At 32.6% G+C, this 60,416-nt stretch overlaps 2 protein-coding genes and 1 pseudogene across 5 annotated transcripts; all 3 read right to left on the reverse strand.

Moving 5' to 3' along the window:
* Positions 1–271: 271 nt before the first annotated feature.
* On the reverse strand, positions 272–3,278 carry LOC133693293 (transcription initiation factor IIA subunit 2). Its single transcript, XM_062114479.1, has 4 exons — positions 3,117–3,278; positions 2,903–3,041; positions 2,761–2,811; positions 272–702 (listed from the first exon to the last, which is right to left on the reverse strand). The coding sequence occupies exons 2-4, from the start codon at positions 3,029–3,031 to the stop codon at positions 562–564; spliced, it is 321 nt and encodes a 106-aa protein (XP_061970463.1). The 5' UTR covers positions 3,032–3,041; positions 3,117–3,278; the 3' UTR covers positions 272–561.
* Positions 3,279–12,040: 8,762 nt separating this feature from the next.
* Positions 12,041–16,036, reverse strand: LOC133694398 (uncharacterized; annotated as a pseudogene).
* An 11,799-nt stretch (positions 16,037–27,835) lies between these two features.
* Positions 27,836–34,631, reverse strand: LOC133695033 (rhamnogalacturonate lyase B-like). Of its 4 annotated transcripts, none has more exons than XM_062116778.1 (16): positions 34,272–34,629; positions 33,983–34,080; positions 33,701–33,822; positions 33,221–33,271; positions 32,608–32,696; positions 32,316–32,435; positions 31,787–31,950; positions 31,549–31,719; positions 31,256–31,411; positions 31,068–31,174; positions 30,593–30,683; positions 29,531–29,672; positions 29,287–29,443; positions 28,971–29,087; positions 28,406–28,532; positions 27,836–28,250 (listed from the first exon to the last, which is right to left on the reverse strand). In XM_062116778.1, the coding sequence occupies exons 1-16, from the start codon at positions 34,369–34,371 to the stop codon at positions 27,978–27,980; spliced, it is 2,085 nt and encodes a 694-aa protein (XP_061972762.1). In that variant the 5' UTR covers positions 34,372–34,629; the 3' UTR covers positions 27,836–27,977. The 4 variants fall into 4 exon arrangements, 3 of the variants coding, with proteins under 3 accessions (XP_061972762.1, XP_061972761.1, XP_061972760.1); XM_062116777.1 differs by having other exon boundaries at positions 31,787–31,928; positions 32,577–32,696; positions 34,272–34,627; XR_009842353.1 differs by having other exon boundaries at positions 28,111–28,250; positions 28,971–29,077; positions 31,787–31,928; positions 32,577–32,696; positions 34,272–34,631.
* Positions 34,632–60,416: the final 25,785 nt, after the last annotated feature.

Below are 60,416 nucleotides of genomic sequence, written 5' to 3' on the forward strand. Positions count from 1 at the left end.
TTTCTTGGTAAATCATTTTACCGTCGGTAGGTGAAGATTGTAGAGCCACTGTTTGGAATAACAAAAAATAAAATGTTAGAATGCTCGATTCATTTAAACGTGCTGAACAACTACAGAAGAAAGGAAATTCTCACATGTTAGGATGGCATGTAACATGAATGACCCTTCACCTAATCATCCACTAGCATTATTTTGTCTTTTAAAATTAAATATATTTTTAACCCTTTTAAAATAAAATAAAAAAAATAAAAGGTTGCCTTCATGCAAGCACTTGCATCCGAGCACGAGAAACGATTAATAATACGTAAACAAATACAGCCACCAACGAAATTGTAGAGTTTCATGATGCTACCCTATTCCATGAGTATACCATCTTCTTAGCAGATTAAATAAAACGAACAATCACCGTCGTCAAAATAATACATCATCAAATAACAGAAGTTGCAACTTGGAAAAGGTTGTTGATGGGTTACACATGCTGTGTCCAGTCTTCCACAGTAAACAACCCTCGCATCCCATCTTGCTGCCATCCCACCTTTACAAATAACCACCTCTACAGCCTCATTGCGTAAGCAGCTTTGAGTCGCATGCCACTATTTTAACCCGCCCAACATTCTCCTGCGTGTCCTCATTCTTAAACATAGCATCCTGTAAAATGAAGGTCCAAACATTGTCGCAGAATCTGTAGGTATGCAGATGTCCCTGTAGCACCCAAAACCAGAAAAATAATATGAGTCTTTTCAGTTGCTACCCTAACACATAAATTACAATCTTGATCCAGGAATATTACGACAGGAGTTCCCTGGTTAAAGAGCCCAAGTTCCACAGATTATAAATATGGACTCCTCCATTAAACCTAAAGTGGAAAGGAAGAATACGACAATAAAGTCCAAAGTCAACAACCAAAATGGTACTGAATTCGTTTTTTCTTTTTTCCCCACGCAAATCCATAAAAAGGAACCTCGCCGAAATTTCACCAGAGAGGGAATATAAGAAGTTCCGGAAAAAGGTGAAGGCAAAAAACTTCAAATAGACATGACATTCAATTCCCAGCCACCTGCCTAACTTGTGAAAATCTCCAAAACTAATTCGGAAATGCAATTAGCAACAATCACCAAGATATCCCTCCCTCCCAAAAATGAAGTATCATGATCAGAGCAGCATAAAGCAAGTCATTCTTTAAATTGTCTTCTCACTGCACAACCTCACCCATCATTCTATTGCCTCACTCTACCACCAAGTCACTGTTAAAGTTGCCACATGCGATACTCAAACATTCAACCATGATGCTCCTTTTGCTATGCAGATTCAATTTGCTCTGAAGGCTATGCAACAACCACTGCTGACCACAAAAGATTGATTAAAAAATGCACCATCTTACGGTAATCACTAGGACTTCAGTTCTTTTTTTCTCCCAAAGGCCCAATCAAATCCAAAACAGAATCATAAATTCATCAGTGCAACTATAGTGCTCTGTAAATGCAAAAATCTGCAAAACCTACCACATATTGCTGGCTGCTTGGAAAGCTTCCAGCATAATATGGCAGTTAATACAGAAAAGTGCATCAACAACAGATGTACATGGAAGCACCAGAGGCACCATTAGGTCACTACGCCACAAGTATTTGGGGGAGGGGGTGAAATAGGAAGAAAATAACAAGGTTGAGAATTACAAATGCCAGTCCAGACCTAAGCTATACAAAAAGTTCCAACATTAATCATCTCCAAAATTTCCTTGTAAGACTGTAGGAATTCATACCTGCCCCAAAACTAACATAGAAGACAGTTTCTGTACAAGTATGCTAATGAAGCATTCAAAGCACCAATTTTCAATTGCCTAAGAAGCTGATCGAGAAATAATGACTGACCAATGATGCAGTGCTCATGGCTGGCTAAATTTATCCGATATGTTTATTTGCATCAGTTGACATTGAAAATTCAAACATCCAAAAGTGCCTTGAGCACGTGACATTTCCCAGCAAGAATACACTTAAGTTGTCCTTAAACCAATTACTCCACTCCACATGTGCGGAACAATAGAATGGTTCTATATCAGCAACAATTTGATTCCATAAACCTTCTGCTTCATTGATAAGAAGGCAGGTTTGTCATCAAAATTTGACAGACAAAAGACTCTTAATGTTGATATTTTCTTTTAAGTAGACTCCAATCTTATCATTCATCAATCAAGGTGATTCAAAACTTCTTTATAATTGTGGTTAAAATCGATATTTACAAATCTAAATTGTAGAAACGATAATTAATAATCCAGAGATGTTGCTGTTTGGTTGTATAACAGAACGTGCCCTATTTATATTACATAGATTCCTCATCTTCACACGACCCAATTATGGAATAAAGAGCTGATGAAAATGATTTCACATCTTCAGAAAATGAATCAAGCGAAACGCACACATGCATGCAGGAACGCATGACACAACACTTTCAGAAACTGTTTTGACTTTCGAGTCATTACATATTTTTTGGCAAAATCAACGGGGATAATCAACGACACACATACACACACATGGAAGACGTTGACTTGGAATCACAATCAATAAGAGGCCAGATCAGCAGAGTCAAAATTTAGTAACATTTTTAATTGTTGACTAAACTAGTTATAACATAGCACAAAAGAATTAGTTCAGATCCAATTGACAACCATAAAACTCGTTATCCCAATTCGCTTTAAACGATGATCAATTGACAAAAGATGGCAATCGTAATAGCTAAATAAAACATAAAATTGAAAGAACTTACCTTAATTGAGACTTTGCTCTTCACTTTTGTTTCCAAAGCTTCAGTCATGGACTAAAATTGAAAAGAAAAAACAAAAAAAATTAAAAAGAGAGAACCCAAAGTGGTTAGTTATCAAATTGGATTAGGTGTGATTTACATGTACCTTATCAAACTGAACAAGAACCTGGAAGGCTAGCTCAGGACTGAGAGTACCGTTTTGAACCATATCATCAAGAGTCTCCGTCAAGCACATCCCGATCGTCGATCTTCTATACAGCTCAAACGTCGCCATTCCCAGAGATCTGTAAATCAAACACAAAGAAGCTACTGTAGATTTGTGCAGAAGAGCGTGAATCTATGGAAGAGATTGAAATTACCGATTGAAGGAGTTGATGCTTTGTTGTGGGTTTAATTTAACGTTTATTCGAGGGAAGAGCTTTTTGGGCGGAGAGGATTTGAACCCTTTTATACCCTAGTTTTTGAGGATGGGAGATTTTATACTCGCCGATTGATTTGGAAGGTACGAATTGCCTGTTTTGACCTGTGTTTAGCTTCTCATTCCTAAGCCCACTTTATTACTATTTTTTGTTTTGGGCCAACCGCTAGAAACGTAAACTTGGGCTACGGAACTCAAGAGATTATATTAAATGTGTTTTTGGTACAGTGATTGCCAATGGCAAGTTGCTTACAAGCTTGTATGGAGAAGTATTTTCCACGGGAAGTGGATTTCTAAAAATTAATTTATTTTTTTATATTTAGTAGTATTATAAGAAAAAAGTTGGAAAATACTTTTTAATATTTTTTTTGTCAAGAAAAATTAATTGGAAAAAAATTATTACTTTTCAAGTTTATCAAAATAATAAGAATTAAATCTAACATATGAAAAAGTTAAAGGAGGATGAAATTAAAAAAACAATTAATTTCCTAAATTATTTCAAATAAAACAAATCATAAAGAAAGAATGGAGACCAAATATAACAGATAAAATAGTTAAAAGATAATAAAATCAAATCAAATAAATTATTTCAAATAAAATAAATAGCAATTACAAGAATGTAATCAAATCTAACAGATAAAAAAGTTAAAAGATGATAAAATTTTAAAAAATAAATTTCATAAATTATATTAAATAAATTAAATATTAATTAGAATAATAAGGATCAAATTTAATAGATAAAAAAATTCAATTAAAGAAAAACAAATAAGAATTAAAAGTGATATAAGAATCAAATTATATCAAATTCTAACATATGATATTGAAAAATAAATAAATAAAAAGATTCAAAATAAAATATATATCAATCAAAAGATTGATGACCAAACCTGATATAATCAACAAGTAAAAAAATATTTTTGAATTTTTTGCAACTTCTAGAAAATGTATTCCGTATAAAATAAAAAAAATGTTTTTCTAAAAACCAAACCAAAATTTTTTTTGCTGGAAAGTGTTTTCTTTTAACTAATTTTTATAATTTTAAACAAACATTAAAAAAATTAGAACAAACAAGCAAGGTCTAATAAATAGACTTACCAACAGTATTATTTTTCTAATATCGATTAGGCCTAATTTAATTTATAGTTATTTCAGTAGAATCACATGTTTTAAGTGATTAATTACCTAAATTTTTTTTTTTTATCTTCACTCTTAAACTCCAAAGGATACTAGTAATATAACAAAATAAAGATAATTTTCTAGTTATAGATGACACAATGAGATGCTCATCTATTACAAATATAATATGATTACAAATGTCAAACTATTATCCCTCCTTTTCTTTTACTCTATAATCTTTTTTACATTGATCTCATTCCTTTTGGACTACTCTTTTTAGATACCATTTGCACCGTATTTCAAGAAATTTTAAATTTTGTTTTTTGACTTAAATTTAATTTTTTAATATTTTCAGATTGTTTTGATATGTTGATGTTAAAAAAAAAATTAAAATAAAAAAATATTATTTTGTTGCATTTCTACCACACTTTCAACACACCCTCTAAATGAATGAAAAGTGAAATGACCCCAAATTTTACATCTTTTTTTTTCACGATACATTGGTAATTTGCAGTGCAAATTTTTTTAATAAGAATTTGGCAAAGTTTCCCCTGGATTCAAACATGCCTAGTTATCGACACTTTTATTTCCATTCACTATATCAATTATCAAGTCTCAATTCTAATTCAATCATCCTAAATTATATCCTATTCCAGCTCGTACATATTTCTTTGTGTCTCAACAATTTTAATCATATGTTTAAACATCTATATGAACATTGAAAAGAAGTTTAAAATATACCTAAACCAATTTAAGAATATTAAAATCTATCCTACACAATATTTTATTAATTCTATTAAGTACATTATTAATTCACAAATAATTAACTTATCAAATTATTTACAATCCCTAAAATGATAGTAATTAAATTACATGTAAAGTCATACATTTCCATAAAATTTAAACAATACATTAATTTACAATAACAACTATGATATTACTCCTATTCCTGTTGAGAATATAAATGACATGTAAGAACGTAATTAATACATAAGATTAACTTTCAAATTTCAACTATAAGATTTAGTAATTTTAATTATATTATTCCTTCTTAATATCTTTTCAGTATTAACACCAATAATTAAATCTTTACTTTACCAATTAAACTCATAATGACCAACCCTCATGTTTACCAAATCCCTAACAATTCATTGTTAATGATAATTTTTCAGCTATTCCTTCATGGATGCAATGATTTGGTGATTCTTCTCGGTTACTAATAAATCTGACAATCTATCTAATTGTCCATAATCTAGTAACCCTTCATAATTACAAATAAATTTGGCAATCCATCTAATACCCATAATCCGGTAACCCCTCACAATTACCAATAAATCTGGCAATCTATTTGATTGCCAATAATCCGATAATCCCTCATGATTACCAATAAATCTGACAATCCATCTAATTGCCAATAATTTGATAACCTCTCTTAAGTATCAACAAATCTAGTACTATTTCTCCTCTTGATTTTTTTTTCTTTTCCAACCATTAATGCGCATTCAATAAACAAAATATTTGCAATAAGACAAGATAATAAGATTTCAAAAACTCAAGTGAGGTGAAGTACACCTACCTGTTCCTTTGACTATGTGGTTTCCTTCAGTTGTAGACGATTCTAATCCAGTCATCTCTATTGTTTTGAATTTACAAGACATCATTAGTATCATTTCATAACTTCACCATAATGTGATTTCTTAAATCATTACAATTCCATTCATATATGTCCACTGTCATAAATTACTTTAGGTTTTCGATTAGTTTCTTTAATTAACTTCTCCATTACAATTTCTAAACCAGTTATCACTTAAGAACATTGTTTAGTATTTCACTTATAACTAACGTTATAGACTTTGGTTTTAAGTATGTCTTGTCTCTTCTGAAAGCTTAGATATGAACTCTACTAAAGGGTAAAAAATTCAATTATGCTATTAACACACCTAAAATTACTTGTTATCGCGCTCCATACAATATGTACAGTATGATTAATTTCGACCATTCTTCAATTTTTAAGTTATATTTAGAGTTTTATAATTCCAAATTCAGCAAGGTTGGGGCCAACCTCGTTTGAAAACTAATATTCCTTGATACAATTTTCATGCAAAAACTTATTTTCAAATTTTATCATTTTCAAATCCTAATCACCTTGTGAAGTTAGGTAACAAAATTATCCAGACTCTCAATCTATAGATTTGCCAAACAACCAAGTATTTTTATTTCATATAACCTATAGCATTTTTTTTATGTACAATCCTCCTATTAACCAAATATGTCCAACCCTCATCATTAAGTATTTTCCCTTAATTGTTTTTTCATATTTAATATAACTTCTTCTAGTTTATCCATTTCTCATTATAACTTAACCTATTTTTACAAATTACCTTACTTAGTTCATCATCACTTGTTTATATCTTTCCTTTCCTTTTAAAAATTTATGCTTGGAATATAATAACCTTTTGACTAATGAGTAAAAATAACTATTGTTCTTACATCATTATCATTTCATTTCAAAAAAGTTTTCATCAATCCAATAATTTCCTTTGAACTATTTTCATGGCCAAAACCACCATGCTCATTTGCCCTAATTTATTTCATTCCAAATACTTTTTTTTTCTTTCTTAATTCATAAAGTATAATCTATTAACTATGTTTCAAGTTTTAAATATGTGTTATAACAAGAACTTACTCTATAATCATCCTTCCCACCTTAACCAAGGAAAGATAATTCTTCAATTGAACTAAAACCTAATTTTTCATCATAACTAATCATTTAACCAACTTGTTAAACACTTATATTATAATTTTTAAACTAATTACCATTTCCTTTTTGTTTCTGAATCTAGTCGACCTCTAGGGGTAGAAATTGTCTTCTTCCATTATTCCTTTGGTTCTAGCTTTTTTATTGTTATATTCATATATTTACCATATGTTCCTTCCTAACATTTAACCATAAACACCTTTCCATGTATAAAAGAACACACATTTCTTCCACTTATCCAAACTTTCATTTTTTTAATGACAACTTACACTTATTAAACATTTAACATTACCCCTTTTAAACCATACCTCTTATTTCCTTCTTTGTTTAAGGCTAGCCGATTCTAAGGTTAGGGATTTCAACTTTTTTTCTTTTAATTTTCTTCCTTATTTCACTTAGTTTTGTGTCTTTTCCTTGTTCACTTAACATGTTTGTTCCATGACACCTTTATTTTCAACATGCATACAAACCTTAAGGTTACAACATTTAGGGGTTTTTCATCATCTCCATCAAATGTTACCAAGAGCACAATTTAAACAATGTAAATCATCTTACCAAACAAATTTGAGCTTAAGTTATGGCTTTCTAGACAATTTCTTCTCCTCCTCCTCCTTTTCTGACCGTCTCTCTTTTTATCTCTCAAGGTCTTTTTAGTGTAGTTTCCTTCTTTCCAAACTCATATTCTCACTTAACATTGTTTTGGCAAGGACATGCAAAAGGATTTGATAAAGAAGAACAAGAAAGGGGATTGTTTTAGGGCTATTCTGGTCGGCCCTAGTAGAGAAGAAATGAGCTGATTTTGTCTCATTGTGTTTATATCCCTCTCCTTTAATGACCCTAGGCCTTGTTTAGGTGCACCAAGATTTATTTCTAGTGTTTTCTTATACTAATTTATGACCAAACTTTTAACATCCTCAAGTTAATTTTTGAAATAATTTTTTTTATCACCCATAATTATTCCTTCAATGTACCTTAATATTTTATTCAATTTTTTCTTATTAAATCTTTTCTATCAAATTTTTACCATGTTTCTCAATCATCTTATTTATGATTTATCAAGACTTTACAACAAGATTCTTCATGATTCTTTACTTCTACCAATCATCTTTTTATAACCCATAGAGAGTAAGTTTCTCTCCCTCATTGTTAATTCAAAATCAGGTTTCACCATTTTCTTCATCACATCCACTATTTCACCATATAAATTAGTTTTCTCGACTAGTTTGGCAAATGTAAATGAAGTTCTCATGATTTTTTGATGAATCCATGTCTATTACTTATCTCTTTCTAATTTGGAATGCCTAAATCAAACATATAACAATCAAAATAAATATTTTTCTTTTTTTATGTGAATCCTAAAATCACAGTTAATGTTCATGGCTAAAAACACAAGTTAGGTTGCTCCAAATCCAATCTTCACAATTAAGATTATAGAACCTCATGGCCTATACATGCTTAAAAATTTCAGCTCAATCAGACCTTGAACAACTTGGATTGAAGCATTTGATCAAAAGTGAAAGGATCTCCAAATTATTATTATGGAAAGTTCAAATATTTTTTTTTATCTTTCTATTATTTTCTAAAATATCATACACAAAACACAATATATTTCTCTTAATATATTAAAGAGAGAATGATTTGATGTTTTTTTTCTTAAAGGATTTAAAGACTTCAAAAAAAGGAAAAAATGACTATAGTAAAGGAAAAATTAGAGGTTTAAGGATTTCAAAAAACTAGTTTTGATACCATATTTTTAACACACAATCACACAATACTATTCAAGCTAACTCAAAAAACTAATTATATAAGAAAATTAATGACCTAATAATCAAGAAAGCAAATCTAAATCTATATAAGGAAATCAAGAAATCTCAACTCAAAATAAATACAGCATACTTGTTGATGAATTTTCAGGAAAAAATAAAAAAAAATAAATGTTGTTATTAAGGATTCAACTATTTGTCCATCACTTGGTACAAATGGTTCTACTACAAGCAGCTTCTCAATATTACAACAACATTACCTTGACAGATTACACAACCAATAAGGCCTATAAAGTTTTTTAAAATCAATTTCAAAGTCTCTCTAGTACAACAAACCTAAAGATTTAGAAGGAAAGAGATAAAGCAATACACAATAGGTAGTGGAGATGTTTCATATTGTTTTTCATTCCTCAAATTGACGTCTCTTTCCTCTTATTTATAGAAGATCTTAGTAAAATGTTTTTGCAGAATTAAATAGGATGGGTTAAATGCAAAACTAAACATGATGGTTTTAATATAGAATTAAAAAGTGACATTTTAAATATTTTGTTCTAATATAACCAATTATTTTGTTTTATATATAAAAAGCTAAAAATTATTTTACAATTAACTCAAATCTAAGCTTGAGTTGAGCATGTATTTGACTTAAACTAAAACTTATTTAGACTAGAATCTCTTATTCGTAAACATTTTAGTACCTTACAAACCTCACTTTAACTTTTTAAGTCCACTCTAAATTAGCCATAAGAAAATCATGAGATAATTCAAAGTTAATTTTTGTCAATTAAGAGTCTTTTTATATTAATTTTTAATTTATTTATAATTGATTTTCGACATGTTAATGTTCCATAATAAACTGTTTATGTTAGAGAACAATTTTGAACAAAAACTTAACCCAAAATATGAAAGGATACTACATTAATCATGTTATTAAACCAATATTATAAAATGATTTGGTTCTCGTAAACCAAATGTTTTCATGATTTAGATTTATTATCAATTGTCTAGTTGGTGTCTCATAAACACAAAATCGTTAAATCTCAAGAAAAAAAAAATATGAATTTAGTATCACACACTACTAGAATACACTAATATATTTTTTTTTATCTACACTACGTTTTAGGTCAGATCAATTTTTTTTTCAACTTTAAAAACCATGTAAAGATGTTAGGAAGTAAAAAATCTAATGCATATCAGCTGAAACACTTTTTAAATACTTAAATGGTGACATATTGGACGACATATTTTTTTTTTGTAAAAAAAATATTGAAATGGTGGCACATTGGATTGACCTAAGCTAATCATGGTTAACCTGCGAAACCTATAATTTGGGGTATTAGATCATGACAAATCCATGGAATCCATATCAAAACAAATTAGAAATCCCAATTATAATAAACCAAATATTGAAAGTTAAAATCGGTAAAAAATAAATAAATTAAAAAAAGAAAAAAAACTACTCGAGTAAACCTATATATATTGGTAGCTGGTGCAACGCCTCGGGTTGTGTAGATAAGAAGAAACAACTTTAGGTGACACTAGGATTTCTAAATAAGTAAAACAATTCGAGACTCTAGTCATTTAGTTGATTGTGTTTAATATTTTTTTTTAAAAAAGGCAACCCTAATTTAATAATATAAAAAATGCTTAATCTTTTAAATTCGTAACCCGTGAAATCATATAATCGAGTTCAATTAAAAAACTCAACTCTCAACCAATTTAAAATTTGTAAAGAGTTTCGAATCTTATTCAAAGAATCAATAACTATAATGTTGAGAACATACATGATTTGACATAGTAGACACATTCCATGCTTTAATGTCTAAATCAAAACATTAATTGTTGATGATGAAATAATGATTACACTAATAAACTGATTACTAAAAGGTCAGGTTAAGTCACTTATAACTTTTCTAATATTTAAAGAATCATGATAGGTTGCTAGATATTGTATTTAATCTTAAAATATAAATCAATTAATTGTTGAATTGATAATAAATTAATTTTTAAAATTTTTTTAGTCCTATTTTATTTAAGATTGTGGTTTATATTTAGGTTAATTTATTAGGGAATCTAATAGGTCACACTCTTAAGAACCATTGATCATAAATCAAAATGAGATGATTAATCAAATGTGACTTGATTATAAATAAGTTTTAGAAATTAAAGACTAGAGTGTAATTTATACAGGGAATTATAATTCTAGACCTAGAAAAATCAAGTGAGAACTTGATTGAATAAATTTCTAAAATTAACCTAAAATAATATATATGATATTATTTAAGGGGTAAATTGATATTTTTTTCATTTATAGAGTTTTTAGGTTTTCTATAAATAAAAAGTTATACCTTTTATTTCATGTGGATGGTGAAAAAAGTGAGTACAATAGTATAATATTAAAATACCTAAAACATAAAAGAAAAGAGATAGTACTCTAAGATATAATAATTCCTCTCTCCTAAAAGAGTTTAGAAGTTTCTCACTAGTGGTTTGTGTGGACTATTGTTAGAGACAAGATAATTTAATAGTTTGTGATTTGCAATAACTCAGTTTTTGAAGCAAATATTCAAAGTCGAAATTAACATTCAGGTAATTTCTGCCATGAGTATATATTTTAGGAAACCATTAAGTGTTGCGATCTCGTACAAATTAAGTGTTTGCACAAAGAAGATGGAAGAACGTTATTGCAAAAATAAGCCTCGTGAGGAGAGATTTCCTTTTGCGCAAGCTAGCATGACTAAACTTTCAGGATGATTAAAATAGAGTTTATTGATGTACTTGGGATTAGAACAAGGAGCACAAAACTGTTTTGCCGAACGATCAGGGATGCCTCTTTCCCACAATGTTGGCCCATCTCTCGGAGGTTCATACACGAGATCACCCATCTCAATGTCACAACCTGTGTTCCAGGATTTGAAGTTATGGTTTATAGTGGTAGAGGTGCTTCCAAAGAAATTTTAATACAGCCAAATCTAGGGAGTCATGCCTGAGGTAATAGTAATGGAAAAGTAGCCGTCTTCATCTGCTATAGATCAGAATTGGAAATCCTGATAGCAAATAACAGGAAACATTGTTATCTTCAAGGGTCTGCTAGACAAAAACTTCCCCTAAAATGGCTTCAACACAGCATCGAGTCTCTTTTATCCATCCTTTTGGTGTATTTTCTTAGCGCTTCTTTGTTATGTTGCGGAAATGGTTAAGAATAGACAAGATAAACAAAATTCAAAGCTACACCTTGCGTTCTCTCTGCCACGATCCGACATCTCCTGGCAAGGCTACTCCAGCATAAGCTCCATTTGCTGGTATACAATCATTGCTAACAAGCCTAGACATTGAACAAGACAACCATTAATATAAAGTAAATCAGATTGATCATCTCTGCTTCCCTACCTGTCTCGCACTAACAATCCGTCGTTGATCCGGTTTTTGGTAATCCTCCGAAGCTGGAAAATTATAAGGCCAGCTTTGGACTTCAATCATCATCTAATTATCACACTTATAAACCTTTATTAGCTGTAGCTTACTAAAAATGAATTTCCTTGAACTATTGGTATAGTTGAGGAGTTAATCTCGTTTTAGACATAATGAAAATAACCTGCAATTTAGAGTCCTCCCAAATTGAAAGAGGGTCATCTCCATCCATCACAGAGTTAAAATACATAAACACGGGTTCAGATACTTTCTTCCGTGCCTCACCAGCTCCAATATTTGGCACCAAACCATCTCCCGAGTAATGAGCACTGAGAAACATCTGATTATAACATTTTGATCCCATAATAAAATGCAGTTAGAAATGAAGAGCCTAATTATCATAATGAAGCTGCATTGCTTACTGCAAGAGTGGTTGGGTCAAGTTCTGTTTAACAGGTCCGCCGGTTCGAAACTCATCTCTCGGTGTAATTTGCCGAAACCCTACTAGCGGGTCCATGCATATCCACCCATGTACCTTGTTGTCTTTAATTTCATTTTATAATGGAAAAATTCAAAATCTTATAAGAATTAAAACGAGAGAGAAAGAAGCATGTATATACCTCTCCTTTGAAGTCTGGCTCGACAGGATTGGCAAGCTGAACGGCCTCGGGATAGGCCAAGGGTTGGCCTCTTGGCGGCAATCGGTCATCAGGCAATGGCATGTATCTGTCTGTTGTCCGCTACGGCCATGTAGTGAAACCTATCCATTCAAGTCAGCCACGTTGAAAAAAGGTCATTGCTCTGTATTTTTAAAGAATTCCATTTCTTAATATTCTCTCTAAGTTTCCGTGTGAAAATAGATCCCATAAGAAGGAAAGAAAAAACAGTGATTAAGTTTGTTTACTTGTCCTTCCTGAGCTTGAATGCAATCCTAGTAGAATCCTGAGGAACCACGAAGCATTACATACAAACCTATAATAGAATTGTGTCAGCTTAGTCATTACCTTTTGTCTATGTTCAGGGGAACGAGCTTGCCCTCCAGTGAATGAGACTTCCACTTGTTCTTCCGTTTCTACTATAACCTTAGGACTTGTTCCCTTAATCCTGTAGTAATTAGACCCTCACTGAGCTCCAGCTTAAGAAAGAAATGAACAATCTCCCTCCATTGACCAGATTTTAGTTTTGAAGGACCCGCTAACTGTTATAATTTTAGTTATGGATCATTTCAGGTGTTCATATAAAACTGCACAGAATGTGCTGATCATATATAACAAGAAAGTGTTGAATCCATTTTTGGTTAGCCTAAGTCTGAGTTTAATGGCATGGTTTCTTAAGCTGTCATAGCATTTTAGAGATAAGAGGGCCAAAAAAGAGAGTATACACAGAAAATGTAAAGTACCCTCTAGTAGATTCAATATCGTTTAGAACTTCAAGTAAATTGTCGATGCCACTATATCTTTATACTACTGACAATTCCATCTGGATTTCATTAAGTGACTTGCAGAATTCCATCATCCACACCACTTATGTACATGCAACGTGAAAGCTGAACTTAAACAAGGGGCAGAAAAACTTGAAAGTCTCTTGCGTGGCATTCGAGAGAAAATAAAGAATGTAACAAGAAAACACAGTGGGGAAATTAAATTTAACCTAGTTGACGATCTTGAACAAGGAGTTGGCACCCCTAAACGTGGCATGCTAAAGCCCTTGAGCCCTGATAGACGGACCCTGGAAACAATTTAAGTTTAGATGTCTCTATTTAGGCTGCAAGAGTACTCTGCAAGTGATGCTTACTAAGAAGTAATAATGGAGGAAGTCAACACACACACACACACACACGAGGGAGGGGTATTATTATAAGAATCTATTGTTTGGTGCATTAGCAGATAGAAAGGCGTGCAAGAATCGGTATACGTGGATCAGAGCTGCAAAGCACACATCACTGAACCATGACAACTGTGTGAGATAGAGAATTAAAACTTCCAACCCCTCAGAATTCTGTTAAAACTTTGTTGGCGGCAAGGCATGCAGCTAAATCTCCTTCGACTAGGCTTAGCTTTATTCCCTAGGATTGCACTTGGTGAACAGATTTTTATTGGTCAAGCGAAATTGGAGGGGCTAAGACTGTCATATATAAAAGGAGATGGGATTAATTAACTTTTATATTTATATAAATTAATTCTGAGTCCCTCTTCGGATCAAAACACAACGACTGCATTAAGAAAAATATGAGAGCTGTTTTTTTTATGCAATTAAATACTTGAAATGAGGATCAAAAACTTGTCCAATATGTCAATCATCATACATGTTAATAAATAAATAAAAGTTGATGGGGGCTTCTTCAACCTAATGAGCCAAGTGTGAATCGGTTGCAATATTCAAATAGTGATATGGTTAAAAAAAAATTTAACACCATTATTGTTTTAACCCCTGCCAACCCTAACTCAAATGTAGTACATCAAATTATCAAAAGATTAAGTGGCAAAAAAAATCTATGGAGCAAAATGAAAAAATAACGATACACCATATTAACTCATGCTAACTCGCAAAATCAATGACCTAGGCGATCGACATGACCCAATGAGTTAACTCGGTTGGATAATTTGCCTCTTTTTTTTTCTTCCCTTATTCTTCTCCTTATTAATCCTTGGCCACGTCTCAATTAACCTCGGGTTTTATTAAATAATGGAGACGCAATTTAAGAAATAAATAAATATTGAAAGATTAAACTTGACTTCTGAAGGATGAAACTAAAAAACAATTAGCTTAAAAAAAGCAAGGAAACATGGGTAAGTCTCCTATATTAGGGTTAATCATCCAAACTCACAACTTGTGAAATCCTAGATTTGGGTTCAATAAAGAATCTCAATTACCAACCAATTTAATATTGGAAGATGAAATCGTAAAAAAAAATCTAAATTTTAAAACTTGCCAAAGGAAAAAGAATTGCAACAAAAAGAATGAGGACCAAAGCACATAGAAATTTTTTTTTGAATGATGACAATATAAAAAACTTTCAATTCTAAAAATCAAATAAAACAAAACTAATAGAAATTAAAAGAATGAGGACAAAATATGATTGATAAAAAATTGAAGGAGGTTGAAATTTAAAAATAAATAAATGTTAAAGGATGAAATTGAAAAAAAACATTAGCTTAAAATAAGGAAACAAAACGAAGTAAACCCACATGAATCTCCTAAACCTGGGTTTGTCCCCCAAACTTGTAACCTACAAAGTTCTAGATCTTAATTCAATCAAAAAACTCAATTTCCAACCAATTTAATATTGAAAGATAAAATCATCAAAAAATTAAATTAAAAAAATCTATCAAAGCAAAAGTGCAAAAAACAGAATGAGGATTACATCACATAGGAAAAAAAATTAAAGGTGGATGAAATTGTAAAGAAAAACTTCAATTCAAAAAATTATCTAAAACAAATAAACAATAAAAAAAACAAAGACCAAACTTTATAGATAAAAATTTAAAGGAGGATGAAATTGATAAAAAAAAAATTTCCAACTCTATATACCATTACAAATTAAAAAAAAATAGTAATTAAAAGAACACTAATCAAATATGAAGGAAAAACAAATCGAAAGGTTGGTTTGAAATTTTGAAGTGTCACAAGCAAAAATCGAGGTGGAGAGAAAAACAAAGAGAGCAAAAAAAGCTCACCAGCACCAAACCGGAACCAGATTGCCACACGCATTGCCGTGGAAGGGAGAAGTTGTTGAGATGAACCTAACCATACCAAGAGAGCTCACCGTTGATCGTCGAATGCGCCATTTGAAGGCGACAAAGTCAATGACATTTTGACGGGTGCTATCCACACTCCAACATATTTTCTTTTCTTTTTTAATATATTTGTCATAACTGATTTCTGGGTTATTCCCTAAATTCAACTTTTCTCTTCCAAAAATCAAAAAAATATATTCAGGCTAAAAACAAAAAAATCCAAAAAATAATAATAGTGAGAAGAGAATATCGGAGCGCTTAGAAAATGGCTAGAAATTGGTTGAGGAGGCTCAAAAATTCAAAGATTAAAATTTGACAGTATATTTTTTACAGATGAAGAGCCCTGTTGACAAAGAAAATTCAATTTAGAGAAGAAAAGTCAAAAAAAAATATTTGTAGACTCAATTAAATTTTATTAGAGGTTTAATTGAATTTATGAAGGGTTTGATTGCAAGAAAAAATTGATTTTTAAGTCAATTTGGGGTTTAATTGGAAGAAATTAAAGTTCTGGGTTAAATTAGAATTTTTTAGAGTTGATTTGGTCAAATCAGGGGCTTAATTGCATAAATATTAAAGTTTTATGACCAGTTAGGAACTTGATTGAAGAAATCCAAAACTAAGGACCAAAAGGGAAATAGGTGCTGAAATCTGGGGCTTGAATTAAAGTTATTCAGAGGTGAAATTGAATAGAATTGAAAGTTTGAAGTCAATCAGGGGTGTAATTAGAGATAAGTCATAAATAGAAGGACTAAAACGTAAGTGGCAGAAAAGTTACTATTCATCTTCTTCTCCAACGAGGCTGCCCGAGGGGCCTCCTTCCCAAGGCATTTGACGCCTCGTTTCCTCCCCAAATTAGATGAAACCTGCACGAAAACGATCCTGTGATACCTGACTACACGCTAGTATAAACCGTCCGGGCTTATCAAGGCTGTAGAGGCGGCGACACCGCCCCAAAGTAGCCAACCCTACCAACCATTTTCTTACACAAAACTGACAGTTCATTATTGCTTTTTTGAAGCAATGGTTGGAGTGCTTTCGGGTCTAACCAAGGGCAGACATTTGACACTAGAAGAGACAAAGTGTCCCTCTTTCACCACCTATAAATAGATGTGATTTTCATGCGCCATAGGTGGGGAGATCTGGGTCCAAAGACTGCAAAAAAAACCAGCCTCCTTAACGGTTTGCCATCTTCACTCTCCTTCTCTCTCTCTCTACCATTGGCCACCACCACAGCACCACCAGTGAAGCCAGCGTCCTCAGCCAGACCAGCAAGGGCACCTCCTCCTCCACGCTAAGTAACTTTTCTTTCCCCTCCAACATCTCCTTCTTCTTCATCTCCTCCTGCATGCAAAACAATATATCATTCTACATGCAGAAGGATGGGAGGGGGGAAATAATTCCCCCTCTTTTCCTTTTCTGGGTTGGGCCGGTTCTGGACCAACCCTGATGTCTGGGCCGGGTCCGACCCAAACCAAAGAAGTAGAGAGTATTGTTGGGCCGAGATCGGCACAACCCTTTTGGGCTGAGTCCGGCCCAGCCTATATATTTTATAATATTATCATCAATTGACCTGTATGAAATGCTACCTAAATGAAAAAAAGAAAAAAAAAAGACTGCATTATCATCAATTGGAGGAGCTTTATTTATTTATTTATTTTATGAAAAAAATTATTATTTAGATGGAATAGTCATATATTAGATTATTGACCTGTATTATGTTGGGGGTCAAATTAAAAATATTTTAATAAAAAAATAGATATTGCTAATGTGTTTTCTAGTAGAAAAAAATTTTAAATCGTGTGGGGATTGATCAAATATGATCTGATGGACTTTGAAAATAAAAAAAATAATCTGGACAACCGATAAAAATATAATTTGACTAAAAAAACTTAAGATGATAGTTTTTGTTAAATATTGAAATGACAACATATTAGATTGATTTGATAACTTGAGTTAACTTGTCAAATATGTGACGTGGGTCATGAGACCATGATAGCTATATAGAAAGTAAACCGAACCAAAATATGAACCCAAATCCCTAATCAACACAACATTGAATGATGAAATTAAAAAAAATCGATTAATAAATAAAACAATACGACCTTAGTCATCTTAAGTTAACAGACCAAACCTGTAACTCAAGTAAATAAAGCACAATAACCTCAAAAAAAATAAATCAAATTAAATTATAAATACTAATTCTCAATCAACCAAACATTAAAGAATGAAACAGGATAAAAATTCTAAAAAAGATAAAAAAAAAAAAACTCGAGTTAATCGGGTCAACCCACTAAATTCATGACCCAGATCATGATACTAGAATAACCTAATAGAAAGCAAATCAAAATAAATTATATATCCCAATCTCAATGTTAAAATATATAATTAAAATTAAAAAAAAACCTAGTATGTGATATATGAGGAGGGAATTGTGAATTCCCTTCTTATTTAGCTTTTGTTAATTAATGTTTGCTGGCTTTTTTCTTTGATGATTTAAAATTATCGTAACTTAGATTAACTTTTAACTTATTTTATATAATTGAATTACATAAACGAAAACATTTTACTTGAAGGAATCATTGTAGCAATCACACCAAGTAATTTCTCATGTTTGCAGATCTAAAAGGCAGCGCATGATTCTTGAACCCATTTGAGTTAATCATAACCAGGCCCTTAATAGTTTAACAAAACTGTTTAATTAATTCTTCTTTTTTCAAAAACTATATTTTTAAGCTTTATTTTTACGCCAATTTTATGTCCCTTCTCTGAGGAAAAGGCAAAGTTGATAAAAATAGAAAAAATAGACGAGGAAAGAAGGCTTTTTTTAAAAAAAAAAAACTATTAAATTGATTATGTCCAAAGAACCATTTAATTATTTTTTATACTACATGTACCAATTAATTAGTTTCAATCAACTCCATGAATTAAGTTTGAATTTACTCTCCATCGTTTCAGTTTCCGCCTCTAAAGGGAAAACAATTCGCGAGTCCCCCAGCTCTGACTTTCGCCACATCTGTCCCCACGAATCAATTTTAGTCCTTACCTGGGAATGGAAACAGGAGGAATGGGCACACGATCATTGATTCATGGATCTCGCATAGAATTTCTTTCTGCAATAGTGTTTACGAATTGATATTGGAATATACATCTAATCCGATGACAAATGTAACAACCCTGATTTTCTTTTTCTTTTTTTGTGATACATTAAAAATTTTAAGGTAGTTTTTTTTTTTTTTTTGATATACAAGTTTTACCAAAATTTCTACCAAAAATTCGGCAGAGTCTCCCTTATACTGAGAGGTCCTAAGTTATCGACATATACCTGTTTACACTTCTAATATCTCACATCTCATAACTCAATCACGACCCAATCGTCTTGGGTCTCAATCCCACAAACAACATCCTTATCACAACCATAATATTTATAACATACATTGAACAATAAATATCATTATAGAATAATAAATGAGATAAACACGCATACATGAAACATGATTATATGAATTTCAGAATTAAGTTTATCTATTCAAGTTTAAACATCAAATATATAAATTAAGTTCTATAAATGTTTTAATATTTCAAAATACAAGGATAGAACTACATAACCAAAAGTGAACAAAAGCTAGAATCTACTTCTGTAGTACACGCGATGGTCCTGAAACAAAATACATATTATTGAAACATGAATATCACAATAAGTATAGTAACACAAATATCCAACAATTTAAAAAGACAAACATGTATTCATATTCTATTCACTTCTCCATTTTTGTTTCCATTGGAACTCTTCTTCATTCAACTATTAAAACCGTTTCATCTTCCATTTTTAACTTCCATTCAAGATTCCATAAAATCAACTACAACTATTTCTGCCTAATTCATTTTCAATACTAATTCCACTGGTATCATCATCACCTCGTAGGCGTCGATGTTTAGCAATCCCCTTACCCGGGACCCTAACATATACTAAATGTATGTTAGTTCATGCCCCATAGGCAGGAGTGTTCAAAAAAACCGAAAAACCGATTAAACCGAGAAAACTGGAAAAAAAATAACCGATAAAACTGAACTGTGAAAAAAAACCGATTAAACCGATTAAAATTTTGAAAAAATCGACCGGTTCAGTTCTTTTTAAGCCTGGAACCGAAAAAACTGAACCGAACTCGAACCGAAAAAAACTGGATAAAAAACCAAACCGGAAAAAATCGAGCCAAACCGAGCCAAAACCAAGCTAAACTGAAAAATCGAGCCAAACCAGTTTGAACCGGTTTTTGCTCTAAAAAACGAATCGAACCGAAACCGGTCGGTTTGAACCGGTTTCGGTTTGGTTTTGGTTTTTTTAAAAAAAATTGGTTTGATTACTTTTTTTTTGATAAAAACCGAACCAAACCGAAAATGAACACTCCTATCCATAGGTGTCAATGCATGATGATCCCCTTACCCAGGACCCTAACATACACTAAATGTATGTTAGTCCATGCCCCATAGCTGTCAATGCATGATGATCACCTGTAACATCCCCCATTTCTGGGATAAAACCACAATCTCATGTCAATAGAAAAACAAAGTAGTTAAATTTTATATATATATATATACATATTCACGGTCTTCGTGTTAACATCTACCGGAAATTTTGACGGAGTCCCCCCTATACCAGAAGGTTCCAAATTACTGACATGTAACCTGTTTACACTTCTAACAGTTCACATCTCATAACTTAATTCCCGACCCAATCAACTTGGGTTTCAATTCCACAATTATACTCACACCTATCAACCATAATATTTATCATATGCATGATATAACAAAAATATCATTATGGATGAATAATTTAAATAAATATAAATTCATAGACATGAAATATGGTTATATAAACGACAACGTTAAATTCATCCAATCAAGTTTAAACATTTATTATACAAATTAAGTTATACAACCATTTTCATGTTTACAAAATACAAGGGTATACTCCCTAGAACCTAGACTTCAAAAAGGAAACATAAGCTAGGATCTACTCCTGTCATGCATGCGATGATCCTGAAACAAAATACATATTATTGCAAGGTGAATATTTCCATAAATATAACAATATGAATATCTAATAATTTCAACAGGGTAACATGCATTCATATTTCATTTACTTCTCCCTTCTAGTTTTTATTTATTTAAAATCTCTTCCTTATTCAAACTATTAATAACCATTCCCTCTGCCACTATCAACCTTCATTCCAGACCTTATAAGATCAACGTGATTACTTTTGCTTATCACATTACCGATACCAATTTCACTGGTATCGTCATTACTACCCCATAGAAGTCGATATAAGGCGATCCCTTTACCCGGAATCCTAACATACATTAAATGTATGCTGGTCATTCCATGGTGATCCCCTTACCTAGGATCCTAACATACACTGAATGTATGTTAGCCAATACATGGAGATCTCCTTACCCGGGATCCTAACATGCACTAAATGTATGTTGGCCATTCTATGGTGATCCCTTTACCCGGGTTCTAACATACACTGAATGTATGTTAGCCAATACGTGGAGATCCCCTTACCCGGGATCCTAACATACACTAAATGTATGTTAGTCCATTCGTGATGATCCCCTTACCCAGGATCCTAACATACACTAAATGTATAATAGCCAATACAGGGTGATCCCCTTACCCGGGATCCTAACATACACTTAATGTATGCTAGACAATACATGGTGATCCCCATACCCGGGATCCTAACATACACTCAATGTATGCTAGTTTATGCCTCAAATCACACTTCTCATATTTTCCTTTTTCAGTGATAATTTCATCACTTGGCAATTCACATAACAACTTTTCACCTTGAATACACATACATTTAATAATTCACATTTCACACCACAATATATTAAATCATGGAATTTAACTAGGAAGCATAGGTGTGAATCACCTACCTGCAATAGAAGCTATACTCGTGCTCCCCTGCTGTTGCTGTTGCACCACGTCTGTGGTCCCTCCTGCAAATCACAGGTTTATCTCATAAATTTTCCTCACTCAAGGATATGTTTTATAATAACCATATCAACAACCAATAAGTCTTTCTTTCAGTCATTTCTTAGTACTTTATGTTTTTCTCTTTTCACTCATTATTACTGTCGTTTTTTGTCCAATCCTAGTTATCATTCCTTTCTTTATATTTGGACTTTCACTGTCCAACTGTTACTGCCTCGTTTTTGAACTGTTACTGTCTGACCTCTCCTCAGATTTTTAACTATATCTGGAGTTATAGAACTCCGATTCAAGCGAAATTTATGGCATTGGAAAGGAAAGACATGAGGCTACAAGTTCTATGTTTTGAGAAGAACCCAGTTCTGCCTCTAAGGTAGTCAAAATCACTTATTAACAAACGCTTGGACTGTTACTGTCCATTTTTGAATTGTTACTGTCTGACCTCTCCTCAGATTTTTAACCATATCTGGAGTTATAGAACTCCGATTCAAGCGCAATTTGTGGCGTTGTAAAGGTAAGACATGAGGCTAAAAGTTTTAGGAAGAACCCAGTTCTGCCTCTAAGGTAATCAAAATCACTCATTAACAAACGCTTGGACTGTTACTATCCAACTGTTACTGTCCATTTTTGAACTGTTACTGTCTGACCTCTCCTCATATTTTTAACTATATCTGGAGTTATAGAACTCCGATTCAAACGAAATTTATGGCGTTGGAAAGGTAAGACATGAGGGTACAAGTTCTATGTTTTAGGAAGAACCCAGTTCTGCCTCTAAGGTAGTCAAAATCGCTCATTAACAAACACTTGGACTGTTACTGTCCAACCGTTACTGTCCATTTTTGAACTGTTACTGTCTGATCTCTCCTCAGATTTTTAACTACATCTGGAGTTATAGAACTCCGATTTAAATGAAATTTATGGCGTTGGAAAGGTAAGACATGAGGCTACAAGTTCTATGTTTTGGGAAGAACCCAGGTCTGCCTCTAAGGTAGTCAAACTCGCTCATTAACAAATGTTTGGACTGTTACTGTCCAACTGTTACTGTCTATTTTTGAACTGTTACTGTCTGACCTCTCCTCAGATTTTTAACTATATCTAGAGTTATAGAACTCCAATTCAAACACAATTTATGGCGTTGGAAAGGTAAGACATGAGGCTACATGTTCTATGTTTGGGAAGAACCCAGTTCTGCCTCTAAGGTAGTCAAAATCACTTATTAACAAACGCTTGGACTGTTACTGTCCAACTGTTACTGTCCATTTTTGAACTGTTACTGTCTGACCTCTCCTCAGATTTTTAACCATATCTGGAGTTACAGAACTCCGATTCAAGCAAAATTTATGGCATTGGAAAGGTAAGACATGAGGCTACAAGTTCTATGTTTTGGGAAGAACCCAGTTCCACCTCTAAGGTAGTCAAAATTACTCATTACTAAATACTTGGACTGTTACTGTCCAACCGTTACTGTCCATTTTTGAACTGTTACTGTCTGACCTCTCCTCAGATTTTTAACAATATCTGGAATTATAAAACTTCGATTCAAGCGAAATTTATGGCTTTGGAAAGGTAAGACATGAGGCTACAAGTTTTATGTTTTGGGAAGAATATAGTTATACCTCTAAGGTAGTCAAAATCACTCATTAACAAACGCTTGGACTGTTACTATCCAACTGTTACTGTCCATTTTTGAACTGTTACTGTCTGACCTCTCCTCATATTTTTAACTATATCTGGAGTTATAAAACTCCGATTCAAGTGAAATTTATGGCGTTGGAAAGGTAAGACATGAGGCTACAAGTTCTATGTTTTGGGAAGAACCCAGTTCTTCCTCTAAGGTAGTCAAAATCACTCATTAATGTACATCCAACACTACAATTTCTATGAAGGAACTTGATCCTAATTCCTTCATTCTCCTACCCAAAATCTCTTTGAAGGTCAAGAGACGAAACTGTCCAGATTCATCAACCTTTCCATTTACACACAACACATAAAGTTCTTTACTTTAACAACTCTTACTTTTTCCTCAATTCAAGTCTAAGAACTCAATATATAAATTAACATCCAGGCATCAATTCATAATCGACTTGAAATGACTCATAAGACCAGGTTTAGAATATCTTACCTGATGCGAATCAAGGCTTCGAACCCTCCTTTTCTTTCTAATGACAGCCGACCCTCCCCTTTTCTCTTCTTGTTCAATTTTTCTTGTTAATCCCTTTCCCACCAGGGTTTATTTTACTTATAACCCTCAATCTGGGATGGGTTTTTTTTTGAAATTTTGGTGTTTCTCTCTTGATTTGTAAAAATAGATATAAAAACTCCCTCTTTTCTTTCCTTACGTAGCTGCAGATCTGTTTTGGTGAGAATATGAGTATTTATGCTCTATAATCATTCTTATTTGCATTTAGGCTCTATTTTCTTCAAGTGTATTCGTTCTTGCCCCCACTTCTTTTTATTTTAGTTTATTTTCTTTAATTTAATCCAGCTTTGTTTTTTTTTTTTTTGGGATTTACATCACCTTACCCGGGATCCTAACATATACTAAATGTATGCTAGTCTATGCCAATTTCATCCATTAATATTGTCATTCTATGTCCGGCCATAGTTATCATTACAAATTTTCATTTCGAACATGACTTGTTTCTTTTTGAAGCTACGATGTAACATCACATGTTTCCTGAAAGGAAAGGACCCAAATTTTCACCCTTTGATGCGTCTAAATAGTCATTTTAGCGATTTTTTGAATTGGCCAGCAGACGTCGTATTCCGATCTCTCCTCAGATTTTTTACTATATCTAGAGTTCTAGGACTCCATTTCAAGCAAGTTTGGTCTCATTGGAAAGTTAAGACACGGGGCTACAAGTCCCATTAAGGGAGGAGAAACCAGTTCAGCCCTCAAGACACTCAAAATTATTCGTCAACAAATTAGACCTACTGCCCTATAGGGTCTGTCATGAACCAGTCTCAATTGGTGACCCATAACTAGAGTTCTATAGCTCTAAATTGAGTAAGGTCAGTTTTCTTAGTTAGTCAACATTCAAATCTATAATTATTATGAAGGAACCTGATCCTAATTCCCTCATCCTCCTACTCGAATTCTCTTCACAAGTTAGGAGATGAATCTATCCAGATTCATCAACCTTTCCATTTACACACAACATCCACAACTCAACATTTTCTCTTTATCTCAACCCCTAGCCATATCATATGTTGTTTAAGAGTGTCAACAATATCTTTTTAAGAGTCAATTTATCCTAACTAATTGATATATACCATTGTGCGCAAGGTACTCTTATTCGTTCCAGTAATATCACAACAAGTTTGATACATATCAATGTACGTAAGACACTCGTATCCATTTCAATTATGTCATAACTAGTTGATACACATCCATGTATGTAAGGTACTTATATTCATTCAAATATTTATCGAAGCAATAAAACAATAAATTATGAAATCAATGAGTTTACAGAAATTGAAAAGACAAGGTGTGATGCACATACCTAGAGTATGTGCATGTGTTTCCACTCCATGCAATTGTCCAGTCCTTGCGGCTTTCTCTGTACCACCAGAGATTCAGTCTTTATCAACAATACAACCAACATCATAACTTTCTTTAATTTTCATTCAACTAGTATTCTCAAACTAATCACATGGAATTTCTTTAGGATCTCATACTTTTTCCCATTTTTATGTTTATATTCATTCTTATAATTTTGTTATCAAAACCATCACTCAACAACAATTCCAAGCAAAGATTGAAAATCATCTAATTCTGATCAATTTAGCTTAACCAACCCAAAACATTATCTAGCGTTTTAATCATAACTAAAGCTGTAAAACTTTGTTTTGGGCGTGATTTAACTCCATCAAAAGCTAAAACATAGAAATACAACTTTTATGAAAAAGCCAACTCCAAATTATTTTGTTTCAAGGTTCAAAATCAACAATCACAATAACCCCTCATTTATATGTAAAATTTTTGAACAACGAGGATTTTCATCCCTTGAAAATCCATTTCAACTTTCAATTTATTTTCATGCAAAAACAACATCATCCAAGGTCATTTGGCATCATTAAATCACAAATTCAAACCAATTTTAAAGAAAAAGATTCAAACAATTTCTCTACCTCTACAATTTTGCAAGATTAGACCAAAATAAGGAAACCCATTCCTTTTAGCATCTCTCCTATTATTATTATTATTATTATTATTAATACAACAAAATGATGAACCATTCATTTTCTTTCACTTTCTCCTCGTGCGATTAAATATATGCGACAAACCTTAACAATTAATATTTTTAGATCATTATCACAACAACAATTTCACCCAATTAGTCGGAATCCATGACAATCTTCATTAACTAATACTTATGGCTAGCTTTAAATATGTTTTATTTTTTTGAATTTCTTTCATTTCAATTTCTTCATGGTTCCACCCCATTTATAACCACACAACCAACAAGTTAGCTTTTTATTCAATCAACATGTTCATATAGCAATGTTCCTTACTATTCTTACACAATAATCATTCTTCCCCTCATATAAAGAATACACAATTAATCTATAATAATACTAATAACAAGAACATATTTTACCATTACATCTTCCATAAAACCTACACCCACACAATTCTAATTTAATCCAAACTTGTATTTAATCAAGCTTACTACATTTTGCCAAAACTAGCAATAGATTCAAAAGGAAATAAGTCCTCAACCTCTGATTATTGTGTTAAACCCAACGGTCAGACTATATATCATAGAGTTGTACATAATATATCTCTAAATCATAATGATCCAACGGTTAGATCTCCTTGGATCTGAATAAAACCAAGCTTACCTGAAAAATGGACGAGCTACTGTTTAACATGCACGAAACCTTGCCAGAGAATGAGTTTTCGATCGCCACCGTCCAGAATGAATGAAACATCTAGGCGCACCACATATCCAAGAATGGGCATGATCCAACGGTGGAAGAGAAAGAATCGGTCGGCGACCAAACTGCCCTGCAGGTGTATTTCCTTTTTGTTTTCCAGGAAATCTCCAATGATGATTTCTATCAAACGGATTGTGTTCCTTCCAATCCCTCCAGTCAGTTCGTAGAGGAGTGTGATAAGAACAACATATCCAAAACGCAGCGTGATCCAACGATGGATTCCATAGATATGAACACCGGATCATTATTGGTTTTTCTCCAAAATCTACGGTTCTCTCTCCATCCGATTTTCTCTTTTTTTTTTTTTTTTAACTAGTGGCCTCATTGCAGTTTTATAGGCACTATTTTCTATAATTATAATTTTGTTCCTTATTCATGTCTTTATGTATTTTATTTTATTTTTCATGTAAACTATCTGGTTTATTTCTATTTAAATCGCTAGTCTTTACCAAACTTCTATTGGGATGAGATATTTAACCAAGGTAGAAAAACATATTAATAGACTTCATGAAAAATTTCATCCCGATCCGACGATTGGATTGAGAGCTCTGCTTCCTAATATAAAATTGATCAACTTTTTCATCAACAATCCAAATTTTCTTTTTCAATCTTTACATAAAATCATATCGATTTTCCTTCTAAATCTTTAAGGTCATTTTATTATTTTTAAATATATGTTCATTTTAGAATTTTCACCTTTATTTATTTATCAGGCTTATTATCGTTTCTAAATAACATCACTGATTTTTAATCAAAACTTACACCTTCAATCCTACCCTTTTTATTGCACTATCCTTTATTATAATGTATCTCTATTACCTCCCTTATTTCTTATAAACATTTTGTTATTTTTTACTTATTATTTTATTCATCAAAACACGTTACGAGTTTCTGTCTTAATAAATTCTAAACCAAAATTTATTTTATAGAGGTCATCCCTTCTATTTTATATCATTATTTATCTATTATTTCTGATCTTGGTTTCATCACTCATTGAAATCATACCACTTTCAATCTTACACTTACATGAGAATTTACACATCTGCATATTCAGGGTTTCTCCCTAACTGGATAGGATATTTTACTTAAATGAACTGGAAGCTTCATTACTGGATCCAGAAAGCGGAGGACCTTCTAGACGTATGTAGTCATACATGAGACCCTGGAAAGGGCTGGTGCATCTTGGCTGCGTCAAGAAGATGGTATTCTCTCCTTCGACTAGCCGAGCTCCTGGAATATTCACATTATACAGCCGGTAGAGCCCATGAATCCCATGTCTGGCAATTGCGTTGTCCCTCCCTATCAATCCGCTTGTAAATAGTGGACGTTGTGCTTTTGCATCATTAACACGAACCTTCGAAAAAGATACCACCAAAAAATATAAAAAAAAGATTTTAGCATTGAAAATTTCAAGCAAAAATGGATGTGGTCGTACTGGGCCTTTCATTCTCTCAATCCTCCATGTGCACCGTGCAGCAAGTGAATATTCAGTATGGGAAGGGACATTACCTGCAATTCTGCTAGGGTTGCAGATGCAATTGCCACTCTCAGTTTGTAGCTACTGTTCCGATCCACTTTGTCAAGTTTGAACTTGATTTGCCATGTAGTTCCTACTTGTGTATCATCGTCTTTTCTCCTGCAGCTCAGAGAAGCTTGAAGATGAGACATAATTGTCATGATAATTAATCTATTGACTAGCAAACACATCAGCTCTGAGTAAGAATACGAAAAAGCTAGGATTATAACTACCCATGTTTTTAATGCTAGTCAAGATTCATAGTCTATACTATATTCTATATATTTCTGGTATGGAAGCATTATAACATAACCAAGGTGTTGGAGATAAGATCGAACCTGAATAGTTGCCTGTATTTTACCATTAGTGCATTGCTGATAGATTACCAGTCTAAATCAATTGGTCTTTTAGCATATTAATCCCGAAAGAATACATATCAGCTACTTGGTAAAGTACGATGTTTTAATGGATGGTGCTATCTAAGTAATAAATCTCAACTACCATTACAAAGTGGCTGACACTCAGAGTCAAGCAAATCCCAAGATAAAAGAACCGCACCTGACAACCTGAGCAAAGAACCAGTCTTTTCTGTAGTCACTGAGACCGACTGTGTAAACCAAATCTGTATCAGGGTACAGATCTGCATATCTGCCCCACAAACCATACTGCCGAAATCTTCCAGTATAGGGGTAATGTTAGATTCATTAAACAGGAAAATATATCAACATTCAAATCTAAATTAACAATGGATCCCAAAATACTTCAAACACCCACCAGAAAATAAGCTCCGTATGGAGGATCATCTTTTACAAGTATTACCGCGTCTATGATACCTTCTTAGATTTTTTATATAGGAAATCCAAGGAGAGCTAACCTGTCAGGATGATTGGCATATAGATTATTCATAAACTTTGGATCAGGACCTGGAATATAGAACTCAGCAGCGGAACGGTCAGGGATGCCTATTTCCCACAGTGTGGGCCCATCTCTTGGAGGCTCGTACACAAGATCACCCATGTCCATATCACAACCTACGTTGCATGATATTTGAACTCTGTAACATCTATCATTGAAAAAACAGTACTCAAAAGAGATCAATAGAGTTTGAGGAAGAAAACCAGAAATTATGTTCACGATAGCATCCCATCTGTAATCTCCAAGAAATCCAGGGACCCATGCATAAAGATTGTAGTCCCCGGTGCGTATGTTTTTAATAGAGAAATAGCCATTCTCATCTGCTCTGGTCCAGAATTGGTAGTCCTAACAATAAGTAACAAGGAAGGTTATGATGAGTTCAGCAGTGTTTAGCTGTGACCCCTGACCTAATATGAAGTAAAAAGACAAGATTGTGATAAGTTCACGTTATTTAGATCTGACCCCAAAACTTGATAAGAGGTAACAGGCAAGATTATGACAGGTCAAAAGCAGCATTTAGATGCAACCCAAAAAATAACTTCTCTACACAGACAAGATCAATTTATCTTTTGAAATGTTCTAGGAGCTTGTAACACCATGAATTATCTCTCCCAAGGATTTCCTTAGCACCCCCACAAAAGCTGCTATTACAAGCATTTTCAAAGAATATGCATTTATCTAACTATATAACATAAGCAAGAAAAAAGTATGGAGGTCTACCATTCTAATGCTGTTCTCTGAGTAAACTCATTTTTTGCATGTATAAGACTAGTATTCACAATTGACACGCATCCTCTATTGATGTACTGCAGTTGGCCCTATGAGAAAAGGCAGCTAAAGAAAAGGAAACTTTGCGCCACCAATTTGCCTTTTTGTATTTGGAATGATACTAAACTGCAAAGCCCACCACATTTAATTGTATCTATGCATGCTAAATATGATTGGGCTTATTAATTTTAATTTCAACCAGGATCCAAAATAAAGCACCAAAATGACATGACTGTTGCAATCATTTTAGAATAGCAAGGAAAATCTACAAGTTTATGTACAATGAAGTAAAAATTCCCATTATTGAGTTCTGTATCGCTAGCAAATTCCCCCTTAAGTAATAGCTAAAAGACCACAAAACTAATTCTCAAAGAAAATGGTTAAACCATTGTAGCTAAGTGACCTTGGATAATTAAAAAGCATAACAGGATATTCTATTTTTAGGAAGATAAAGAATTAAATAGTCTTGCATAGAACATAGAAAATACTTAAATCACCTTGCATTCTGTTTGCCATGATCCAACATCTCCTGGTGGGGCCAACCCCACATAAGCACCACTTGCTAGTATATAGTCATCACTTATATTCCTATGCAACATAATAACAAAAAATTTAATCCCATTCATCTACCCAGCAAATCAAACAACAGAAGACAAAGAAGAATAATTTTTGTTTTAAATTTTTTTGGAAGTTTGTTTGCATTGAATAATAAGTCCATGATTCACTGGTCTCATTTGACTAAAATAAAAGTAAAATCAATCATGTAAATCACTGGTGACTTCCTAATATCAAACCAGATCCATCTCACCAGGGTACTCTTTAAGAAAGTAATAATAGAAATAACATGAAGATAAATATGGATGCTAAATCCTTGTCTTGCACACATGAATGTACTTAGGCTACAATCATTTCTGCTTTTTATTAATTTCTTATTTACAAGATGGACTATTATTTTCCTACTTGTATGGCTACCTGTCTTTGACTAGTAGTCGTCCACAAACATTCCCTCGTTCTTCTGACTTTTGGAAATCCTCAGAAGCAGGGAAGCTGTATGGCCAGCTTTGGACTTCAGCCATCATCTGTATATAAACTTAGCTCAATGTCTGTACAACTGTCCAATCAATTTACAGGAACATGAACTTGTGGGTTTGTGTTAAAACCTGCATTTTAGCATCTTCCCACAGAAAGAGAGGGTCCTCTCCATTTGATGCAGAATTAAGATAGATAAAAACAGGGCCAAAAACTTTCTTCCATGGTTCACCAGGGCTTATACTCAGTACCAGATCTTTTCCCGCATAATGTGAACTATGAAACATCTAATTATGTCATTTGAGTTAAAAGTTAATGGAGTTGAACATACAACCAATAATAGCAATAATGACACAGACATGCCTGCATCCATCAACATGTCGAAACATTTCTACAAAACCATAGTCTAAGATCAATCACTTACAGCAAGAGTGGTGGGGCCAACATGAGAAGTGAGATTCTGTTTCAGGGGCCCAGCAGTTCGGAATTCATCACTTGGTGTGATTTGCCAGAACCCCACTGGAGGCTTGAAGCATATCCACCCATGGACTTGATTATCTTTGTTTTCACATGAATATTGGTACTTGTCATCCACCTAAAATCAAGACCAACTCAGAGCCCAATAACAACAACAACAACAAGTTACTTATACGTTAAAGCACCTCTCCTGCGAGCTCTGGCAGTTTGGGATTAACGAGAATGACAGCTTCTGGATAAGCCAGGGCTTGACATCTTCCTGGCAAGCGGTCATCTGGTAAGGGCATCAATCTTTGCCTGTTATCAGCTATAGCCATGTACTGAAACCTATCATCCACTCCAAAAGAACCTAATGGTGACTTCTTTGCATGATCAATGAAGACAATTTTAAACACTCTTTTATTGATTATATGAGGGATGATGTCTTCTTCTTCTTTATTTTTTTCATGACACTAGTGAAATTTAAATTAGAACCTACAAAGTCCTAAACTTAGCAAACAGATAATATAAATATCATTGGTGATACTAGATAATATATATTCACATTCACAAAACAATAAGTAGAAATATCTTTGTAACTGATCATTTAACTATATGTACCAAACCAGAGGAACTTCAAGTTTTTGTCAACATGTACTGAATTATTCACACCACAACCAGAAACAAATCTCAGGCAATCTATTAGGAAATTGACAAAGATGCTAAGATATGTACTTGTCTTTCCGGAGTTTAAAAGTAACCCTTGTTTCGCCAATATCAAAACCAGGCCATTCCTGCAAGTGCTCGTAAATGGCATATGAGTAGAAGCCTGACGAACCACGTAGCAATATAAACCTAGAGGAGAATTAAAATACTTTTCGTTATTTTTATGAATATATATATATATATATATATATATATATATATATATATCTTATTCCAATGGCATTTATACAATTATATATGCATTCATACATATAAAAATTGAACAGGGACCTTTTATCTATATTCAAGGGAATGTATTTGCCTTCAAGTGAGGAATCCCACATTCTTGTAAATGAGAGCTCAACCTGCTCATCATTTTCCACTACGACCCTAAAACTTGTTCCACTAATCCTGCATAGCAACCAGTTCATTCGCACAAGCATATGAATTAGAACCAGCATTATTTTTTTGCTATAAAAGTGAAGAAGTCCACAAATAAAATTTAGCACGGGCATAATAGTGCGTTTTGAGAATAATGAAGAAGCAAGAAAAAGAGGTTAACCACAAAACTCTGTATCTTTTTAATAATTCAAAAGCTTACAGAAACATCGTGTGCATGTCTGCATATATATATATATATATAGAGAGAGAGAGAGAGAGATGTATGAATAAATTTTTTAAAGCAATCGCATATATATATTCATTCCAAGACATGTCAGCATAGCTTCACCATGCTCACTATTTAAATTTTAAAAAAAAATGCAACCTTTTAAGTATTTTAAAAAAAAATGCAACCTTTTAAGTAATGACTGTTCTCTGACAATCAGGTTACATTGTACAATAAAGAAAAACTCCAGTTTCAATTTTGGCTTCGTAACCAAACAAAGACTTTATTGGTTGAAAAAAATGTAAGGAAAAAGAAAAAAGGGGCATACACATCAAATATTCCGTTGCCTCCAGGTGGATTCCAGTGAAGATCCCAGTACCTGCAATTACAAATAAAAACAAGTTAGTTCCTAGTCACAAGTGACAGGAATCTTTCATCAATATCAGCATGAATCAGTTTCAAAAGAAAAGGAATCTATGAATGGCTAAAAATCATTTTCACCTGTGAATCTGCATTGTTTAATTCACTATCCTAAAATCAAACAGTGATGCTATGGTTGCAAATATATGAGTCCCTGACTCAATTACTAATTAGCCACTGCTGTTTATGTCCACATAAACAGAATCATTTGGAAGATGGCCATACCACAAGCTACATGTGGCCTGCCCGTTAGACTAGAAAAACTTTTCAGAAAATAAGGTAAGGGTGTTTGAGCTATATTTCTATTCGGTATACAAAGAAATATGTGTTAAGACAGTAAAAAGAAAAGAATACTATGTACATAAACAGCAGCTGTAACACCATTTACCCTCTATTTGTTTCACGATTGAGAACTTCAAGCAAATTGTCGATGCCATCATATCGTATCCCGGTGACAATTCCAGCTGGTTTCGATAAGGTAACTTGTACTATGCCATTATCCATCACCACCTGAAGAAAGCATGCATCTATCTAATCAAATACAAGATACATAAAACAACCTAAAACTAATAACACTTGAGCTTAAATCTCAACTCACGAATAATAAAACCTCTAAACTATCCACCACATTAAATAAATAAAAAATTAAACAAAACCATTGCATAATTACATGGTGATCTTGAATATACAATCGCACTGCCTGAAATGGCATGGTGGGACCACCCTTGTTAACTCTTGAAGCTCTTTGACCACGATCCAAATCTCCACCTGAGTTCCATATTTATTTACATGGATAAATAGCATGGATTAATCAACCTAATCACTCCATTCCAGTGTGGTTGACTGGATAGTTGATTTCTTAGAAATCAAAATCAAGTTTTCATTTTATTTCTTTAATCAAAATCAAGCATCGAATTAAGAAGATAATTTTAATAAAAAAAAAAATTTGTAAGAGTTACCTCCAGGATTTTGACAAGAGGAGGAAGCGCCGTTGTTGTGACGCGTGCATCCACCAAAGTCACGGAGAGAGCCAGCAAAACTGTGCAATCTTTTCCACATTTAGGCACACAAAAGGCAAGTCAACGATCGGCGGTGGTGAATTTGGTGGTAATAATTAATGGATGGCGGCAGCGGCAGCGGCAGCGGCAGCGGCAGCGGTGGAATGTTAAAGGAGGAATTGGAATGTTGTTCCATGATCTAATATCAAAAGTACCCTTTCCCCAGTTAACCGTAACTGATTGGTGATGATTTGGCAAGTGTCGCTTCGCTAGCCTATGCAATGGCAATGGCAAGGGTAGTGGGAAGAGAAAAAGGGATTATTTGGCACGTGTCTACTCCACTCTCTTTTTATTTTATACTTATTTGTGTACCCAAAAGAAATTATTTCTCATAAAATTTCAAGATTTCATAAACAATATTGACTGCCAATTTTAGTAAATTCAGGAGAACCATATCCATAAAAGGTAATGTGGGAATTGGTTGAGAAAAGGAGGATACGAATGCTCACCATACCCTCTCATTCTAATTTTTATATTTTCATACATGCCGTCTCAGATCATGTTAGCCGTAATAAATCCACCATGCTTTATACATATATCAAAAGCATTTGTGTGCAACTCACGATGTGATGGATATCTTCAATGAGAAGATTAACTCGCAATATAATAGTATTTTCATTCAAAATTTGCCAGCTAGAGGTATAATATATCTACAGTAGCACCTAGCATGATAGTGCATCTAGACTTGATGATCATGTGGTCAAACAACCCCTAATAAAATAGATAATATTTCAAAAAGTTGAAAATCAGGTTAAATATAACCTTGATCCAAAAGTAACTCTTTACCTAGAAACTAAAGGTATTTGAAAAACACTTGGACTCATAGATAACCTTGTATCAAAAAAAACCCTAAGCATGTGAATGATGCCACAAAGTCAATTAACCATCGATAAGTTAGTGTACGATCTTTCTACCTGCAAAGAAATGTTGTTTTGCCACAAATAAACAAAAGAAAAATTCACATTTATTCTCTAATTTGTTGTTGAAATTGCAGCTAAAAAATATATAATATAGTCTCCTTTAATCAACCCTAATAGATCGTTTCTGAGATGCAAGCTAATGAATCTAAACCAGTAATCAACTAACATAAGTCTAATAATTAAATAAACTCCTAAACAATGTCTAATGAGCTATAACAAATTCAAATTAAAAATAATTATTTAAAATTAAATAAATATATAAAATAGAAAAATTAAAACAAAGTCTTCATGTTAAAATTCCTCCTTGTAGTCTGAATTTTTAATTTTCACACATTTTTGTAGATTTTTAGTCCTGCCTTTAAACACGTTGTTCTCTTTCATCTTGATAAATTAGTGATCCTACCATGAATGATTGGAAAGCTTGAGATGTCTAGTCTCTAGCCCAAATTAACTCGTAGAGAAATTCCACCTGTATCTCTAGATATGTCCCAAACCGTACACAAAGGTATAGTCTAGCGGATTTAACAAGATTTGTCTAGTAACTTTGACCCTCTGAAATAATATGTTTCCAAACCCTATTTGACCTTCAAATTTACCAAAATATAGTTTCATGTTTATAGTATCTCCCTGAAAAATTTCAGCTCGTTCCAATATACAGTTTGAGAGATATGTTTAATCTCGCAAAACCGCTCAGCAGATATTTTAAAGCCAAATTCGGACTTGACTTAGTTTGTATCAAGACTCATGATTATATTTTTCTCATTTTCTTATATACCTATTATAAATATGATGAAGTTATGTTCAATTCCCACAAACCTCCTAAAATTAAAAGAAAAGCAGGTATATTAGATTATGCTAAAACATGCAGCAAAAACCAATGATGAAATTTCTAAAAAATTGTATGTCCCTACCTGATGCACAACTAGATCACTTGTTGGCAATGGAAACTCAAACAACTCACAAGTGATAATTTTTTAGGGGTAATCTTACTTTTATAGACAACTAGAATTTCACTTTTCATTGACTCACTACATAATGAACATGCTTCCTGCTTAATAAAAATAGGTCAATAATATAGAAAGCATCAATAAATATATTAAGGTTCACATGAAACAAGCATAGACAAACAATCAATCCTCATAAAAAAAACAAACAACTAAAAGCTGTAAAATAGGGTATCTTAGTTTTCAGCACCCATAACTAATAATAGAAAATTTTCTACTGGGTATATAAGTAATATTTTGTTGTAAATTGAAGATTCTTGCACCTATTTAGCCATTTACATATCTAACATGGAGTTCTGATACAAACTTACGCAAACAAAAACATCATAGAAAAGATAACAAGAATAAGCAATACAAAATTCTACCAAACAGCGTCACACCACAAAACCTAATTAGAAATTTTAATATTGAATATTTCACCAAACAAATATTCTAATAAAAAATTTATATTAGAGCTCTTATAGGTTCCTTATATGCTAGTAAGAAATCCTAAATAAAACTAGAATAATAATAAAAGAGTTATAAACAAAATAGAAAAAAATCCTAAATTATCTAAAGAATATTGCAAATCGTGATCAATACTTTTTTAGCCTTATTTGAAGGCCTTCCTGAACTCAAATGGCTACAAACTTTTAGCTTTACAGAAAACAAGGCCTCTAGAATCTCCTAGTAAAATCTCAGCCAATCTAACAGTTAGAACAAACATTATGTACATTAATATAAGAATGCGTGTTAGGAAAAAAAAACCTCTTACATTAATCTCCCTAGATTGGAAAGAACTCATCCTCAATTTCTGGTCAGTACTTATGATGCTATTATTATTGACCATTAAAAGTGATATTAGTACCCTTACACTCTATTAACCTCTTTGTACTAGCACTCAGATAAAATGAGCTAAGAATCAATTCTCATCATACTCTCAATCTTTACATAATCATTACAAGTCATTAATGGCTTGTTCCACATATTAGTATTTCTCACATCATTCCGATTCTTCATTATTCTTCTTTTCTCCTCCTTTTTTTTCCCATAAACTATGATAAAAACAATATATTTTGCCTTTGCTCTTAATAATTACCTATCTTTTGGGCGCCAATACCATACACTTCCTTTAAATATTACATTGTCTGTCATACACTATATTTTAATCATATTGTCATGGTCTACCTAACTATAGATGGCACGTATCCTTAAATACCATATCATACCAAACACTATCAAAATATCTCATCCCTACAGAAAACAAAACAATACAGAATTCATCCATATAGAACCTAAGGTGTTTTTCTATCTTGAGCTGGAATTTCTTTACTGCCTCAACTAACATCACGATCTCATAACCGTCATTATCAATGATCAAATTACATATCTTATCCTTAATGGTAGAAGTTGAACAAAAAAGGCCAGTACATTGCCAATCTTCACTTGAATCACCTTTAGAAGCAAACAAGCTCTTCTAAATGGCTAAAGTAACATTGTTATCACTTTGCAAAACCTCCTCACGAGATCACTTATCTTTTCATTTCATTATTCTACCAATAAATTTTTACTTGGACAGTTATCTAATTTATAGCACTCAAAAATTCAATACCCCAACTCACCATATTTGAAACACCGAAATTTGAAACTAGATCCAGAACTCGAACACTAACTTATCGATGCAATATAAAACAAAGATAAAACTAGGGTTCTCATGCCCTATGGTTATTATAGACCAAATTATAGAGAAATCTAGAGAAAACTCTCTGATATTTTTATTAAATCTGAATAATAATCTTGATCTCCATAAAATAAACTAGACATCCCTATTTATATTAGTACTAAAATCCTTTATAGAAAATGATTCCTAATTAAAACTTACCTAATTAATAGAATCCATCTAGCATAAGATTCCTAAATATTAAAATATTGATTAAATTAAAAGTCTTAAACTAAGTAGGAAATAAATAATTAAAATATAAAATTAACTAGGAAAATATTTAAATAAAAAAACAATAACTTATGCCTCAATTTGGTCTCTAAACTCATGGGTTAATTATTCTATGTCGGTCTCCCCTATTTTAGAAAAACTTGTCCTTGAGTTAAGTTTAGTATCTAGAAAGTCCTCGTAAAGATCAACATCATTGAAAGTCTTTAATATGCCCATGCTATCTGGAAGATCAATAACATAAGCATTATCATTGGTATTCTTTAGCATCTTGTACGAACCATACTTTTTGATCTTTAGTTTATTATAGGTGCTTACTGGAAACCTCTCTTTGCGCAAGAAAACCATGACCATGTCTCTTTCTTAAAACAATTTAAATTGCACATGCTTGTTTGCTGCGTGATTGTTTTTTATAGCTGCTTCTTCTAGTTTCCTCCTTGCTTTTTGATGCACAACTTACACCTGTTCAACCAAATTCTCTGCTAACTTGCTAAACGTAACATCTTTAGGTAGTGAATGTAGATTGAGTACATTGTTCAAATGGTTGTTCAGTTTGATCTTTTCATCTCTTGCTTATACATTTGGATCTCTCTTCAACCTGTTTTTACCAACCAAGTCACCTTTTCTTTTATATTTTTTTTAAATTATAATTTTAAAGAATGTAAAATCAGGTTATGACAATCAGATCTCATTTCTACCTGAGCAATGGAAGTTTGTGATGGGGAGATTAGCATTCATACACCATTTAGCTAATGATTAACACTTGTCCTCACTTTTAGTTAAAGGAATAGAAGATTGGGTTATGTTATTTTATCTATCAACCTTGATTATGGGCTCGTTAATTTTACAATTTCCTAGTATGATTCAACCTTATTGGTTGTCTCATCTTTATTCACGTGGGGACATCCAATCAGAAGCTTAGCTCAAGAACATGCAATCCCAAATCCTAGGCAACGTACTTTGTGTTCAATTAGACAGCTCACCAATTAATAAGGCTCTACTAGCATGCATTAGATTCTTAATAATCATTAAAGTTTTGGTTGATAATAAAATAAGATAGAGAATCTAGTGTTACAAGTAGAGATCAAAGTCACGCATGAGTTTGGGTGGTGGTCTAAAGTTGTTTGCCATTGGACCAAAGGCATGCGAAGAGAACCCTCCTCGATTGGTTAATTGATTGTGTCACCTTCACGTGTGAGTGCCAATCGATCAAATATTGACAGCTGCTTGCTGGACTCTCATGTATTTGGAGGATTATAGCAAGCCAATACAAGATTTGCAGGTTTGACATCAACTTCATTCAATTGCTTATCATGACTCTTGAGAATTGTGTTCTATACAATTGAGCTTATCCTATCGCGATCAGTTCTTAGATAAAAATAAAATAAAAAAATAAAAATTAATCTAACAAAATGTTGTTGCGCTGCAAATCTAAACCATGAACATAAATTTTCTTCATTTGAAAATTTGCAAGGATGTTATGAACTTAGCAGTTTTTGGGAGAAAAACAATATGGCTAAAATTTACACTACGGAACTCGAGCAATAAGCACTAGTGATTTTTTGTTCTAAAAGATGAGAAATTTGGAAACCAATGACTTGAGTTATGCCCACGCTCTCGTAGAAATGAACTTTACGCACGCACGCACGCACGCAAAAATCAACTTTGAATGATGATAAAAGGTGTTTATCACCATTCTATCCCTTTAACATGTTTATTTGGCCTAAATTATTTCTAAAATATTAATTTTTAGAATCCTCTAATAACTTTTATGTTTTTTTACAGTGGATATTTGAACAACTATATTAGTTCCAACTAGTTTACAAGGTCGATTATCAAATTGAAAAAAAAAACTAAAAAAAACTTTCAAATCATAGAAAATTATTCAATATTATTATTAAACATGAACCAATGGATCAATCATGAAATCTTTTAACCTGATTTATTGCCCAGTCTAGGTCTAAAATTAAACCGTGTAGGAGTTGTTTTAGAGGATTCCATTTAGGTTTAACTAGAATCCGATGAGCACTTTGTTTAAGGTTAACCTCTTTTCTAAAACTTCAAATAATAGATAACTCAGGAACTATTTAGAAGATACTTTCCTTAACACAATAATAATGCAACAAATAATAGATATTAATGCCCAATAAGGAATGTGTATATGGCTAAATTAATTTTCAAGTAGAGAAGATAAGTAGACAGCTTAAAGGTGGGCCTTTAAGTTCCTGATATCTTGGATTACATAAAATGTATTCTTTTACTACAACTTCTATGTAAGCCAGTTACACCTGAATAAGTGGGCCACCATGGTTGTTTTCAAAAACTACATAAGGCAGTATGAAAAGGAGTTATCTATAGTAGTATTTAGGTACTGCTATCAATTGATAGGTTATGCTATTAGGGGAAATGTATCAGCCTAATTTCATACATTTTCCCTCTAAAACAAAAGTATTATATCTTGGATCTTTCATAGTAAAACTAGTTATACAAAGGAGTTGTATGAGAGTATGATGTATAGTAAAGTATAGAAGAACAATCCTCATAGCCTGGACTTAGAAGATCTAAGGGTGCCCTAGTATTTAAAGGACCACACAAGGTACATATAATCTAATATGGGCCTATTAAAGGCGAAACGGTTATTGTGTGATTAGTTATAATAATCGATATAAAAAAAAAAACATCAATCTTTTAGCAAATGGTCATTCACTAAAGAAGAGTCTGGTGGTAGGCTATGCTAATAAGGGATATCTTTAGTAATATTTAGTGGGGGGGACATCCTTACTAGATTTAAAAAAAGTCATCCTTAGTAGTATTTAGGTACTACTATCAACTAATAGGTTATGCTGGTAGTGAACATGGAATATCCTAATTCTATTCTTTTTCCCTCGAGAATAAAAGTTTTATGTCTTGGATATTTTATAGTAAAACTAGCCATTTGAAGGAGTTATGAGGGAGAATGGTGTATGGTAAAGCATAGAAAATAAATTCTTATGGTCTGGACTTAGGACATATAAAGGTGTCGTACTATTTAAAGGACCACACAAGGTCCATATAATCTGAATATAGGCTTATTATATGTAAAAAAGGTTATGTGCGATTAATTACAATAGTCCATATCCAAAAATAACATCAACCTCTTAACAAATATGCATTCACTAAAGGAGAGTTTGGAGAGTATGCCACTGGAAAATCTTACCTTATGTGTATGTTTGAACTTTTATAATTATTTCTCACTTGGTGTATCTTTTATTGGTATAGGTGGACTCAGGCCCAAGAAGTTATCTAGAAGAAGACTAAAAGTGATTTATAATTAATAGATTCTTCATTGTCTTAAAAAATCAAAATCATGGTCGATAAGAGAATTAGTGGGTTGTCTCAAAAGGGAAATAATAATAGAGAAGGTAGAGAAGAGCTCATATAAAGAGATGAAATTTAGAAAAATAACAACAAGGTCAACTTAAAAGTGAAAATACATATTTGAGCTTAAAGAGAGACCCCTTCACCGCTCTCAATCTTAGAAGAGGTGAGGGATGCAACTTCTCTTACTTCAATCATGCTAGCTAGTACTCTCTCAAAAGTAGGAGTGTTAATCACCTTTAGCCTATCTATACAAAGTAAAAGATAAAATATTTTCATGAAGAGCAATATATAGAGAAAAATTTATGAAGAAAATTTAATGGTGAGCATGCATGAAAAGAAGTGTTAATTCTATTATTTATAAAGATATTAAAATACAAGAGATGACTAATTTACTAATGATACATCCTTAGATGATCTAAATGTCATACATGTGGAAGACTATTCCTCTTAGTGTCTTGAAGATGGTGGGTATTGGCTTTGATCACCTTTATAACCATATATGGTCTATTCAATTTTAGGATTTGCTTACCTCTTTATTTTTAATTGTATGCTACCTTTGATTTTTTAATACCATATCCCTCATTCTAAATTGTTTATTTTTAACTTTTGTATTATGATAATGGGTTGTCTTACATTTGTATGTCTTGTTTCTCATATAAAATATTAGTCAAGATTCCTTTACAAGATCAAGATTAACTTTAAGCTCTTTCTAGTTTCTGTTAGGTGAGTTGTATGACAATTTATAATTAGAGCACCTAATTTCAACAGGGATCATGCCCTTAGTATCATAGGTGAGGAGAAATGATTTTTCTCTAGTGGAGGACTTATGGGTGGTTTTGTATGCCCATGGAATCTCATTAAAAAAAATACCAACACACTTTCCTTTTGCTTCTTGTATTTTCTTTTCTAACATGTTTAAAAGAATCATGCTTATAAATTTAGCATGCTATTTTTTTAAGGATGGAATACTAATGAGAACTTGTGGTTTATATATAGCCTCTAATAATGCTCTCTAACCTTCTTATTATCAAATTGGGTCTCATTATCTATTATCAAGACTTTGGATAACCTAAAATGATAAATAATATTCTTTTACATAAAAGAGATAACATTTCTTAGTAGTTATTTAAGTCAGAGTTCTTACCTCTACCTATTTTGTGAAGTAGTCTACTGTAACAAGCACAAATTATCTATTTTTTAGGCTTTGGGGAATGGGTCTAAGATATCTATTATCTATTAAAGTAAAGCCTATAATGATCTTTTTACAAATGATTCGTAAGGAAAAAAAAACATGCTTACTGCATTGTAGTGCATTATAGTTAATTGTGTTGTGTTGTACTTTGAAACAAAGAAATTAAACATGTTTGATAATAAATTGTGATCTCATGTTGTGAATAAATTTGTTGTTATGTTGTTTGAATTAAAATGAATATAAAAGGCATAAAACTAATATAAGCTTTTTAATAGCTAAACTAATTATTAAAAAATTAACATTACCATTTTGAAGTTGTAATATGATATTCATTTAATATAATTTTAATACACATTTGTTTCAATTTTAAAGTCTTTTAAAAATTATCTTTTAATATAGTTCATATTATAGTGTATGACAAGATTAAATGTGGAATCATGTATATCTTTACAATAAAAATTAAATGAAAGTTTCTTTAAATGAAAATTATACTCCCTCCATCCTAAGGAGATCGTGCTAATTTTTATTTTTGTTTGTCACAAAATAACTGTTTGTTCAAAATATTTAATTCATGAATTGTTTTGCAATACCTCTAATTAAACTCCATTGGTAAGGTACCTAATGTAAGATAAAAGATGAAAAATTATACTCTTTCATCCCCAAAAAATAATCTTGCTATCTTTTTTCTTTTGTCCCAAATGGTTGTTTGGTGAAAACACTTAAGTTATATTTTCTTACAATACCCCCAACTAAAACTCATTTGTCGATACTACAATTAAAAATAGATATTTTTCAAAAATATGAATAAAAAACTAATAATATGGTATAATGATTAATGACATTCTAAATATATATGAAAAGTCAAACATGAAAATCTCTTTGAGACAGATGAAGTAGTACTTATCATTACGGATATAAAGTTAAGAGCATAAGACTCTAATGCTCTGAATATTACAATAAATATCAAATTAAATATCCAATATCAAAGTCTTCTTTTGTCTTTTTCAAAAAATAAATAGTCTTTCAACTCAAAAAACATCTTCCCATTGCTTTTTTAGGTGAAACCTAATATACTACATAATTGAAAATGTCTTCCACTCTTTAAAGTTAAAAGACAGAAGTTGTTTACCAAACAATTATTTAAAAAATTTAATTACAGTAAAAGCAAAAAAAAGTTAATTAAGTTCATGACTTTCAAAGAAAAAAAATACACTAAGAGTATAACATTTTCTGTGGATGTAACTTATAGTGGCTTTAATCAAGATAAAGGAAAGAAAACTAAAAAGTTATTAGAGCATAGAAAGGCAAATGAAAGTTGGAACATACCCATGTTCTTCTATTTATTTTAATTAATGGACAAGGAAAATAATCAATATATCTTCCTCTTATTTGGTTACAAAGTCATTGTCTATTCCGTGAAGGAGATTGTAAAAAATTATATTAAAAAGAGCTATCTTATTTTAACTATGTAAAACATGTTTTTCATTCCTTATAGAAGAACTCTCAAGATTTTAACAATGCCCACTCACCTTTTTGTTATCAAATTGGATATTATTATCAAGAAATTAAATAACATAAAATAATAAATGGTATTCTTCCATATGAAAGAGATAAAAAAAAAATTTAGTGGTTATCTCAGCCAAAGTTATTACCTCTACCTATGTGGTGTAGTCTATTTAACAAGGATAAATTATCTTTTTCTTAAGGACTTGAGGAATGAACCTAAGATATCCATTCTTTATTAAAAAAAAAAAGGCTATATTGAGTTTATAATGATAATTTTTGCAAATGAATGGTAAGGAACTAGAACAAACCTTTAACATTTGGTTATTTTTTTACCAAATCTGTGAAATCTTAAAGAATAGTTGGCTAATAGCTCATTCATATGGTTTGGGAAGCTAGGACCCCCCCCCCCACACATATATGTTGTTATGGATCTCTCTTAGGATATGATTATTTTGTTTTTTTATTGGAGACGAGCACTTAAAGAATGGAGTTGTTATTGACCTTCTATATAACATCTCGTCCACTAAGAAGTACCTTGCTTCTTATCCTATTATAAAAATAGCCTCATTTTTATCTAGGAGCATATCCTCTATGAATAGGTATTGCCTAATTAGAGTTCTTTGATCTTTTTCATTCATGGATGTTTAAACGTTGTCCATAAATTTCCTTTATTGCTCAATATTTAACTTTTTAAACACCTCTAACCAATCATCAAAGAGGATTCCATAAGCTCAGAACTTGTTAATTTTAATACAATATTAGCCTTATCATTCTTTTATCAGGGTATCTTAGTAATGAAATCACTTTCCCTTCTTAAAGGTAAATTATATTAGCACATTCTGATAATACTTGACCATAAAAGAGTTCTTTGGTGTTAAATTGGCTTTCATATTAGCTAATAAACAACTATGAGTCATTGTACACTTAGAGTTAATAAGGAACCTTGATCAAATTAAGCCCCACTAGGAGGGCCTCGTACTTAGATGTATTGTTGGAAGAGAAGAACTCTAAATGAAGCTCGTACTCAAATATTTGCTAAAATTACAGCCTAGTCCTATAATCATAAACATTAGAGGACTTATCCATATACAACTTCCACATGGTCAAATATAGTATAGGGAAATACTTTGTCTTTACTGTGGAATTAACGACTCTATAGAGGAGTACTGTGTAATAAAATTAGCTAGCTTTTGGGCTTTTATTGCTAGCTTTTATCGATAATAGAGTCTAAACTCTTCCAATTTAGTGGTCTATTTAACTTGGTGCCTAAACATGTTTAGCTAATAAATAATTTGTCTAAGAGATTAATTAGTTAGAATAATAATTTGATGTGCTTGAAATGATCAAGCTTCCTTAATGTAATAGCCCTAAAATAGGTTATTTATATATCATAAAAAATCTTGTTGATCTAACACACAGACTTATTTACTCCATCTTTCTTTCAAACCAAAATAACACTCATAACCAAGTTAGCAACACCTAGGTAAATAAGAAGTTTTTCACCTGTCCTAGGTTATAACAAGACCTCTAAAGAAGATAAGTGAGCCTTGAGCTCTTAAAAGACTTATTGGAAATGTGGAGTCTTATTAAAATTAGAGATGTTCCTTACCATTTTAAAAAATGATGGGCATCGTTATCCTAAATAGAAGATGAATATATTAAGGTGACCACTCTGTTTATGAGCCTCTCTATATTTTTCATGTCCAAGATGGTTTAGCCTTATACGATTTAGGCTATATCCCTCTACTATTTATTAGAAAATCTCTAAGAACTTTCCTCTTTTATAGAGAAGACATACTTAATTGGATTTAGATTCATCTTATATTAGTAAAGAATTTGGAAAACCTCTTAGAGGCTCTAAGGTGTTGTTTAAAAGACATGTTCTTCATTACCATGTCATCCATATAGGCCTCCAAGTTATTACTTAACTGGTTCTTGAAGACCTAATTCATCATCATTCGGTAAATGTCCCTAACATATTTTAGTTAGAAGTGCACGACCCTATAACAAAAGGTTGCTCTATCTTTTATAAAAGATGTCTTCTTCTTATTATTGAGATGCCTAAATACTTATTGGTAGCACGATTTTGTATCTAGGGAGCTTAAGAATTCAAACCAAATCATGAAATTCATGAATCTATTTATCTTGGGTTGGGGAAAGTTGTCCTTAAGAAAAACTTTATTGAAGTTAGTAAAGTATATACACATCTATAATTTCCCATTAGCTTTTTTCACCATGACTATATTAGCGAGTCATTCTACGCACATCACTTTTTGAATGAAACTAACTTCAAAGAGTTTGTCCACTGCTTTATATATTTATATATATTATCCTTCATCTTTCTCCATCAATTTTTTTTTCTAGTAGATATGGGAAAAGATGGGTTTACATTCAACTTATGAATGGTTATGTTAGAGCTAATGTTAAGCATATTTGATGGCTTAAAAGTAAATTTATATTTTTAAATATTAAAAACCTCTAAATGGCCTTTTATTTCCTAAGATCCAAAATAACCTAATCTTGATGTTGATAATTACATCTTATTAATGTAGATTAACCTCTTTTAACTTTTCTATTGTTTCAGTTCGCATCTCTCTCTTTTTTTAAGACCCTTCCCAGTCTATTACAAAGGTTTTTTTGCCCTTGAGCTAAGTGTAGGCATGTCTTTCAAAGATCATTTGATTATGTTTCATTGTTTCCATAAATATTTTGATGAGAAATTTTATGGCTAAGTACCTTGTACTAATATTATGTTAATTTTATTGACAAGAGGTCTACTAATGATGATGTTGTATATCAAATCCATCATTATCACCATGAAAGTTTGTTAGAGAGTGTGGCACTTAGGATAGGTGTCAATATTGATTGGCAATTTAATGATGCCCTTAAGTAATATTCCATTTCACTCTAACTTGGAGGAGTTAATACTTATTTAGGTCGTCACCTTTTAGGAGAGAATATTCACTGCACTCATATTATTTATCTTCGAATCCTGTCTTTCGCGTTGGGGCTAAGGTATACCCTATACACTCTATAGTTAAATAGAATGATAATGATAAATAAAACATCCCAATATAGAAAGGCCACATCATCTCCATCATTAGGTGTGAAGATGATAGGTTCGTGTCATAGGTTTAGGACATAATGAGCAATGAACATCTGTTTTCTAGAAGCTTTTCTCTCTTTACTATAATCATTACCTACTAAGAGATCACTTGGGACCACATTGATCTCGAACAACACCTCATAGGGCACCCTAACCTCTCCACTTTTTTGTTTAGGCTAGGATTCTTTTTTTTATAAATGTTTATAAAACATAACCTTTACTAATGAACCTTTCTATCTCCTTTAATGCATAGTAGTTCTTTATGTCATGTTCTTTATCTTTGTAGAATAAACTATAGTTCTTGGAGTTGTGTATGCATAAGTTGTCTTTCAAGGAGAGAGGATACTATATAAACTCTCTCTTTGATTGGAGGAAACATATATGCCTATGTAGTGCTTAGTGATGTTGTTTGGCATTTGAGAAAGACTAGACAATTATGGACTAATCTATTCTAGCTCTTCTTAGTTCTTAAGGACTGTTTTAAGATCAATTATATTTATAAGGCCTTTTTCTCATGCTTCTAGAAACACAAATGAGTATGTCTTATCACACTCACTTCCCTTACCTGAGTGATTTTTTCATGATTTATTTGACTTTTAGAATATTCTGTGAGATAGAATATAAAGCTCTCTTCATAAAGTTAGTCATATACCTTATTTATCAAGGCCTTAGTGGCCACAAGTTTAAGCAAGCCTTATACCTGGATCATTTACTTATTAAATATCTTTAGGTATGCTATAGTGCTCTCATCCTTCCATTTTATAATGATAAAAAGTTTAATGCTTTTTTTTTCTTACAAGGATACTTATGCTAAAGTGAGTTATGAGCTTTGTAAAAAAAGTCTTCTAATGAAATCAGGCTCCAAGTTGCAATACCACACCTGGACTAACTTATAGAAAATGGTTGAGTGGGTATTACATATGGAATCAATGTCCTATATGACCTGCTCTAGGCTGGTACATACATTCTATAAATACTTCATTAGATTTATAAGTTCATCTTTATATAAAATAAAGTTCTTAGAGAGATGAGTTCCCATCACCCTCTTAGCTAATAAAAAATCCCTTACCTAGTAAGGGTTGTAAACTTCTACATTAAAAGCATATATAACCATAAACCTAACTTCTAAGGTATTTTCTAGTTAAAAACCACTCGGGAAAGATCCTAAGAAGGAGAAATGGTGATGATATTGATTATTTATGTGATTATGGCTCCATAACCCTTTATCTCTAGACTTCTCTAAATATTTGCTTTGAGAATGTTCTTCATGAAAAAAAAAAGCTACTCTTGGGTGTACTCAAAGAGCGATAATGTTCTATTCTACTCTTTTGCACACCATTATGACCTTTCTCTTCATGAAACGTTATTTTCATTCACTAGGTGGCTAAATGGTGGAGCTCATGGTGGAGCTATTTCTTAAGAAAGAGGTAAGGATTTGAATTACTCTTGTATAGCTAAATAGCCTCTAAAGCATTCTCATTTATTAGGCTAGTTGTTGAATATATAAAGAAACTAATGGTACACCTATGGTAGGGAGGTTTGTAACCCTTTTATTTTTGAAGTTTTTGGATTATTTATTATGAAAATAGCTAAAACATTAGCAAAAAAAAAAGGTAGATGAACTGACTTTTATTTAATATATTTTAAATAAGGCTTAAAGAAAACCTTATTAGATTTAGGCCTTTCAATAAAAAAATAATATGGTTATAAAGATTAAAAAAAAAAGTATTGCAATGAAAGATTACTAACACCTATAAAATAAGTCCCCTACAAAGCCTTAAGAATCCTTTGATGTCTAAATAAGTTAAGTAGTATAAGGGATATAGTTTTAAAGGTTGTGTATTATGTTGCAGAGAGAATTGAGTAAAATGATAAACGTAGGTGTTGTGTGAGAGAGAAAAAGATTGTCTCTCTATGTGTTTAGAATTGAATGAATTTCATGAGGGCTTTTATACCCATGAAATGCACGAACTTATATAGGAAAACATTATTTGACCTAGTTTAAGAAAAATTATTTAAGATAATGATGGTTGGTAGATACACCATTGATTGGGAAATGATGTGTGTGTCATATAGGTTATGCTCTAGCATAAACATGTCTTAACTCTATTGTTTTACCTAATTATAGTAAGGTCGTGTTAGTATTTAATACTAAATACCAATAATATAAAGGATAGGTAAAGAAGACTGGATTCGAGCATCCACACTTGAGTGAGAGAATGTTTTATTTTAGCCTACTTTAATGGGGGTACCACGAATTTGTATGAAAGGTTAATGCAATGGGCTAGTTAGGCTAATTGAACCACTTTAGAAGTTCCAGCAGATGGGGCAACTAGGCCACCTTAAAGGTTACGCTAATTGGGCTAGCTAGGCCACTGTAAAGTCATGCTAATCAGGTCATTTGGACACTGGAACCTAATAAAAGGTCAAATCCTATCCAACCATAGTGTGCCTGGATGGAATTAGGGCCCACCGAGTTTTAGGCTTGATGGTTTTTACAAGTCTTGCCTCGTGTTTTGTGTTAAGGATTGGTGATGGATGGGGCAAACCCTATGACCATTTTTGGACCCAATCTTGGGCCAAATCCTAGATTCATTTTTTATGTGCTCGACTTAGACTTAAAAGTGGAGGTGTTAAGCTTATGCCTTTCATTTATTATATACTTTTAAATACAAGAGTAATTTAGAATATGTCTTCGACAAGGTTTGCATAGGAAAAGATCATGTCATATTGTTAAAAACTAGATTGGTGGCCCATGCTATGCTGCTAACTGAACCAATTTTTTTCTAACATTAAAAAAAAGATGCTTAAGTGACACTAGTGGTTTTAAAGAAGTAAAAATACTTGAGGCTTGGGCTATTAACTTGACTGGGTTTAATAAGAATAATTAGTTTAATAACATTGTCACACGTGTACGGCATCGCAACAATCATCCACCACTCTCAGGTAAAATGTAATGGGTCGATTTGACAAATGTGGAGAGATAAGGAATTCTTGTCTCCTATCAATGGAAAATTTGAATGAGAGTTTCCACCTAATATTCTGGTCACTAGAAACCCTAATTAGTCTCAAAGATCGGGTACGGAGACTGGTTGCATAAAGTGAAGGTATTAGCACCCCAACTACACCCTGCCTAAGGTAAGCTGTATTGTTTTTATTGTCTAATAAAATTTAAGGTCTTGTTGTGATTTCTAATTGTTGGTCTGTCTAAGGTTCAAGACAAGCCCTCATTAATAAGGAGGTTCTTATCTTAATGGGGTAAAACCTAACCGTTCTAACCTTCAAAAAAAGAATTTAATATCTAAAATACGTATTACATGTAATGTCGTACCCTAGATACTAAAAGACAAACAAATTAAAATTTTTATTGTTTTTAAAATTTTGGTCAATGTTCTCTTGACTTTATTAAACTGGTTATTAAAGCCAAAATGCATGCTAAAACATTGTTTTTTGGTGTATGAAAAAAACACAATATGATTTTTTAGCTTTGAGACACTTGGCCGTATGCATAAAAATATTTTTTCTTTTTTTTTCAAATATTTTTGGTATTTTGGAAGTTTTGACGAAAACCGGGTATTTTAACACTGGATTTATATTTTTACGATATAAAATATAGACCGATATTATGCAACATTTAGTAGAAAAATACATGGAAAAATTACAATGTTTCAAAAGTATTTTTGAGAAAAAAAATTTAAATTGGGTCAGACCCGACTCAAACGTTTTGGGTTGGGCTGGGTCTGCCGGGCCATGTAAACAGTGGGTCTCTCCACTGCTCATATGCAACATGAACAATGGTGAGATTCGAAGAAGAAAAAGAAGAAAGGGAAAGGGAAGAAGGCTTACATGTGATGGCTCACGGTGCTTCTAGCGATTGTGGCGGTGGCAACAACGCTACTAGTCGTGGCAGGGGGTACGGTGGCACGCAGTGTTGGCTTCCTTTTCTTTGTTGTGCAGAGGCGAGAGCCTCTGTTTTTTCTTTTCTTTTCTTCTTCTACTTGACGAGCTGCTGCTGCTGGTGGCGATGAAGAGGAGGCACAACGGTGGCGCTGCTGGGTTGAAGGTGGTCGGCGGTGGTCCTTCTTCTTCTCCTTCTTCCTCCTCTGTTTTTCTCTACTTTTTTTTCTCTGTTTTTCCTCTGTTTTTCTCTTTTTTCCTTTCGGTTTTAAGCTCCTTCCCTCCTCTGTTTTTCCTTTCGGTTTTTTTCTCCTCTTCTCATGGCCTCTCTCTCGTTTTTGCTCCCCATCTGCCTCTTCTCTACCTTTGTATTTATAGGCAGAGAATGGCGATAAAAATGGGTAGAGACATGGATGGGGCGGCCACTGTGCTTCCACCCCACGATTGCCCGAAGAGGCACGTCTCCTCCGTTTCTCCAACACGTGGGAGGCCACAGGTCAGCTGAGCAAATGGGTGTCCTTGGTCGGTGTCTTTTTAAGCTAAAAGGAGGAAGAAAAGGCGGTGAAAACAGGGGAACAAAAGCTCCCTTCCCCTGTTTTCTGCACGTCCAAGGGAAGAAAAAGACATACGGTGTTGTTCAACACAGCACCATTTTGGGTTTTTATTTATTTATTTATTTTAATGAACAGTGTATGAAACGACGTCGTTTTGGGCAAAACACGTCGTTTCGGGCAAAACGCGTCATTTCATTTAAATGAAAACAGCGCCAAACTTATGTCAAAATCCAAATCAATCTTCAATTTGTAATTTTTTCAATCAAGTTCTCAATTGCAATTTTGATTTTAAAAATCAATTCAATTGCATCCCTGCGAAATTCAATCGTCAGCCTTGAAGTTGGCTGTCTTTTCCAAATTGGTTCTTGGTCTCGAATTAGTGCAATTTGACCCTCAATTGAGCAATAAACTTCTAATTTCTTCAATTTGGCCCCTGATCCAATTTTTATTATAGCCCCTCTATTTACGTGACTTTTCTAGTTTGGTCTTTGGTTTCAGATTTCTTCAATTAAGTCCTTAATTGGCCACCAAACTTCAATACTTATGCAATTAAGCCCCTGATTTGACCAAATTAACTCTCAAAAATTATAATTCGACCCCAAAACTTTAATTTCTTCCAATTAAAGCCCAAATTAACTCCAAAATTAATTTTTCTTTAAATCAAACCCTCCATAAATTCAATTAAACCTTCAATAAAATGTAATTGAGTCTATAAATGTTTGATTTTGAACTTTTCTTTTTCAAAATGAATTTTCTTTGTTAACAGGGCTCCCATCAGTCAACAAAATACCGTCAAATTTCAATCTTTATATTTTAAAACCTTAACCAATTTTTGATTATTTTTTGAGCATTTTGGCATACTCTTTTCACTGTTATATTTTTTTTAATTTTTTATATTTTATTTTTTTAAGAGAGAAAAAATATGAATTGGGGAATAACCCAAAAATAGGTTATGACAAACATAATAAAAAACATGAATGACATTAAATAAATTGAACTAAACAAAACTTTAGCAATGATAAATTGCAAAAAATAAACGATTATCAATATTATGGAAAGTTATCCCCTGGTATTCTTGAAGGGACTTCATAGAAAGAAAAAAATTAAATCAGAACGTGATAATCCCATAGAAAGTAAAATAAAAAAATATTTGAAACTCAATTATCAGCAAATCAAATATTGAAGGGAGGAATTGTTAAGAAAAGAATTTAAAAAAAAATAACTCGAGTTAGCCTTTGAAATCTGTATTCTAGTTGTGAGACTAGGATAACCTTGTAAAAAATCCAAAATAAATGAAGCTATAAGGGTCAATTCTCAAACCAATCCATTAACAAAGGGCAAAACTAGAAAAAAATATTTTTTAAAAAATAACGGGTCACTTCTCACCTCGGTTAACTTGCTAAGCCTAAGACCTGAGACATGAGATTGTGATAGCCCTATACAAGAAAAGTGAAAATGATCACGAAACTCAATCTCTAAACTAACATAATGGTGAAGAAAAAAATTGAAAAAAAAATTAATTTAAAAAAAAACTAAGAATATACCAAAAGCATCCTAAGCTAGTCTTCTAAACCCGTAATCTGGGTCATGAGGTCGAGATCACCTCATAGAAGGCAAACCTGAAAAATTTACAAACTCAAATCTCTAATTGATCAAATGTTAAGGGATGAAATTAAAAAAAAATCAATTAAAAAAAGATATAAAACAAAACAATTAGAAATAAAAAAACATTGAGGACCAAAATCTCTAAAAAATAAAAATAAAACCAAATGTTGAAAGAAGAAATTGAAAAAAAAATCAATTAAGAAAAAAATCCAAAACAAAAAATTTGCAATCAAAAGAATAGGGGTTAAATTTGATATAAAAATTAAATGAAATCAATTATTAAGGGATGAAATTGAAAAAAAAAACATTAATTGAAATAATTTAAAAGCAAGAATTAGCAATTGAAAGAATTACAACTAAATTAAAAAAAAAAACAAAATGAAGGACACTTTTCAACTCTAGTAGACCAACACGAATCCCAAGGAAAAAGAAAGAGAAAAGAGGGAGGAGAAGGAAAAGAAATGAAAAATATGTCATCATGCATTTCCAACATGTACACACTGCCTTATTCAGAAGCTCTTGCTGAGAAGAATCCAACGCCATGGCAGAAACCCGTGTTCCTTCACTGTAGCTTGTTACGCGCACCACAAGAGTGTGATAGACATCTTACTCGTGCTGAAATGTGCATAACATGCGCCAACTAAGTTACCATGCATGTTTATTCTAATTAATTCACTTTATTTGTTTCAATTTTAATTTTAGTTTCTTAACTCTTAATTATTTTATATTAATATTATTTTATTTTATTTCACCAAATCAAACATCAACTAAAACACCAAGATTTTCATTAGACATCACGACAACCTAATAGCCACTTTCAGCTACCTTAACTACATCCATTTTGCTTGCATTAGCAGGCTGCACGATCTCCAATTTCTTGATTTGGAAACCTTATAACAAAAAAAATCACTTTTTTTTCCTCTCTGCCTTATGTTTTTCATTGTCCATTTTTATTGGTGACACGTGGTGTCATGTCCAAAACGCTTTGTTAAAGTGATAGGCAGAACCTCTATCATTTTGTTAAATGACGAGGATGTCCTTGCCCAACAAAATGAGCATGGAATTTCTATAGGGGTGCGAAAGGAAAACAACATGATAGGAGGTATACTTTATACATGACTGAGAAGTTAGAGACTAAAATTAATGATCGTTTAGTCGAATGTTACTTAATTAAACATTTTGAGTTCAATATACTGTATCAATAATTCTATCCTAAGAATACTTTTTAAAAACAAAATCAATATACCAAGTCAATACAAGGAATGTGTTCTTAAGATCGTCATAGATATATTTAGTCTTAATTAATATGTATATTAGCAAGTTAAATAAAAAGTGTCTATATAAAATTAAATCAATAATTAATAGAAGGCTCAACCACCCATCATTATTGGTCATTTATTATATAAACAATAAAGCTATCATGTATATTCCCAAATAAAAAATATAAAAATAATTTGTCATGTACATAAAGAAAAAAAATTATAGTTGAAAAACAAGGAGATTTTTTGAATAATTAAAAGAGTTGGATCTCTTCTCCATTATTAGGGTTTAAATAAGATTAAAAGAAACATTTTAGAAATTAATATTTTAAAACATTTTATTAAAAAACTATATAACCTTTTCTAATAAGTTTTTGCATAATAAAATTTAGCCATGCTTGTTAATTTGGTTTACTGAAAGGCAAGTCACTAGTAGAATAATCAATATATTTATATATTAAAAAACTATATTCATCCTGTATAATATAATTTAATATTTAAATTCAAATAACCAATGATATATAATAGAGTATCATCAAGCCAAATTTATAAAGTTTAGCTAATAATACTATCTCGTATACTTTATGTCTAAATAAAAGCATGTAAAGTAAAGCATAATTTATTAACAAACACTAATAGAGCTAAGAAATCAACTGTTCATTTTATGGTGCATTTATTCACACAAAATTATATTGTAATTTTGTATAATGCTTTTTTTTTCATTTTTTAGTCACGTAGGTTTTTTTATCCTTACACATTGATTTTATTTAAGATTTGTCTTGATGTTTTATTTTAATGGGCTTAATGTTGGGTTCTCGTGAAGTCATAAAAGATCTCATAAATGGGATGGCACTTGATTTCAAAAATAAATTTGGTTTTTATTTTTCAAATGATTGAAAATAAAGGAACTACAATTGAAAGTATGGAAAAAAATATATAGCCATTTTTGTCCTTGAATGGAATAAGAGAAAAAAATCAGGCATGAAGATCGAGGAGAGGAGAGAGAGGAAAAAAACAAGAAGAATGGGTCGTCAAATAGCATGAAGTATATCTGCGTTATTAAATCATTTTAGTTCTCAACACTATAGTCATTGATTCTTTAAATAAAATTTGAAACTCTTTTCAAATCGCATTCCACATTAACAATGGATTTCATAATCAATACTATTTGAGAAAAAATGAAATATTTTCTTTAATTCACTACAAGATTTCACAGTTTTACCGACGAAACAATTCTGTCGGAGTGTGATTAGAAGTTCTTCGGTGATTTTTTTACCGACGGCTTTACCTTCGTCGGTGATTCCCCCTTCCGTCGCTATATCGGTCGGAACAACAAAAAAACCATTTACTGATGGTTTTACAGACGGAATTTGCGCGCCAAAAAAAAAGATTCCCGCTTGAAATATACCGATGGAATTTTATTCCGTCAGTGATATTGTAATTTACCGACGACCACTATCCATCAGGAACTACGTCGGTGAGTGTATGAAATACCGACCGAATCTGTCCGTCTGTAAATTCGTCGGTACTAGTGGAAGCTACTGTTAAATGCCGACGGATTAATTCTGTCGGTAAGTCTGTCGGTGATACAACCAAAAGATTGATGTCTTTTTCCAAGTGCAGGAGTGTCGAAGTAATAAATAACCTGGCAAGACCAGGGTCGAACCACATGGAGGTTAATTGTATAAATTATAAGCAACAATAATACAATAACAATAGTAACAACAACAACAACAAAAACAAAAACAATAATAATACTAGTAGTAGTAGTAGTAGTAATATTAATAATAGTAATAGTAATAGTAATAATAATAATAACACCAATAATACTATTAATAATGATAATAATAAAGAAGAAGAAGAAGTTGATGAGAACTTTGAGATGGAAGATTAATATAAGGTTTAAACAATGATAACAATAAATGTCAAGGTTAGAGGATCCACTAATAGTATTTCAAACAAGTATAGTATAAACTCTTATTATTCAATTGGAAACCACACACAAGGAGGTTCCAATCAGATTACAAATTCTTATCATGATTACATTAGTTATATTATTTGAATAATGCTAATACTTGTAAATGTTGTCAGACATTCATGATTATAACTTATGTTAACAACAAATCAAGTTCCTTTCATAGCTCAGGTGTCGATTATACCATAGAGTATGGGCTATGAAAGTGCCAAGTATTTGTTATACCAAGTGTTATATAACATAAATCTAGATTAACCATTTAACAAGCAAAGTATTAAAAGTGAACAAGATAACAAATATAAAGCATGTTAGTATCCAACATTAAGGTCTATGTTAAGTTTATACTATACTTATTCTTACACCATTAGTGTACCCTTTTCACCTTGACATAATTAACTTAGCTAGACATAATGAAAGAAAGAAACATAAATAAACAAGATAAGAACATAAATGAGAAAGAAGTTAACTAAGTAAAGAAAAGGAAATGAAAGGCATAAACAAGAGATTAATATAAAACTTAAGTATTACAAAAGAGAGAGCAAGAGCATGATCTTAATCTGAACACCAAGATGCCTAAATACATGGCAAATGCCTCTTTTTATAGGCCAAAATTTTGGAACTATTGATTTGTTAACTAATTGATGAGTGGGTGGCCACATCTTGACTTGGTGACAATTCTTATCTTCTTGTCTGCCAAAAACATCATTGATAACGTCATAATTTGAACAGACTTTAATCATGAAAGTTCTAGAAAATTGTCTCATCTTTTCAGGGTAAAAATATGAGATCATTTGGAGTTCTAGAACTCGAGATATAGGCTGAACACTAAACAGTGTCTGGGCTGTAGGACAGATTCAGACTTCTTCTTTGTTGCTACAATTTGGACTTGAAAACGACCTTGTTAGATCTTGGGCTCCACATGAAAGTTGTAGGCCTATGTCTTATCTTTCCATCCATATAAAATGGACCTAAAGCAAATATTGACGATGTTGCCTGCAAGTGATAATGAGTGTATGATATTACAATATATAATTAACAGTATATTACTAACAAAGTTTAATTAGTATAAACTTACTGAATAAAAGGTCTCAGCTCATCACAGTTAAATAGAACATAGTTGTGTGCTTGTTTGAACTCTATTTCCGACAAATATCTTCCTCTTACGGCATTTTTAGGTGTGGGTCGTCCAGTATTGGAAAATATTGACAAGTTCCCACTAGAAGGCACTTCACCGCCATCATCATGCCGTGGAACGCGATTGATTCTTGTTCTCAGATGAGGTTCGAAATAGTACGAGATAAATGTTGAGATCTCCTCAACAATATAGGCCTCACATATCGAAGCCTCAACATGCGCCTTGTTCTTAACCTTTTTCTTGATATTAAACAAGTACCTGCATTGAAATATTAATCAAGTATTTTCAATTAAGAAAAACATATAAAATACTTTTATATGTGAATTACATTGCAACTGTAATATCTAACCGTTCGAATGGGTACATCCATCTATATTGGACCAGTCCTCCAGATTTTGCTTCGAATAGTAGATGTATAGGGAGATGCTCCATTGAGTCAAAAAATGATAGAGGGAATATCATCTCAAGTTTGCATAGTGTCTCGACGATATTCATTTGAAGCCTCCCAATGTGATCAACATTCAACTTGCTGGAGCATATATCTCTGAAGAAATGATTGATCTCCGTGAGTGCATCCCATATTCCCTTTGGCAACAAATCACGAAAAGCTAATGGGATGAGTGTTTGCATAAACACGTGGCAGTCATGACTCTTCATTCCATATAATATGTAGTCCTCTATATTAACCAGCCTTGATATGTTTGATGCATGTCCATCCAGAAAACACAGACTCTTAAGCCATTTGTAGACTAGCAGTTGTGCGTTTTTCTCTAACACGAAGCTTGCTCTTGGTTTTGCGACCCGTGACTCATCATAAACCAACTCCATATTTTTACGGTTACAGTATAAAGTTATATCCAATCTAGCCTTGATGTTGTCCTTTGTCTTCCCCTTCACATCCATGACAGTGTTGAAAATGTTCTCAAACATGTTCTTTTCGATGTGCATGACGTCAAGGTTATGGCGAAGCAAATTGGTCTTCCAATAAGGAAGCTCAAAAAAGATACTTCGCTTTACCCAATTATGGGTCAAACCAAAACCAGGAAACTTTTGCTTACCTGATTGAAGGCCAAACACAATGTCACCGTACTCTAAGACAACATCATGCAATTCTTCACCAGAAAGACGCGGGGATGCAACATCTTTTTCAACTCTGCCAACAAAGAAATCTTTTCTGTTCTTTTTGTACCTGTGATGAAGTGGCAAGAAGCGATGGTGACAGTAAAAAAAAGAAGCTTTACCTCCATTTGCTAGCGTGAATGCCTTGTTGTTTTCCATGCAGTATGGACATGCGAGTTTCCCATGTGTGCTCCAACCACAAAGCATTTCATAAGCTGGAAAATCATTGATAGTCCACATCAATGTCGTCCTCATAATAAAATTTTGTTTCCTCGATATATCATAAGTCAGAGCTCCGGAGGACCACAACTGCGCCAACTCATCAATCAACGATCGAAGACAAACATCTATATTCTGCCCCGAGCTTCTTGGACCGGGTATGAGAGTAGATGAAAACATGAACTCCGGCCTCATACACATTCCCGGTGGCAAGTTATAAACTGTGAGTATGACCGGCCAACAAGAATAAGGAGCAGCAAATGAACCAAATGGGTTGAATCCATCTATACACAACCCAAGACGCACATTCCTTGATTCAGCTGAAAAGTGAGGATGAACACTGTTAAAGCATTTTCACGCTTCGCCGTCAGAAGGATGAACCATCACTTCATCAACCGCATGGTGTGCTTGGTGCCATCTCATGTGCTCAGCAGTCCTTAGTGACATGAATAACCTCTGCAGTCTAGGTATGATCGGGAAGTATCTAAGTTTTTTATATGCCACTAGAGTCTTTCCCCTGCCAGTTCTAGGTTTGTAACAGGAATGCCCGCATGTCATGCACTCGGTCATCTCAGCATTTTCAAGGTAGTATAACATGCAGAAGTTAGGGCACATGTCAATTTTTTGGTATCCTAAACCGAGGGGTTTCATCATGGACTTCGCAGCATAAAAGTTCTCTTTCAGCCTGTTCCCTTTAGGTAAAATGCTTCTTGCCCATTCAATAATCTTATCATACCCGGCCTCACTCAACCCGTGATCTGACTTGATGGTGTACACCTGTGCTATGGCTGATAATTTATTGTGGTTCGTGCAGCCATCCCATAATGGTTCGTCAGAATCTTTCAACAAATCAAAAAACCTAGCTGCATCTACATTAGGTTCTTCGTCTACGGTTGGACATTGACTGCCATTACCTTGATTCATTCTCATTGCATCCATAACCATATTTCTGTAAGGATTAGCGTTGTCATTTGCCGCTTCATGCACGTTGCTAGCACTAGAAGTAGACCCAACCACCGTTTCTTCCATTCTCATCTCACTCTCGCTAACAAATACTTCTCCATGTGCATACCAACACTGGTAATTCTTCATAAACCCTTTATGTAGAAGATGCATCATTACAACATCTGGATGCAGATACTTTTTATTTTCACACTTCCTGCATGGACACCTAATACTGCCTCCAGCAAAATTTCTGGGAATAGACGGTGTGAAATTAATAAAACCCTGAACCCCGTTACAATAATCCATCCTCCGCAATTCTTGGG

Source organism: Populus nigra, chromosome 5 (genome assembly GCF_951802175.1).
Source record: "Populus nigra chromosome 5, ddPopNigr1.1, whole genome shotgun sequence".
NCBI lineage: Eukaryota > Viridiplantae > Streptophyta > Magnoliopsida > Malpighiales > Salicaceae > Populus > Populus nigra.

Bases quoted from the DNA above. Each gene is read 5' to 3' on its own strand.
- LOC133693293 (XM_062114479.1), bottom strand. From the start codon at position 3,031: ATGGCGACGTTTGAGCTGTATAGAAGATCGACGATCGGGATGTGCTTG. The intron at 2,812-2,902 runs GTACATGTAAAT...TTTCAATTTTAG, and splicing joins TTCTTGTTCAGTTTGATAAG to TCCATGACTGAAGCTTTGGA. The intron at 703-2,760 runs GTAAGTTCTTTC...TGGGTGCTACAG, and splicing joins AGAGCAAAGTCTCAATTAAG to GGACATCTGCATACCTACAG.
- LOC133695033 (XM_062116776.1), bottom strand. From the start codon at position 34,371: ATGTGGAAAAGATTGCACAGTTTTGCTGGCTCTCTCCGTGACTTTGGT. The intron at 32,697-33,220 runs GTATGCCCCTTT...GTTGCTATGCAG, and splicing joins GGCAACGGAATATTTGATGT to GATTAGTGGAACAAGTTTTA. The intron at 28,251-28,405 runs GTAATGTCCCTT...TCTTTTTCGAAG, and splicing joins CAACCCTAGCAGAATTGCAG to GTTCGTGTTAATGATGCAAA.